Below are 72089 nucleotides of genomic sequence, written 5' to 3'. Positions count from 1 at the left end.
GTGCAAAGGATACAGAGAATATATAAAGGAAAAAAGATAAAAATCAAACAGCGTCAGGGCCTTGGAATCGCTCTCTGAGTTTCTGGCCTCCACCACAACTCCCAGTCTCAGCTGTGTTAAACTGCTTTTCCTGCCTTCTCGTGTCCCATGGAGAAAACCAGACTCCAAATTCTGAGGCACTAATTGTTTCTGAAAATTGCAGTGGCCAGAAAACCCAGGAGAAATTCTGACCTATTATAGGAGCAGAGAAAGTGAAGCTGTGTGTAGTTGTGCCTGTGGCAGCTGTAGGGGAAGAAAGGAAAGAGGCAGGTGAGGGGTGTTGGATAAAGGACCATGACTGGCTTTCTGCCAGTGCTGGGCATGTGGCTGCCATTGTGGCACATGGGCAAGGGAGAGCCTGGGGCTGTCGGCAGAATGGGCTCTCATGCTGGGACCAACCGAAAACATGATCCTGCCCTCATGTCCCAACACACCCCAAATTCCCGCCAAGAGGGACCACTTTCGGAGAAGGTTCCAGTAGGCAGACAGTCAAATCAGTGGTACCTGAGCACACAACACCAGCATCTTCACTGTGGCGGCAATTGTGGTTTCCCCAGCCATTGTTGCCGCACTTCAAGAGTGACGACTCCCAGCCTCCACAGTTCACATCATCCAGGTAGATGTTGCCACTGCCTTGTCCAAAGTAGGCATTTGATTTTGCAGAAACTGCAGAGCCACATCCCAGCTGCCTGCACACCACCTGGGCATCATTCAGGTCCCAGCCGTCGTCACAGACGGTGCCTCGGCCTCCAGAGTTGGAAATCTCAACACGACCCTCGCAGCGGTTCCGGCCGTTCACCAGGCTGATGGTGGAGGAACCTTGGGAAGAAGGAGATACAGATAACTTGTCAGGGGACTCTAAAACAAAGGCTCCTTCTCTTGTCAGGATGATGTCTTTTTCAGCCTAGGAATGAAACAACACAGCTTTTGGGATAATTTCCATATAGGATGTAATATATAAGTGCATCTATGTTGAAGGTGTCCAGGGCAGATATGGAAAAACATCCACAAAAACCACAAAATATCCACAAGTGGTAATGCAATTCCTGCCCGCCCCACATCCCTTCAAACTCCTCCCTCCCTCAGATGGGATGACACTTTGTTGATGAAAATGTGTCTGAAGAGCTGTTTTTCTGCCTTGTTAGCCAGGAAGTACCAAGAGAGCATGGGGAGTCTGGAATGACTTCTGCATTTCTGCCTAGGAAAATGCTGTATCAAAGTTACAATAGGAAGCTACAAAGCTACAAATATATGTGCAAAGGATACAGAGAATATAGAAAGGAAAAAAAGATAAAAATCAAACAGCATCAGGGCCTTGGAATCGCTCTCTGAGTTTCTGGCCTCCACCACAACTCCGCTGTGTTAAACTGCTTTTCCTGCCTTCTCCTGTCCCAGGGAGAAAATCAAACCCCAGACTCTGAGGCACTAATAGTTTCTGAAAATGCAGTGGCCAGAAAACCCAGGAGAAATTCTGACCTATTATAGGAGCAGAGAAAGTGAAGCTGTGTGTAGTTGTGCCTGTGGCAGCTGTAGGAGAGGAAAGGAAAGAGGCAGGTGAGGGGTGTTGGATGAAGGACCATGACTGGCTTTCTGCCAGTGCTGGGCATGTGGCTGCCATTGTGGCACATGGGCAAGGGAGAGCCTGGGGCTGTCGGCAGAATGGGCTCTCATGCTGGGACCAACCAAAAACATGATCCTGCCCTCATGTCCCAACACACCCCAAATTCCAGCAAAGAGGGACCACTTTCTGAGATTGTTCCAGCAGGCAGACAGTCAAATCAGTGGTACCTGAGCACACAACACCAGCATCTTCACTATGGCCACAGTTGTGGCTGCCCCAGCCATTGTTGCCGCACTGGAAGAGGGATGACTCCGACCCTGTGCAGTTCACATTATCCAGGTAGATATTGCCACTGCCTTGTCCAAAGTAGGCATTTGATTTTGCAGAAACTGCAGAGCCACATCCCAGCTGCCTGCACACCACCTGGGCATCATTCAGGTCCCAGCTGTCGTCACAGACGGTGCCCCGGCCCCCAGAGTGTGAAATCTCAACGCGACCCTCGCAGCGGTTCCGGCCGTTCACCAGGCTGATGGTGGCATCTGGGAAAGAAGGAGGTAAAGAAAACTTGGCAAGAGCCTGTGGCACAAAGGCACCTTCATCTGGCCAGGGCCTTGGCATTGCTCTACAAATTTCAGGCCTCCACCACTCCTGGCTTTGGCTGTCTTACACTGCTTTTCCATAGTTTTCCTCTTCTCAGGGAGGAAATTAAACACAGACCCCTGCCCCACTAACTATTCTCTGAAAAGGAATTGCCAAAGAATTGTGGAGAAATTCAGGCTCACCTGAAGGAATGGACAACCTTAACCCTGAATGATGGTTAGTTGTTTCACCTGTTGGGAAGAAAGAAATAACAAGTGATCTCCTGGTGGATGGAGGAGCATGGCAAGATTACTCCCAAGACACGGGATATTGGTGCCCCCCAGTATCATGGGAGATGGAGAGCTTGGGAGGGTCAGCATGGTGGTCTTTCATTGTGGGATCAACCAAAAACATAACCCCACACTCATTCCCAAAGCACACCAAATTCCAGCCAACACAAACCACAAGCCTGTGCCTTCCCTTGCCAGGGCCTTGGCAATGCTCTATGAATTTCAAGGTATCCGAACTCCCAGGCTCAGCTACATTCTTGCTGTGCTTTTCCCAGGCTCTGCTCTGCCTTGTGGAAGACTAAACCCCAAACTGGGAGGCACTAATGGTTTCTGCAAAAAGCAGCAGCAAGAAAACCCAGGAGAAATTCAGACTCACTTGGAGGAGCAGAGAATGTTAATCTGGGTGTGGTTGTGGCATATGCAGGGGAAGAAAAGAAGCAAGCGGAGCTCTGATGGAAAAAGAAGGATGGCCAGGTTTCTCCCAGCACTGGGCATATTGGTGCCACCCTGTCCTGGGAATCTCAGCTGGATGGTTCATTTAACCCTGCACTCATTCCCAAAACACACCTATTCCAGCCAACAAGGACTACAAGCAGGCACCTTCCTTGGTGCGGGACTTGGCGTTGCTCTACAAGTTTCAGACTCGCAGGACTGCCAGTCCTGGCTTCATTGTGATGTACTTCTCCTGGGCTCTGCTGCCCCATGGAGAAAACCAAACCCCAAACTCTGCAGAAATGATTGGCTCCTCAAAAGCACTGGCCAGAAGTTGTGGACAGATTCAGACCCACCTGGAGGAGCAGATGATATTAGCCTGGGTGTATCAGGGCTGGTGGCATCTGTAGAGAAGGAAGAGAAAGAAGCAGGTGAGTCCCTGGTGGGTAAAGGAGCATGATGAGGTTTCTCCCAGCTGGGGATGCTGGTGTCACATGGGAGACGGAGAGCAATGTCTCAAGTTCAAGGGTGTTCTTCCATGGAAATAGCAAGAAAACCAATAATTTTTGGACACATCTTCAAAGCACCTTTTTTGGTTTTTGTTTTTTTTCTATCAAGTGAGTCCTAATTTTTTGGTTGCCCTGAGATGATGTGATTTTCCCTTCCCTGGCAACTTTCAAGGTCATACGTGGCTCTGAGCATCTTCTGTCTTAAATTCTGTTTTAAATTTCTTTAAGAAGTCTCTGCTTCTTTTTGGAGGTTTAAGCCAGGAGTTTATTAAAGTTGCCTTGTAACTCAAATCAATCTATGATTTTGTGATTCCATGAGTTTATTAGTTTAAGATTCTTTAATATTAGTTTCCCTGTTTTCTGCTTTTATAATTCAAGCGTTTTGAACCATCTTTTTGAAAGCAGTGGGCAAAATTAGCAATGCACACTCTAACACCAATATACCCTGGCATATAATAGGTGATGTTTTGTTATTTATAGCTTAAAAAAAACAGTGAACAAGGAGGTATCTGAGTCAGATGAAATTCCTTGCAGGAGCATAAGACTTCAGATAGCTTCTGTGACAGAGGAATGAGAGTCATACCGTTTTTTGTTAATTTGTTGGGGTTTTTTGTTTTAGCTTTTTAAAAATACTGATAGTGTTTAGAAAGTCTTTAGCAATACTAAATATTGGTTTCTGAGGAAACCCAACACAGTTTTGTACTTGCACACTTGCAGGCTGTTACAGTCTCCAAGGTTTTATTCCACATGCCAGGAAGTCCCAAGTTAGTAAAATGCACACACCTGGGACTTCCTGGCACCCAACAAGACAGTAACTGTGTCTTTCTATTGCACTCCCATTAAATTATATAAAACTCAATAAATATTGGGTGGTTCCGTGTGCATTTGCATTAATTTGAAGTATTAAAATGCAATTAAACATTACAGCCAAAGCAACCATAATCCCTCCTATTTCCATAATGAAACCCACAGATTTATAGGAACAAAGTCTCTCAGTCTTTAATGTCAGAATTCTTTTTAAATTTGGTTCAAACTTAGCTACAAGACACTAGTGCAAAACAGTGAGAATTTCATCACACTAAATTCACTGCAACAAAAATAATACTTAATTGTGATGTGGATTGGTTCATATTTTTAATAAGACAAGCTGATGTTATCTAATTTCAATCTGTCTTCCAATCTTTGCAAAGAGTTGATTAAACTGGCCTGTGAGTGCCATGTATAGACCCAGCACAGCAAAGTAAGACACCCTCGTTCCTACCTTTTTGTGAAGAATCTGTTTGGTGTGGGTTAGGTGAGGTGGCATCCACGAGTGCTGCAGTTAAGAGGAAGAAGCACAGCAAGTCCCTGGTGGCACCCATCCTGTCAGGAGATCCCAGCAAAACCGAGCGTTAGAATTTATACTCTGCACTGGTAAAGCACTGGGGCTCCCAAGGTCAGCCTGGCCCATGCTGTATCTGATTTATTATTTAGTACTTTTTATGATTATCTGATCTTTACAGAAGGATTACATAGGAGTTTCCTTTTCCTAGATAATTTGTGTTACTAGGAAAAAAAGTAACTCTATGCCAGTAACTCTAAGACCATGATATGCCCATATTTTTAATTACCGTAAGTGCACGTGCAGGCCTAGAGTTACCTTTGGAACCTCACCAGTAAATACACGTGTTTCTTTGCCTCAACCGTCCCAATTTTATTCATTTATTGCTAATAGGTAGTTGCTTGATTATGCAGACTGAAATGTATTGCAGGATGAGGCAGCAAATTCAAAGCAGGTTTTCTGATAAAGTATTCAGCAGAGAATCCTATATGTATCATAAGGGTTGATGTTTTAGTTCTGCATTTTAAACCATAGGCTTTTTCTGTGCTGTTTGTACACACACACAAACACACACAAAAGAAAAAATCCTAAATGGGATTAAGTCAGGAATCAAAAGTCAATTCATGCCAGTGTTTTTGTAACATACCCTAAGTGGAGACCTCACCTGTGGGCCTTTGTTGAGCTTGCTCTGCTTTACTAGTGTCTTCCCTCAGTCTATAGCTCTGGTCCACAGATGCATCTGCCAGCAGGACTTCAATGCCTTGAAGCACACAGTTTATAAAAAGAAAAGAAGGATGAATTAAAATCAAAAGTCCTGTGGAGCTGGTTTCCTTGATTGGTCTGTGTGAAGTCCTAATGGAGATGTAGGTGACCTGGGGGCACAACAGCCCACACTCCTGTCTGCTGGGGTCATTATATTGCATTTTTATTGCTTCTGCTCATCTGATGAGGAGAAATAGAAGTCAGCTAGAAATAGGCCTTATTGGTCGAATTATTCTTTTCATGATACCCTGTCCAGGCTGTATGTCCCTGTTCATTTTGGCCAGGAGACCAGCTACAAGCAAACTGCAATAGTTGGACATAATATTCCTGCAGGTGTGTTCCAACCTTCCTTCTGTAGAAAAGCACAGCTTGGGTCTAGAACAAGGGGAATAAAGAGTGCTCTTCCTGCAAAGGTTCTCAGTGCCCAAAAAGAGGAAAGAAAGACAAAAGGCCAGAGTCCAGAAACAGAATCAGAAGCTGTTAAGGGCATTTCTGAGAAGAGCAAACAGACTGGAGGACAATGGTAAATACAACCAATTGTACTCACATGTTAATGAAGAAATGGGAGCCTGAACATTGCTATTCACAGCTCTAATGCTCCTGACTGCTCCTGACTGAGAGCAAAAACAGTACCATGTGCTCAGTGGAGTGATCACACATTGTCATTGGGAGGGGGTCATGAGGTTAATCCTAGTTCAAGATTCTTGAAAAATAAGCCAGACTCATCTCAGTAGTGCCTGGTGGCAGGGTGAGGAGCAATGGGCATGAACTGAAGTACAATAAACTCAACATAAGGAAAGTTAATTCCTCTGTGAGACTGGACAAGCAGAGGAATAGGTTGTCCAGCAATTTTAAAGATTCCTCAATTGTTCAAGGTATTCACAACCAACTGGACACAGTCCTGAGCAGGTTGTTTTCTTTGACCCTGCTCTGAGCAAGGAGATGGACTTGAGGATCTCCAGATCATCCAGCCATAGCTGCTTTGAGACACTGTGAAGGGAAAATTCATGGATGATATCAAGGAGTTTCAAGAATAGAGGAGGAGTAAATGCACAGTGGTTAAATGTATCCACAATAATTAAATCTGCTAGCAAGGTCCATGGACACGTGAACATGTCAGGCTACTTTCTGGGTCTTACCCATTTCAGATTACTGGTGCAATTCTAGCACTTCCAGTAAGTGCTTTTTTAATTATATGAGTACCTATGACTTAATAACAGGCACCTTTGATTGGTAGAGGCTAATATTCCAATGTAATCTACAAAATATGGCTCAGATTATCTGTCTTATCTATTGTACACACTGAGATCAGAGCAGCAGGAAGTTCTATGCAAAACAAAATACAATAAATGTCCACAAAACCCACGAGTTACGAGATTGCATTGCTGCTAGCAGATCAGCAATCCATTGTGGTCTTCTCACATCAGGAATAAATGGGACTTTTGCCTTGGCTCTTGACCACTTATCAGTGAGATAAAATACATGGGGTCAAATTTGTCTTACAGTAGTCAAAATTCTTGAGACACAGGAAACATTTGTATAAGAACATCAGCCTCAATTAATGAATAATCTGTTTTTTCAGAGGTCAGCTGCTTGCTGGAACAAGTGTTCCATAAATTATACTGTTATAGTTGGATTAAAACCCAAATGTTTTCTATGCAATTCCAATCCAAAAGTTGAAAAGTTTCAAGCTGTTGAATTTTTCAATCAGGGTTGTCATTTCTAGTGGCTCTTAGAGCTGTTAAACAACATAGAAAACTCCACTATGTTCACTGATCAATCATTTTCTTTCAGTTTAACGGAGGAATAATAAGACTTACAATAACACCGTGTGCTGTAGATCCGTGGGCTGATTTTCTGTGATACAACTCTTGCAGGAGGGAGTTTGAAGAGAATTAGTCTCTCTGTGTCTGCCCAGGAATGCTCTGCAGGACTTCAATTCCTATATCTGTCCCTAATCATTTTGTGTTGTAGCAGCTGGGCCATATCCTCCCAGGGGAGCACTCAGCACCCAGATTTTAGTCTCCTTTGTTTTGTCTTCACAAAAGGAAAAATGTTCAGTGTTGAGTCTAAGAAAGGCAAAAATAAATATCAGAGATCTTATGAAAAGCCATATGCAGGTGAAGTCAATCTGTACACCACCCTTGCCTGTGTCTGACTTTGGGTGGTGTCCTGGGTCTCATGTCCTCAAAACCCCATGTATGAACAGACCTGCACTTCCCTTGTGACATGACACATGTGCATTTTTGTCACATAATGAATGAATGTCCCCAACAGTCAGAACTGCCTGTATTTGAAGGGTTTCTGGCAGAGAGTGTGACAATAACCTTGGTGGATGCTTCTTATTGGGCCATATCTGTTCTTGCCTTAAGTGACCCTGCATGGGTCTTTCCCACTGGAAAGGAATTCTTTCCTACTGCTTTATAGCTGATCCTCAACTCTGGCTTTTGACCTCCAGCTCATTTTTCTACTCCTCTATTCAAATCACCCTTAGTTCTTCAAAATGTTTTTAGCTTTAATGTTCATTTAATGCCACTTTCCTCTCTGAGCTTTACTGCGAGAAAAAGCACCTGATCCGGGGGAGTATGAGGTAAATGGCTGCTGAAAGAGGAGGTGTGAGTACAGAAAGCAACTTGGCTCCAAGACTTCCAACCCTCTTCAGTGTTACCATCTGTTCACCTTCTTGCCCTGAACTTGCCTTTGAGACAGAAGGATCAGCAGGAAGGCAATGATGCTGCCAGTTGCCAAAAGAATGGCTCAAGGAAAGTCAGCTCTTCACGTGCAAAAATGCCTAAGTTCAGGAAAAGCCGCTGGTGCTCAAAAGAGAGAATCCATCAGAGCAGGTGTGCTGCTGCTGGGTGCTATATGGTGTACATCTGAACCTAAGGGAAGTATAGAGGAAAGTAATACGCATTTCTATTGGTGTGAAAGACATTTAAAAGCAAGAAGGAAAAAAAACAGTCAGCCGTTTCACAGTAATCACTTCCCAGCACCAATTCATTTATAATATCTTGCTCAACTTTTATGATACTTTAAAGCTGATACAAACTGATAAACATCAAAGGTCTCCTCCAGAAAGCTAATACTGACCTTATATACACCATTTTGTTTAAATGCTTTTACCCATTATGGCTCTTTTCAAGAATATGTTTCTATGTCTGCCATTAGGCAGCCTCATTATTCTTTCCTTTGTTCTCACAACTTGACAAGAATTATGTATTTCTGAATCCTTTTAATGACCCGTGAGCTTTGAAAATGTATTTGAAACTAATTCTTTGGCCACAATACTACATCTTTGTCAAGGATTTTTGCTCATCCTCTATACCTCCCAGAAATGATCAAAATCAAAAAAAAATTATCTTAAAGCAAATTTTTTTCTGGTGAAACACAGAAATGCAAAGAAAAGACTAAATTAAACAACTTTAAAAATAATAAAGTGTATTTACTTGGAATATTAGTGGATTAAAAGAAAAATTGTTACAAAAATTCTGTATATATAATGTTTAAGGACATTCAAAAGCTAATATAGTAAGAAGTTCTTTTTGTGATATGACTGTGGTACCATGTCCCACAGTGCTTGTGTTTCAAATCTATTTATATGTAGAGAAACACCTGTGGTCCTAAGGGAAAGAAAAACCACGTTAAATTTACGTAATGTTGTTCATCCTAAAGAAGCCAACTGCACTAGAGGTCTTGATTCCTAAACATGTGATTTTACATTTCTAGCTGAGAATGGTTTTGATAATTTCCCCACTCAGCCCAGCTTGTGCCAATCCTCCTGGAAATTCCTGGCATGAAGATGTCTATATGTGCTTCTCCATGCTCTATCTCTTCTAGGAATTTTTTTCTTTCAAAGCTTAAAAACCAGAAAACACTCCAAAGAGCTATAATGAAAAAGCCAGGCTTACTGGTTTTACATTTTCTCTATTCAAGGCCCCAGTAATTTATATTTTTGTATAAAAAATGTTTGCCTTGATTTGTCATTTAAAGTAGAAGTAGATTTTTGTTTGTATCTATCACAAATCTTTAAACTTATTAATACTTTTTGCTTTCTTCCCTGCACTTATCAAAGATCTAAAAACATCAAACAGTTTATCTCAGGAATGTGCAGCTTTAATAATTAAAATATGCACCAAAAAAAAAAAAATTACCAGTGAACAAAAGAAATTTCTTCCTATCTACTGTCCTGTACTCAGTGCAACACATCTAATTTTCTGAGCTGCATGTTTTGTTTTCTCTGAATCATACATGTAGGAAGATAGAAAACAAAGGGCAGTATGTGCCATTTCCTTTAACATTTTACTTTTTGCCCACCTAACTGGGCAGATAATTTCTGCCAGTGTGCTTTTTATGGTGTGAGGGATGCTCTACATCTGGTCATCTGAGGCAGCAGGATTTACTGAATGAATGGGCAGTGACAACTCTAAATATATCTCACGTTACCCACCCCTCCCACATTACAAGGCATTCTATAACAATTCATAGACAGGGAAGAGAAGTTGGTTAATTTTGCCACAGTAAATAAAACCAGTTTTAAACATATATTGCTGGATTAAATATTGCATGGTAAATATGCATTGACATTTAACTGTGAGCCAAGAGAAACCATTAAAATTAAATATTTGAACTACAAATGTTTAAATAAGTTACGTGCATAACTTTTCTACTACAACTAGTCTCCAAAATTCTTTCTAAACCACTGGGGCAGTTAAATGTTTGGCTTAACCTCTGCATGATCAGGCCTCCAACACACTTGAAATCCATCCTGAAGATATTTGCTGAAATACTCACTGCTTGAGAGAAGCTCTCAGTTTATAAATTTCCCAATGACAGTGCCTATTGAGGGCAAATATACCTCAGCCTCCACACTGGAAAACTCCCCAAAACAAGCCAGACTGTGCCACATCCTCCTGCACAGTGCAGAGCCTGGCACAACTGGAGTATGGCCATGCCATGCCAAGCAGCAAGTTTTGTTCTTCACCATTCAAAGGCAGAGATGAGGTCTGCCTGGTGGGCTCCACACTGTGTTTGCTGTTATATAAATAACCAAGATTTTGTGTAAAGATCAGAGCCTGGAGTTTGGCTGCACCATAATTCTTGGGCAGGCACTGGCTGCAGTAACTGGCTGCCCAAGGGCTCACAGCCTGCTGGAAGGAGCTGGCAAGACTTGCTTGCCTAAGCCAGGCACTTCAGCAAACATCCCTTTGTTAGAGAAGATGAATTTTATATTGGTCTATTTATCTAAATATAATAGAAAGAATAAAGGGGAAAGGGTGGTGGAGACATCTTAAAATGAGAGGATATAAAAATATTTTTATGGCTTTCATTGATATTCAGATATATTAGACTGACTTCAAGCTCAACAAATCAGAACAGATCAGATCCATAGAAATGTTCAAAGTACTCTGAAAAAATCCTGCATTGTGTTTGCAAGCTAGCTTTTCATACATCTCATTTCTTGCCATATCCTATCCTCATCCCTGACCTATATGCTTTTCTTGAGGATTTCAGTGTGCTGCAGCTCTGGTTTTGGTATTCCCTGGCCCATGTGAATACAACAACACAATGAATCTACTCTGTTTTGTCATAAGGATGGGTGAGTCATCCCTTCAAAAAGAAAAATACAATAGCCATTGACTTATTCCATTGTTCTCTTTGTAGCTGCCACCCTACAGTGTAGCAAGATTGGTGTAGTTTTGAACCAAGAACTTAAGGTAAGAATAATAATAACATGGGTTTTTACTGAAGTGACCAGCAGCCTTGAAAGAGAAATAAATGCTAGTACAAGCCTTTTCAAATAAAATTTGGTGGAGCATTTCATGGAAGGGTTGTTAAAAAAAGAAAATGTGGGAGTAGATGTCATTTATTAATAATCATAATTTGCATTTATTAATAGCACTATAATGACTACACCATTTGCACTAAACACAAGATTTTATATAGAGCTGGAGAAGACTTATTATACACAGCCAAGGAATGGTGAGGAGAACTTCAGGCCTTAATGCAAATGTGATAGTGCAAATGCCTCTTTGGGGCCATTGATATATTTTCTATTCATTCACCAGTATTTAATAGAGGGGGAAATTATAGAGACATGGGATTTTGCTGCAATTTTGTAGGTTGTGGTTGCATGATAACAGAAAGTGGCCAGAAATCATTAGCTACTCCACTAACTTAAGTCACAAATATTAAACCCTTACATGTCATTAAACTTTCATCCAGTTCAATCCTCAATCCATGTTATCTCCCAGCCCTCTTCCCCTTCAGGAGCCTTCCACTGAAAAATTTCCTCCTGCTGTGGTGCAATTACTTTATCACAGTGGCACATGATAAGTGAGAGGCATTCAAGTCTGGTCTAAGGGGTTTTCCCCTTGCGAAGTTTTGAATTTCCGGCTCCCACTCCTTATGAAATATGTGGTCCAGACCCTTTCCCAACTCCTTGGCTCTTGTCTGGACACTCTCCAGCACCTCAATGACATTTTGCAGTGAGAGGCCCAAAACTGAACTCAGGATCTGAGGTGCCCCAGCAGTGCTGGTTCCCTGTACATGCCACATGATGGCATTCAGGATGACAGACATAAAGTGTTACAGACATAAGGTGTTATGCTGTGCTGATCTCACAGCAGATCTGGCTGTATTTTTCACTGTCAGGATCAAAATATCATCTTGAAAAGAGGGAATTTATGGTTCATGCACTATGATTAAATAAGAGAGCCTCATATTACAGGGTGGCACCCAATTTGAGGGTTGTTAAACTTGCCCTGGTCTTTTGGCTTCCTTCAATGTTGAGTTGTTATGTCAAGCCGACCTCTTCATGAAGTGAACCTCCACCAAGGAAAGCCTGTCTGGCTTGGATTTTAATCTTGAATCACCAATGAAATTACTCAGTGCAAGGAAATTGCTCAATCTACCAAATTACTCAGCCAATGTGACCAGGTGTGTTTAGCAAGGTTTGCTATTTAGCAATTCCATACCTCATCTGGTATGGAATTGCTTTCTTCATTTTCTGCTTCAAGAGAAACCCATCCAGAGTGAAAACAGTGACTGAAGGGAGATGTCATTATGGTCAGCAGCTTCCTCATGAGAAGTGAGGGACAACACCAATCTGTGGTAGCCAGTGACAGGACTTAAGAGCATGGCCTGAAGTTGTGTCAGGGAGGTTTAGGCTGGATATCAGGGAAAGGTTCTTCCCTCAGAGGGTGCTGGCACTGCCCAGGCTCCCCAGGGAATGGGCACAGCCCCGAGGCTGCCAGAGCTCCAGGAATGTTTGGACACCACTCCCAGGGGTGCCCAGGGTGGGATTGTTGGGGTGTCTGTGCAGGGCCAGGAGCTGGACTTGATGATCCCTGTGGATCCCTTACAGCTCAGAATACTCTGTGATTCTATGAAGTGCCAGGGCTGACAGCAAAAATTAAACTATGGACAGGAAACATCAGATGGAACTGCAATTGTATTCATGTTTTCCTGGATGACAAAAGAATTCAGTGCTGAGAAAGATGAAAAGACCTGGTCATGTTTTATCCCTCATTGTGTTATGTCCAAAACATAAAAAATGCTGGAAAATATAATTCTAGATTAACAGATTTCTTGCACTCTAATATATCCAGACTCAGGTGTATATTAATAGAACTTGTTTATAGAACCTAAACTGCAATTTCAGCATTTCAGTTTTACCATTAAGAAAGCAAACAGCAAGCCTAAAGATCACAAATTTCACTCCCCATAGAACTGCTGAGGTAGCATTTTTGTTATATGGGGATAACTGGTATGAAGTGGGATTAACAGGCATGAGTCAAGAAAGACATTCCTACTTTTTATTCTAGAGTTTCTGGCAATCTAGCAGCATAGTTTCTTCCAGAATTCAATTGGCATTTAAAGATGCCATCTGTCAAAGGAGACAGCTTTATTCAGATCCATATTCACCCCCAGTCTCAGAACCAGGTTTCCAAAGGTGTATTGGACCAGCAACAACAATCACACTTTCTTCATCAGAGCTTGCCTCTCTCTTGGACCTGTGAACACAGCCTTGGTAGCATCTGGAAGAATAGTCATAGGCCCTGCACACCACCAGCTTACACTGCAGATAAACCTCTGAATTGCTCTGAACAAACTGGAAGGCATTGAATTTAAACCGGAGGATGTGTCTGTGGGGTGAGGAATACTTAACATAGGTAGGATCTTTGACACACCTAAAAAGAAACAAAAAAAACCATCTCATGAATACACACTGCAGTCAGTCATTTACATGCAATAAAACACACAGCATGAGAAGTGATTATTAAACATAATGAAAATGGTTCAGAAAGCTGCAAGTGGGAAAAGCAAAATGCCTTTCTTTGGCAGAATTGAACCACATTGTCTTTCCTCAGACTGTTGTGTGTCTGATACCTGGTAAGGTAAATTAACCTTACCTGAGGTATGTCACTGTTACCTTTATAATCATAATAATAATAATAATAATAATAATCCACTGTGAACAGGCCATAGCCTTTTAGTCTACTTCTTATTTTAAGCTGTGGGGTGTGTGTGTTATATTTTGGGTCAATCCATCCCCTTTTTCCCAGTAAAACCTGAACGCTCTTGTCCATTAATTAATTAGAAGCTGTCAATAATGTGTGCTATCTTCACATTATTCCATTAAATTAAAATAACCTTTAATAAGAGGTACAGGAGTTCAAAGGCAGCTGTGTCTGTAAGTGTAATGGACAAGAACTCACCCATTCTCAATTAGAGCATAGGATCCTCTTGTAAAATTGTGGGGAGTGGGAGATGCCACACAAGTGTCCAGAAATAACTGCAGCAATGGATCAGAGCTGTACAGGGAAGCTTGCAGGTACAGATTCTGGTTGATGCCAACATAGTAGGGTGAGTCATACACTGGCCGTGAGAAGCTTGAGGAGTCATAAAAGGTGAGGTTTACATCGTATCTCTCATACTGAGTTTCATTGACTTCGAAATTGTCATTTGCGACATACATCGTTCGTGCCCATGTGTTCTGGAGCATCTTGCAGTTCACATGCAAGTGAAGATTTCTGTTTCTTGTGATTAATGTACCAGAAGAGGACCCTCTAATAACGTTGGAATAGCTGATTGTGTCGTTGTCTCCCTGTTTGGCACATAAAATGAAATGCAAAATTTATTCATGTAGTCAGGTACCCTATTATACATTCTAAATTTTGCTGTATCCTTGCAGCAAATATGCACTGTGAAAACATTATTTCCCAGAAAGTCTGAATCTAGTAATTTCTGTTCTCAAGATAAGAATCTGTAATCTTCATGGGATATTCAGTGCCCACAATTTTGGCCTAGAAAACTACCTACAATAAATGCAGACATAACAGAATTAAATATAACCTGTACAACATTAAGTACATGAAGGTTCAGGTCCAGCACATTTTTTAAGTTAAATCTGGCTACAGCATTATTTAGTCATATTTAGTGAAAGCTTGGAAACCTTTTTAACTGTCATTCTCAGCCTGAGACCTTGAAAATGCCAAGTATTTGTATCCTTCCACGGCTTGTTCATTCAGAGAGTGATAACAGCTGTAAGGGAATGCTCTGTTAGCAGAGGCAGGAAATGCATGTACAAATAATCCTTCTCCTTTGGGAGAGAGGGAGACAACCCATAATCACTAGGACACTTCCAGTCCCTGCAGATCCCAGGTAGGTTTCAATTTGTGCCAGTTTTCAAAGCAAATTCCGCTGTTTGAATTTTTATATCCTCCCATTATTTGCCCACTTTGTTGAAACATTCAGTCCTACCTCTCTGACAGTGCCACACTGAGTGTATGGAATGTCAAATGACACATAATTTGATGTAATGTAGGGCCTGCAGGAGGGGTCGTTCAGGGTGAGGTTCCAAGCAGAGTAGCCGTGGTACTGAAGGAAGTATCTGCTCACAACCACGTGCATGTAGGTTGGCAAACACAGCAGTGCTAGTGGATGGCAAAGAAAATATGTTACAAGCTCAGTGAAGTGACCAAAAAAGGCTGTAAGTAGTGGATTAATTAAACACTATCTTTTGCAGAAGCAGTTTCAAATCCAAACCATAGACTTGAATCTCCACGAAAATGCCACAGATCTAATTTAAAACAACCTTACGAAGATTAACAACCAGCGAATTAGGAAATAATTGAAAAGCACATTTCAGATGAACTTACTGGTGCTGTCATCAGCTGGAGTGGAATAGTAGTTGGCCTGAAACCCTCTGTAGGTGTATCGGGAGTTGCTGTGGAAGCGGACGGTCAGCAGGTTTGAGGACGATGTGTACGAGCGGTAATAACCAGAACAAACCTTCCCAAGGAGAGGAGAGGTGTGCAAGGGCCCATCATAGATTTCCACGTAGTCAGAGAGGCATCTGCCGCCTTCCATCCTGGGAGGCAACGTAACTATTTAGTTTAATGCTCCGTTTTTATGTTTTTTGTTTGCTTGTTGGTTTGGTTTTTTTAGTCAGATTAACTCTCTACAGCAGACGAATACATTTGGTTGATATGACTGTCAAATCATTGAAACAGAAACTCCAGCCTCCCCTTTCTGTCTCAGTAGATGCCAGCCATGTTTTTTGACTAAATAAGCAAAAATTAACACAATTTTCCTCTCTAGATGTACTAAAAGCTTTGATAAAGATCCTTGAAATCAAGTGGCCTTTTTCTTAGTAAGTCCAAGTTGTCAGTCCCATAAGTTCCTCTTCCCAAGTAATGAATTCTTACTTACTGAATATCTGTAAATACAAGTGTGACAAGGAAGTTGCTCTTTACTTGTATTTCCCACACGCAGTTGGCATTGTTTGGATAATTTCTGGGGTAAAATGGACTCTGTAAGTTACCAGATGGAGAGGAAAGCAAGCCACCACAAGAATAATATTCTGCAGAGAAAAATACAAGAAGAAAAGAAATGTATGCACTTTTAGGGTTGCATGTGGAGTGTGTCTGTGTGAAGTTTATGTCTAAACATAGAGATAGTGAATTCTATCAGCTTCAGTGGCCTCTCTATTAAGTTCATACACATCTGAATGCAGGTTAGGAAATGCTAACCACACTGAATAGATTTTATAATGCTACTCTGCAGTGCCTGCACCAGCAGGACACAAATATCTGCCACAGAACTGCAGAGTTTTTGAGGCTGACATTCTGGGGGTCAGCTGTTCCTTGACAGAGGAACCCCATATTACAATTACTAATGACCAAAAGGAAGAGGGGAAAAAAAAATCATTCTGTTTCAAAAAAAAGGAATGCTGATAAAGATCTGATTCATAAACTTACCCAAGTCCTCCAAACCTACCTGAGGTTGATGACAAAGTAGTGGGAGCTGTAGGGAGAGAGCAACAGGTGAACACTCAGTATTTTGCCTAAGAGAAACAGCCCCATGGGGGTCATCCTTCCCCAGAAGGGCTCCTGAACAGGGACAGTGAAATACCAGACCCACAATCACTACCTGGACACACGGCAGGTCCCTGTGTGTCTGCACCTCCAAGCCTTTCCCCTCCACCCACCAGCCCAGGGTGCAGCTTGTGTTCTGCATGTGCAATATCTCCCATCAGTGAGGTCTTAATCTCCTTTGTTAATGGTCAGCAGCCACAGGGTGGACCCTCAGCCTGTTTGCTGGTGACACCAAACTGGGAGAACTGGGAGGAGGGGAAGGTCAAGTGCTGCTGCCATCCAGAGGGAGCTTGGCACTGCAGACAGAGCAGCAGCCTGCCTTGCTCCTCCACAGCTCCTCAGCTGCCAGAAGAGGGTCACGGCACTGTGGCTGAGCACATCAGCTCTCTTTATTTTGGGGAAACAAGGAATAGCCTTTGGCCCCTGCAGCAATGAGTGTGCAAGGGCTGAGCAACTTCTGCCTACAGCATAGGCCAGGAAAATTGATGATAACTCAATGGCAGCACTGGGGGAGGTGGAGAGAGTTCCATTCCTGCCCACCAGGCAAAGAAACGGTGTCTGGGAGCAGCTTCATGGCCATCCTATCCTGAAAAATGCCCTTGAGCCAAGATGCCTCTAAGTGAGGCCAGAGAGAGGGTCTGGATGCCCACAAGGTGTTGAGAGCCACCAGAAGCTCTTTGTGACTGAGTTTGAGCTTCCACCCTGGAGAAGAGTAAAGGACAACTCTAGTCTTACCCACGGTGCTATTGAAGGCAAGAAATGATGAGTAGTAGGCGTGGAAGCCTCTCCTGGAGACGCTGCCATCGCTGCGGAACAGGACGGTGAGCTGGTTCCCGGAGGAGTTGAAGACGCGATGGTCGTTCCTGCAGACACGGCCGAGGGGCCAGCCCTCAGGGGACCCTCCATCGTACACGTCAATGGCATCGTAGGAGCAGCTGCTGCCTTCCAGCCTGGGAGGAGAGGAGGGTCTGTCTGCACCACGGGCTGCAGGGCCCAGCAGCACGGCCCTGTGCCCAGCCCTGGGGCAGCCAAGGCCTCTCCCCAGCCCGGCTGGACTCACTCCACATCCGTAAACTGGAGCTGGATCCTGCGGGCCGGGTCGCTCAGCCGGATGCGCCACACACAGTAGGAGTTATCGGGGTAGGGGTTGGGGTATCCCGGGCTCTGGATGGTGCCAGACAATCCCTGAAGTAGGCCACCACAGGAGAAGTTCCCTGAGGAAAAGAACAGAGCCTGGGCATGGGCAGAGTGTGATTATCCCATTGCCAGAATCCATCAGAAAAGGGCATGGCCTCGCCAAGGAGACACCCCCACAGAGACCCTCCCTCCCAGGCACCCCAAAACATCACCCCTGCACCCCCTCAGCCCAGGGGATGTGCTCAGCTTATGCAGTAACCCGAATCCATGGGGTTGGATGTCCAGTGGGACACCTGGGGATGGAGATAATCAGACCCCATAACTCCTCTGGACCTAAATGTGGTCAGCGACAGAGGGGAAGTTGTGCTGGAGGTACCTGGTGCTGCAGGGAGAAATCAGCAGGGTTGACTCCCAGCATTTTTCCTGAGAGATACAACCTGCTGGGGGTCAACCTCTCCAAAAGTCAGGCTCTTTCCAGTGGTGCCCGCTGAGGGGACAAGAGACCATGGAGACAACCTGAACATCAGGAGACACTTTTTCTCTGCGAGGGTGATTGAGCACAGACACAGGTTGCCCACAGAGGTGGCAAATAGCCAAGAGCCCTCAGGATATGATCTTGAGAAGCCAGCTCTGGCTGATCCTGCTTTTAGCCAGGGGGTAGGACCACATGTACTCCAGAGATCCCTTCCAACCTCAACATCGTGTGATTCTGTGATGTGCAACTGAGGGCAGAAGCTTGTCCAACCCCATAGCTCCTTTGGGTATACCTGTTGTATTCCATGACCTGGAGACCATCCATGTGGAGACAGCTGGTCCTGCAGGGAGAGAGCAGCAGGTGAGCAAGCAATGTTTTGCCTAAGAGGATAATCCTGCTGGGAGTCCTCCCTCTCCAATGGGAACCCCGTTGAATCCCAATGAAAGCCAAAGCCCACAGTCAGCACTGTGATGTGGCAGGACTGAGATGGCTGCAGTGCCAACTGCACCAGCACTTGCTCAAGGGCATCTCCACTGCAGCACCATGAAGACCAGGGCCAAACCTCTCCCACAGAAGAAGTGGCTGCTCAGTCCCAAAGGACCCCAAGCAATCCCACATCTCCCTGAATGTTAGGGACATTAGCCAGGGTCTGCAAGTGCAGCCTACACAGAGCATCCCAGAGAAAGAAAACCCTGTGGAAAAGCTGTACATAAACAGGAATCTCTGGTTACCTGCTGTTGGAGGTACTGATGTTATTCCTGAATCTGGAAGGAGAAAACCAGAGGGTGTAAGGCACTCAGACTGCTTGGCTCCCCTTGGAGCACTTATTTAATTTCATGGAAAGTTATGGAGGGACCCATGGGGAGGAGGGCCTAACTAAAAACCATCCCTCTCCTCACACCCTGCTCTGTGCAGGAATGATGCCCAAACCCCAGGTTTCCCAGGTACAGTCTGCAAAGATGAGATTGCTGCTCCCTCTGAAATGCCACCCTCTGTGTCAGGGACATAGACCCATGACCTGCTGATGCCCTGCTGAGTATGGAGCAAGGGCTGGATAGCCTTCATCCCACTTCACTCCAGACAGATTTTCTTCAGGAAAATGCCATCAAAACACAGACACCCACCTGAGCATACGACAGAAGCATCTCTATGGTGACAGACACTGTACTGGTACTTGTAGGGGCACTGCCACAAGTAGCTCTCATATCCTGTACAGTTCACCTCGGTAATCATGTCCACGTAAGAGTTGCTCGGGGGGAAGAAGTGTATGGTGGTGAGAGGGAAGCCACAGCCCAGCTGCCTGCACACCACCTCGGCATCCTGCATGTCCCACAGGTACCCACACACCTTCTCCCAGGCACCGAAGTAGTAGATCTCCACATTGCCTGCACACCGGTTGGGCCCACCAGCCAGCCTCAGCAGCAGCTCTTTGAGAGACACAAATCCCTTGGTCAAGACAGTGGTGCTCTGGGTCCAGGCAATGACATCCCACATCCTCTCTGGGTGTGGCTGCATCCACCTGCAGCACAGCCCAGGGCTGGCAGCCCCTTCTCAGCTCCCTCACAGTGGGATGGAGGGGTTGAGGCAGCAGGGATAGGCACATCCCATCCCTGTGCCCAGGGCCATGACAAGAACCCTGGCAGACAGACTCACCATCAGCTATGATTGGAACTGTGGAGGAGAACAAGCAGGAAAAAGACACACAAAGAGCAAGAGAATTAGTACAAATTCTTTGGGAGCTTTCAGTGCTCTCTAACCTTCCTCCAGTGAGTTAAGATCCCACCGAAGAACACAAGTGACAGAAAGTCTTTTACTTTCTATCTTTGCTGTGGAACGAAGCCATCCCCAAATTCCTGCTTCCCAGATAATTTACTTATCATGTACATCCCTGTCCCCACCCTAAAGAAAACAAGAGCGTTTTAATCATACTAATTTATTCCCAAGAATAAATACTAAGACAAAAACAAATCTATCACTATTATATAAAGCAACAATCTGATAAATTCTACTTACTAGTCGTGGTATCAGTAGTTGTTGTGGGACCTCTTGTTTCTAGAGAAGAAAAAAATAGGATGGCATATGTGAATGTCAACAAGGCAAATTTAACGTGAAACTTCCTCAAACCCTGTTTCAGTCTCTAGCAATTTGCAGCCAGTGAACTTTAGATCCAGGAGATTTCTGTCTCTTGTAGTAAATCTTGGCAGTTTTTTTCTTCCATTAACCATCAGCCCTCTTTGTGAGCTCACCAAAACCTGCGACTGGCCCAGAGAGTGCCTTGAAGTGGGACCAGTTTTCTCAGGTCACCCAGCCCCCTGAGTTGAAAGACAGGGATGGGGAGCAGAATGAAGCCCCCCGTTTTCCAAGGGGAAACGGTCAGTGACCTGTACCCCACCTGGATATTCACAAGTCTGTGGGGCTGGATGGGATCCACCCAAGGGAGCTGGGGGGGCTCAGCCTGGAGGAAAGAAGGCTCAGGGGGAACCTTATTGCCCCCTACAGCTCCTCTGAAAGGAGGTTGTGGCCTGGTGGGGGTCAGTCCCTTCTTCCAAATAACCAGTGATAGGGCATAGCCTCAAGTCAGACTGGAGATAAGGGGAAATCTCTTCCTGGAAAGAACAGGCTGCCCAGGGTGCTGGCGGAGTCACTATCTCTGCACTATCTCTGGAGAGATTTAAAAGACACGTGAATGTGGCACCAGTAGACACTGTAAATGTGTGAGACTGCTGGGTTAATGATTGAACTCGATAATATTAAAGGTCTTTTCCAGCTGGAACAATTCTTTGATTCTGTCTGCTGGTTTCACCTGACCTGATCGGGAGATGATGGCTCTAGTAGTGATAGGAGAATAGCCTGTGAAAAACTGCCTCTTTCTCCCTTTCACTAAATCAATAAAAACCTCATCCGAAATGTAGATGACGTAAAATATCTGGGGATGTTGTCAGAACAAGGCCAGTAACAAGAGAGGCCTCACATCTCATTATTTTCATCGTGCACAGCTGCACGTATAAAGGGGGTCTCCAAAAGCTGCCTGTCCCAGGTTCTGATGACATTCCCACCTCATCTAAGCTACCTCTCATTCCCTTCCACTTCCAGCACCACTGATTCCATCAACACCACGCAGCCAGGTTCAATAACTGGGTGGGAGAAGAGTTTTCCCTGCTAGGGCTGATGGAAAGCCTCCAGGTGGCACTAAGAGATCAGAGGTGTCCCGCAGGACAGGGCTCTGGCACACGGAGAAAGGCGATCTCTTTCCCGGTGTTTTTGGTGACAGCACCAAACTTATAACCACAATTAATGACGGCGTTTCATGTGCTTGCTCTGTCCCTACGTAGGTCACTGAAAAGCAGTCTGCAAACCTGTATTCAGACAAAATTCTTCTGTTTAAACTGTGCATAACTTTGCTCTGGGCTTTCAGAGATACTCAGAAAATTCTGCATTTATACAGTCACCACTTTTAACCTGGCTTTATTACCCGAAGCTTTTAACCCAAGTAGTGATTTAATTAAGTTCTTCATTGCAGTGATGACTCTTATTCTTTCTGTGAGAGGAGCAACAAATATTCAATTATATGCTGTGTTTTAAGTGCACGTATGTACTGCCATGTACATATTCTATATGGGTGAATCTATGGGTATATTCAACATCTGGGACCCCAGTCAGAAGGACACTGACTACCCTGGTGTGTTAGCTACCACTGGACTAGAAGAGTTTTCATCAGCCTGGAGAGAGAATATTTAGCAAGGCCAACTCTATAAACAATGCACATTTTTATATAACTTAAAAAAGTTACCTGGTGTTTGAGGCGTCCATGGAAAATATGCTAGTGCTAACACAAAAAACAAAAAAACAGGAAAAACATTACATGAATTAAGTAATGAGGACAAGAAGTTTGCATGCACAGGATCCCCTGATGGCACTGGCAAAGGGATGTCAGCGGATTTGCAAGGAAGTGCCTTAGCTCCAGCTATTGCTGGGGATAAAAATCCTGCTCTGTGGACAGCCTGAGAGGTGGGAATATGCCCTCACTAATACCATGTTTGATAATACCTGTGGCATTGGCTCTCAAACTCACAGTCTATGTGTTTGAAGTGATTTCTGGATGCAGAAGATCTTGACAGGGACAAGTGTCATTTATTCAGATATTAGGAAACTTTCCAACACATCCCACCACTCTGCTCCTCACGCATGCAAGGCTTTAAATCTAAATTAGCTGGATGGTAATGAAAGGCTTAAACAGCAGCTCAGTATTTTCCAGCTGAACATCAACATCCCAGCTTAGTTTTCAGTATCACTAATTGGACCTCAAATATTTATGGAGGGAGCAAATAATGGTGGCATTAAAAACCTGAGTCTGGAAACAGTCCTGAATGTTATTTCTTTCTGCTGCGTGTGAGGGGGAACATGGAAGGGGAAAGCAGGTTTTTGCTTTTAGTTCATTAGTTCAAGTCAAGTTCATTCCAGAACTTTACACCTGAAAGAGGAGGGGGTGGAAAGACAGCAGCTGTGGCAACACTTCTGATGTTTTTCCATCCCTGCATAGAGGATGTAAGAGCAGCTGGTTAAAAAGAAAGGTCTTGTCTCTCCCAGCACAAGGCTGGCACCGTGCTCAGTCAGGGAAGTCTCACCTGGAAAGGGGGAAAGTGTTTTTTTGAATACAAAAAGCCTATTTCACCCTGTTTGAAATATGCCCCCTCCCATCAGGCCCACCAATATTTGTATTGGTCCCCAAAGGGATGGAAGTGGCTGGGCAAACCATTGACTCTGCAACCAAATTAAATTACACTCCTAACAAGAATTAGACTATGGGAAATTAGACTAATAAAAAATTACAGTAATTTCCATTATAATCTAATAATTATAACAATAATGGGGACAGGGATATGTGCCATATTTGTTTTACCTAGGGTACTCTGTTATGAAACACCAAAGGGTTAGATGTAACAATGTACCTAATCAAATACAAACCCCAAAGTTCATACACCTCACCCTCTTTAAAATAAACATGTATTTAGTCCAGAAAATACTTAATAGTCTTTAAATCCATTATCTCAATATAAAGGATTGGAAAATGCTATCATTGGCTTTGCAATATATCCATTTTAATTTCCTTTACTAGACTTGTTATGAAAAAATGATGGGAAAAAAATTAAATTCATGAAACAGTTTTGATAACATTGATTCGCTCAGCTCATAGGTTTGACCTGCTCAAGGTTTTTGAAAGAGCTGAACCGTGTTGGTAAATCCTCTTTTACTCTTAAATCGCAACATTAGCCCAAAGTGAAATATAGCTGCAAAGGTGATTGGAAGTGAGGCTCTTTACCTGCATCCACCTGAATGTGAAGAATTACCATCACCATCCAAGACAAGATCCTGGTGGCAGCCATCTCCTTGGAGCTCCTGATGCAGGAGGACACCAGAATTTATAGGCAGAGTCCCCAAAGGGTGCAGCCCAACCTCTTGTTTCTGTAGCTCAATACCACATTCCCCACTGCCCTCACTTCCTTAACTTCCATCACCACATGTTTGATTTGTAAACCAACATTTACATCTTCCTGGTTCTACAAAAAGCCAACACCTGGCATCTGATCCAGGGAAAGCAGAGATCAAAAGTGGTTGCAGTAGCTGCTGTTTGTCCGTCCCACCCCTCTTTGGCTATGGAGTTCTGCTGTTGTCACTTACGTAACTTGTCCCTTTCTTGGGTTTGAGCTGTATCTGAGCCAAAGCTGCTCTTTAGGCTGGTGCAAAATGTGCCTTTCTTTTTGTGACTGAACATGTGGAAGGGTAGGACTACAGTGGGGAACAATCCAAGGGCTTATGGAAACCCCTTGTACCCTGTCCTAATAGATGTCACAAAAACATGCAGTAAAAGTGAATAGATTCCTCTTTTTCTGTTCTCTCCCTGTTCATCCCTCAGTGTGCTCTAAACTCACTAGAGCAGCAAGACTCAGGATGTTTAAGCTCTGCAAGTTCATCAAAAGTAATATTTTGACTTTTGACACAAACCCAAGCCAAACTTCAGTGGTCATATACTGATCATTGTTAAACTGCACAAAACCTTCCCAAAGAACAAGGGCTCTAAGTCTGGGGATAGAGGCAAATATAGAAAATAAGTAAAAATTCATCCCAAATTCTCCATTTCTGAAGCACTTAAGAATTGGGCAGAACTTCTGACACAGCTGCCTCCTCAGATTTAAGGTAATAGATGAGTAAGGGCATCCAGTGGAATTTACAATGGATTTTTACAAAGAGAAAGTATCTCAGGCCATGATGAAGTTTCAGAGGATCCAAGTACTCATTAAAAAACCCACATTCATACAGCAAATTTGGCAATGTTTGAACAGTATATAAAACCTCAGAATCACAGAACTACTTAGCCTGGAAGAGCTCCTGGTCCAAACCTCAATTCAAAGTAGGGTTATTTTCAAAGTTCAAGCAATTTTTAAAAAGTCTCAAGGTCTTAGTAATTCATGTAACTCAGAATTCTGCATTTTCTTTTCTAGAAAGAACATGCAGAAACTTCTAATAGATAAAAATTTGATCCTGGTTGTTCCTGCTGTTAGTTTTGGATTTATTACTGATTGGCAAACAAATTACTTCTCGGAAACTTAAGAACAGGTTTCTTGTGCCTGCTGAACCATGCAATGCAACAGTCCTGGACAGCCAATGACCAAACTCAACCTCACACAGCACAGGAGAGCCAAAAGAAAATCAAAAGGAGAAAGGAGGCGCAAACTCCATCATGAGAATGGGGGGAAAATGAAAGGATTAGACATGCAAACAGTTTGTTGACTCTGTAAACACAAAGAGACTTTTATTCTCATGGTTTTGCAAAGCAGGTGGAGGAAGTGATCTTTTGGAGGACTGGAGGAAGTAAGGGATGTGGCTTGGTAAACACATTGGGGCAGCTGTTGCAGACCCAGAGAGATGAAAGAAAAATAAAACCAGACTAAAACCATTCAAAAGTCAATGGAAATTGGTACTATTTGAATACAAAAAGAGAACACATGAGACACCCCTGAGCTCAGGGTCAGTGGTCTACACAGACCTAGTGCATGGCCATCCCACTCCAGAACTGGCATTCTCTGTTTGAAGCATCTCAGTTCCTCAGGTAAAAAGGAAGTGTGGTGGATTGTCTTTGGCTGACTGCAAGACACCCACCCAGCCCCTTTTTCATTCATCCTCTTCAACTAGGCAGGAGGAAAAAATAAGGTGAGGAAGTTCATGGGTTGAGATAAGGATGAGAAATCACTTATTGTCACATGGAAAACAGATTCAGCTTACAGAAAAATAACTTGATTGCCAATTAAAAAAAAACTTGTATAGCAAGAAACACAGTTAAACAACACCTTCCCCACTCCCTCCTTTGCCAGGCTCAAGGTCACTTCTTCATTCCACTCCTGTACCTCCCCCTTGCTGAGTGGCACAGGGGGACAGTGGTCAGTCTATGGAAGTTTGTCACTGCTGCTCTGTCTTCCTCACTCTATTCTCATGCTCCATTGTGGGTCCTTCCCCTGAGCTGCAGTCCTTCAGCACAAACTGACAGGTTATCCTTCAGGATAATCCAACACCAGCTCTCCATGGCCATAGCTCCTTCAGGAAATGTCCTCTTGCTCCAGCACAGAGGCCTCTGTAGGTTGTGGGGACATCTTAGGTCTTACACAAGGAGAATCTCCTCCTCCTCCACATCCTCTAACTGTGGTGTTCACAAGGCTTTTTCTCACATTTCCACTCCAAATCCTCACTTCCTGCATGATATTTTGTACTTTCTGAAATACAGTTTAATAATCAAATGCAACCTTGAGGTGGGACTGTTGCAGAGCTGGCTGGAACACACCAAAACACCAGAGCTGCTGGGTCAGTAGTCAAGACACCAGCTGGCACCTGTTGAACCACCCCCTCCATTTAATTTCATTTGCAGTGGTCACTACCCTGACATTGCAGAAAAAATTCAGAGAGCCAGAAGCAAAGTGGTGCTCTGGTGCTAACTTTTTTTTTTTTTTTTTTTTTTTTTTTTTTTTTTTTTTTTTTTTTTTTTTTTCACAGAAGGACCTTCCTCACCACCAGGTGGGATGGCTGATGGAGTGAGGTATTCTCTTGACTTTCGGCTCATTTAACCAGAACTGGAACTTGATGAGAATGTGAAGAAATATTAGTTTCAGTTTGGATCTGCTTTAAAAGTCAACTTATGTAATGAAATGCTTGTCCTTTGGATGGGAGAAAGGATGCAAGTTGTTCACACTTTTTAATTAATCGTTATAGCACTCAGCTCCCACTAAGTCCTTCAAATTCAATTGATCCCATAACTTCTATTCTAGCATCAGTGATGCTTTTCCCCTACAACAGGGCATGACAAGGGGCAGAAAACAGGTACCAATAACTCATCCCAAGCTGAAATAGCCTCCATGGCATACAGCTTCCCTGCTCCTTGTCCACTCTCCGCACTTGTTCGCTTTCCTTGCACCTCTGTCTGAAGCTTTGTTTGCACAAGCAACACCAAAGAAAATTGTAAGGCAAGAATGGTTTCATTGCATCAGGAAATCGAGATTTATGATTAAGCTATGTTTGCTTGGGATGGGGAAGATTAAACTATTTAATCTTACACTGGACATAGCCTTGCTGCCTGGTCGTGGGAATACCAAATCCCTTTTGATAGGCCTCCTGCAATCCCTCTGCTGCAGTTGGTTCCATTTCTCACTGGCCATTAAGTTACAAATGTGTTCCTTAAGTACAGTGGTGCATCTGGCAAGGAGATAAAACAGTCAAATTGACTTTCCCTGTGGCAGGCTTGCTGGCACTGCTCTGTCCCTGTCATCTCCAGCTGCTTGGCCCAGCTCTACAGTCCTTCCGCTGATTCTCTAGAGATTCCCTCTGCATCCCTGCAGCTTCCCTTCAGTTCTCCTGCTGTTCTCCTTGTTATACAGCTGTGTTCACCATGGATGTCTGAGAGCCTGTGCACAGCTGAAACAGAAACAATTAAAGATCTTGGTTGCAAGGTGCCAACAGAGAAGTCACGGCTGCAGACAAACACACGCATGGCTGTGGGAGTGTCCTCTCTTCATTCCTCTTGTACCCTCTCCCTCTTGTTCCTCTCCCAGCCCTCTCCTCTCTGCTCCCTTACTGTCTCCTTCATCCCCAAGAGTAATGACATATCAAATCCACACCAGCAGCTCCCAGGATTGTTGCTTTTTATCTTCTTTTCTGTCAGAGTTGGGATTAAATGCTCGAGAGACAGTGTTTCGTGCTTGGAATCAGATGTTTATTAGTTCTTATCTATGTTACAGTCTCACAAGCTGTGAGTTCTAGCTAACAAAGTGAAAAATGGCTCTGTCTCTATCTCTCTACAAAGCCTTTTAAGGGTAAACTGTCCAATAAAGAAATGACACCTAAATTATTTTTACTTTTAACCCAATAACCAACCACTCATGGCCCACAATGGGGACTTTTCTACCCAATTACAAAATACCACCCAGACCCATGAAGAAGGTGAAAAAGAAGGACTGGCCTATGCCCTAAAACCTCCATCTTGCTTTATATATATTACTATAGTCTAAAACCTTAAACTCTAAGTTTTCCACCCTGTGATATCACACACTTCTATTCAAACTACACACCCATAATCCCAGTGCTATCAGTCAGTTTTGGAAGCCTTTTCTAAGGCCTCAGGTGAAATGCAGTGTTTGCTTGGGGGTCAGTGCCTGTCAGCACAGAAAATCTAAAATTCTCAGTGCCCACAGTTCCAGCACAGAAGGGCAGAGAATGTTTGTACAAACAACTCGTGCCTGGTGCGTTACGGGTGAGAGCATCCAGGTAAGCAGGTGGGGACTGCTCTCTGTGAGAGCCAAGAGCTGTAAAAGGAAATAATTTTATTGTTCTTAGGATCAATGAAATTCCAGAGCAGTAACCATACTCCAGCCAGGAGTAAATTTGAAAAATAAGAAGGAAAAAGGCTCAGCACAAATTCAGGCTGAATTCAGTGAAGAATTTCATTTGGCCAAAATGCTAAAGTGGGAAAAATTTCTGTTCTGGACCTGTCATAACAAGATGTTTCAAGTAAAGTCGTAGAAAATTGAGCCCAGTCTATTATTTAAAGCTTGAAGGACCTGAGAGCCTGAGACACAGTTCCTTTGAGTCAGTGAAAGATTGCAGCTGAAACATCTGTTATTTAATAGGTCTGCTATTTTTGAATTGCTCTCCCATGCTTAGAAGAGGTGTTGGACCTTTGAGGAAGTGAGGGGACTTGAGTTTATTTGGAGAAAGTGCTGGGCAGATGAAAGGACACTTGTAAAGACACTTGTGCCTTGGCTCCAACCCATCCCAACTAACGAACACCAACCTCTTCGAATACAACAAGTTTTGTTTACCAAATATGAGTATGAGATAACAGAAATCTTTTACCTTACAGCGAGGGAACATTGTGCATAACAGGAACTCTTTGATCCCCGTTTGCCTTCTGGTAGCAAATACCCCAATATTTTACACACCATGTCAGAGCACAAGATATTCCTTTGTATGAACATAAAGTCACCACTCCTTAAATCAATACACTCAGGCCTGCAGCTGTGAAGATAGATAAAGGGTCAACAGTGATGTAAAAATTAATGAAAAATATAAATTTTGAGAATATCCTTGTTATTAGGATGTCTTAATACCCAAGATCTACATAAACAGCCACTGCAGCAGAGACAATAATGAGACCTAGTGTAGTGTCTAGGATTGAGGTTTCCCACTTTCAAGTAACCTTTAAAATTTCAGAAAGCTGCTCCTTACCTTGCAATTCTCCGTGCCTGGCACCACAGAGGTAGAAGCAGAGAGACCTCTCCCACCCTGGCCACCTGGTAATCAAGTGTTTAGCTTGGTTTTCTGGGATGACATGGATGGATTTGATCTGGGGCATTTCTTTGCTGAACAGAATAACTCTTAAGCCATTTATTTAAGAATAACTCTTAAGCCATGGGAACCACCTGTGCTCAGAGAGAAACTATCTTCTGCTTTCCTGTCTCAAGTACCCTCATCTGACACTCATCTGGCTGATAGCTGCCACCATTTCAGACCTTTTTGACAATTTCTAAATGTCTGTGTCCCAATAATCAAATTTAAATATCTCCAAGGTTTGTGGCAGCTGATGCCAGCAAGAGATAAGGGAAGGGTAGTTCAGCTTCCATCCATCCTTGCCTTATGTTTGTTGAACAAATTTGATCTGTTACCCAACAAACAGCAGAAGCTGAAAAATGTGCTGCTGTGATTTGCAGGACAAGGGTGGGTCTGAAAGATTTTATTGTTTGCTGAACTAAGAAATGATCCGTTAAACCACAGTCCCATGAAATCTCACTGAAGAGTAAAAATGTTACCATAAACTTAAGGATAACCAGAAGCACTTGACAAGCTATCACAGCTTGAAAATTTACATTTACTTGTAACTAAGAACTTCAGACCCAAAGTTGGTTTTAAAGCTCATGAGTTCCTTCACCCCTCAAAATGCTAAAACATTTTGTTTTGTCATTAAATAAAGTTTAACACTGCTATCAGGCAAATATTGACTATCTTTCCACATGGTTTCTCACCCACTGCATAAAGAAACAGTGCTATGTATTATTAATACATTCTTTTGCCTATACAGTTTGGCCAACTTCCTAAACAGTCTATCCCACCTGGTTTTGAATTTAGGACAATGATTTCATTAATTCAGCTCAGCTGATCACTGCTGGTTATAAACTTTGCAGTTCTGCCTCCTTTTCCCAATATGACTTGTGATTGCATCAAACACTTCTGCCACCCTGACAACGTCAATAAGAGCACAGCCAGACTAAAATATGTCAAAGCCAAGGGCATTTTTATTAAGAAGGGAGACTGTATCCATAAAGTCACTTAAAAGACAAAAAGGAAAGCACAAAAATGTCCTTCATGAGGGGAAGAGCTGTTTGACCAGCACAGACACAGGACTGAGCTCTGCACTTGTATTTGAAGGCAAAACTCACTTCCAACACCAAATGCCAGAAATTCAGACATTTCAGGCTCTATCCTGGGAGCCTCCCACTCAGAGAGACTCAAGGGCTCACCAAAGCCATGACTGACCAGGCACAGCTGAGTGCAGGTCCCTGCTCTGAGGGACCAGCCAGGAGCCACAGCTGCAGCCTGGCTCTGATGCTCCCAGTGGAGACAGCCCCAGCTCTCCCCTCCTGCACTGGCCTTCCACAGGAGGTTTGGGATCACATCAAGGCTCTTTTCTCTGCCTTAAGTCTCTGTGCCATTTCCCATTCCTTGTTCTTCAGAGCCACTGCCCAGTGTCTGGAAATCATTTTCTGTGGCCATTGTTTTAAATAAAACAATTCTATTTCTTTGCTGAAGCAGACTCTCCTGGAAGCACAATTTCCCTGCTGTGGCCAAGGTTTGGCAAGGACCAGATACAGAAACAGAAAATGCCCTGAAGCAGATCCTAAGCAGATTGCAAGACTACAAGAATTGCAACCTCCACTTTATAAAACACATAGGCGCAGCTCATCACGATAATGAAGTGCCAGGCAAAACTTGGAGGCAAAATCCTCTCAGAAAACCACGTTTCTTATCAACACCCAGCCTTGCCACCTTCCTCAGTGCACCAGCCGTCTGCTCAGCATCCTGCTGAACTACTTCACTTTCAGTGACACCTGAAACAATAGGGCATCTCTTCCATGTTCCCATTCAAGATCTCCCATAGAATGGCTCAAACAACAGAAAAAGGAGAATTTCCTGTCATAATAAACACAAGGCTGTCTCACTCCTGTAAGCTCAGTGCTGACTGTCCATCTTGTTGGCTTTCTGAGCAGTGCCCACTTCCCTAGGAGAACCTAAATAGACTTCTCTTGCACATGAGTTCATCTTAGAAATCAGGTACTAGCCCTTCTGAGTCCCTCTTGCCCAGGAGAAATGCAAGCAAAGAAAACACTCTGGGAAATGAATTGTCATAGATCAGATTTTAATGTGGATATCCTGAAATCCAGAAGCTAACCTCTTCTGAAAGACTGCATTTTTGTGCAAAATATTAATAATTTTGTCAAGTGCAAATGTTTGGTAGGTTGCTGTAATTTTTCTCCTGTAATGAGTGCAAGTTTCAGGTTTTAGTAATAACAACATCATTAATGTAATATAATTCATGTATCTCATTTTGTATATCAAGGGGTTTACACAGGCAATTATCATATATTTGAATGTACTGAATAATGACTGATTCTAAACAGCAGGATTTACAATTACATAAAGTAAGTGGTTAATAGCATGTTATAGTCACAGTAAAGTCATATTAAATTTATGTAAAGATTTCTCTGTGGTGACACCTGGACATGATGACATCCGGATTGAGGTAGATGAAATAATCAACTCTTTCAATTTTAGGAATGAAGCTTCTACCACTTCAGTTTAAGCAAGTCTGAAGCACTTCAGTGATGAGGATGAGAAAGCACACGATGTCTTATTCAGTCTTCAGGCTGCAATTTCAAACCCTCCCAGACTGAAACCAGAGTTAAAAAATGAATATAATTCTATATAAAATCACTCCATGCTAGTTACAGATAAATGAACTGCTGTATCTTCTGAATCTCTAGAAGGTGCAGCTTTACTCTCTCCATATGGCTGCAAGTGATCCTGTGGCTGGGCTGGACACCTCAGAAAGGATCTGGACCAGCTAAAAAGATGGGAGGACAAGGATAAAAATGTGACCTGAGATAGAAAGAGAATAAAACAATCACTGAGGACAATTGTCCTCTGTCTGCAGAGGTATTTGGGTAACAAAGCAAATGACTCTAAGGACATCTGTGGGCTGGGATTTGCTTGTTGTTTCTTTTTCTCATGGGCAGAGACAGCGTTGAGCAGAGACCATTGGCTTTTAATTGAAAAAAAATAAAAAGGAAAAATATTGGTCTGTTCTTCAGGCAATAATGCAAGTTGAGCAGAGGAAGCCCTTTGCAGGAATGAAAAGGTTTGCAGTGTCCCTCAGAGCTCACAGGAACTCACTGCACAGGCTGGAAATGATCCCAGTGGAGCTTTTCTTTTTGCACAGCCCTACCTTCTCTGTGGAAGTACTTTTTCATTAAATAAACAAACATTAAAACACTTAACTGAGGATAAATAAAAGCAAACTATTAGACCACAAAACAAAACCAAGATGCAGTGCCACAGCTTCAGTGTATCATTATCCTTTACATAGCTGTTTATGGAAATGTAACATTTTCATGGTTGCAAACCCTTCTCTTTTACATCAATAAAATATTCATCTCCCACTAAGCACGCTGGTGAAATGGAACATTTCTTTGCCAGCTCCTCTTCAAAAGGAAGGTTTTATTTCAGGGTCCCGACTTCCAAGTCGAATGTTGATTGAGATGCGAGGAAATGTACATTTATTCTTCTGTTAATTACAGTTGGGTTTTATTACAGGTTTGTTTTGCACCAGAGAGTGGCAGCTAGAGCTCCTTTTCTATTATATTTGCCTGTTTCTGGTTGATATGCAGCTTGGTGTGTTGATTTCTTTTTCTTACAAGTGCAAAGAATTTTAAAACAGTCGCAGCATGCTGAAACAGTCTAGTTTTCCAAATCAGACAGTCGGCTCTCCTTCCTTGCCAGACAAATGAACTTACCGGAGCCGAGATGCAGACAAAATCTGCTTTTTCCTTGCCAGAACTGCCCAGTTTTTTGGAAGATTGGAATCAGCTTTTATGAGAGCAGCATTCAGCACTTCTTTGTGAACAGACACTAAGTTCAGACTTCCACGGACATCATTTTTCCCCCTGCATCCCCCTCCTCCTGCAGGTCTCCTCCTCAGCACAGCCACCAGCAGGAAGTGCCCCAAACCGCAGTGACACAGAGGTTGGGGGTGAGTTTTTAGCTGCAATTCGCCCTCTCGTGGACTTACCTGTCCACAGGTTCTTACAAACAGGTTGTCCACAGAAGCTGTGGCAGGCCCTGGTTCCCTCGAATTATCCAAGGCCAGGTTGGGCTTGGAACAGCCTGGGATAGGGGAAGATGTCCCTGCCCATGGGATTAGATGGTCTTTAAGGTCCCTTCCAACCCAGGTCATTCTGATTCTATGAGAAATATCTATTTTTCCTGGAGGACTGCAGCTGTGGGGTCAGGCCCGAGGGCTGCTGCCCCTCTCTCAGCTTTCAGGGACATTGGGAAAAGAGTTTTCCAGGCAGACACAGCAAATCCTACAGTCACTGCATGGGCACAGCCTGAATCCCAGCTTTTCAATCAATAACACCTCACAAATATATTTTCCTCTGTGGAGGGGTGATCTGCACTGTTAGCTCCATTTCAGAGGGGAAAGGAAGATTACACTGTGCTGCTGTAACACAGAACATCTCCCTCAAACATCCACATGGCAAACTTTCTGAAAATCACTGTGGTCTCTGCATAAACACTGAACAGAAAAGGAATGAACAGAAAAAATATTTAATTTTCTTCTTCAGCGTGTTTTGCAGTATTTCCAAGCTCTAAAGTGAATTCTTTACCACATTAAGTAAATTTGACTCATATGCTTTAGCTCTGACTCATTTTCCTTCTAATCAGTTTCTAATTATTACCCACTTCCTCAAAAGTTAATGGGGACAGATGCTGCAGTACATGACTACTAAACAAAACCCTGAAAATTGGAGGAAAACTTCCCAGCAGATGTGGATAGATTAAATTGATGTTTTTCTTTACTTTCTCTGCCCAATTAGTCAATTTACATATGCAGTGGTTTTAGCAGTAATTTTATGCAAAAAATAATCCTTAACTGATCAAGATATTGCACATTTACAGAAGAATGGCACAAAGAGGCTGAACTGGCTGAAATCCTGGGGCCAGAGTGTGCAGCTCTGACTTCCCTGACAGCATCTTGCACAAGAGATGGGGTTTGGGGTTTGAGGGGACCTGAAAAGGACTCACACCTACCATCACACAGAACTGAATTCTCACTGCACCCATCATTCACTGCTCTGGATTGGTGACTTCTACCTTCATCACTTCTTTTTCTCCTGGGTATTTGCAGATGCAGTTTCAATCAGTTTAATATATAATCAGAACATTTAGTTCTGATATAAAATAAAAACCTGTATATAATCTAATCACGCCCTACTAGCATCCCTCTCCCCATAGTTTGGAAAGTGGTAGCTTTAAAAATATCCTCAGCTACCTTAAAAGGAATACAAAATGGTTCTAGGTAAGGAGGGGGAAAAGAAAAGAAAACAAGAAATCTTCTGGCAGTGAAATGACAGGGTTTTACTTCTTGGCATCTAAGCCACAGAAACCAGACAATTGTTAGTCATGACCATTTTTTACAGCTCAAGACCTTTCCCTTGTGGAATAAGTTGAACTTGCATTTTGAAACTACCTCCAAGTGTAGCACACGTAGCCATCTACTCAGCATCACACACAGCAAGCCCACAGTTTCCATTTCAGATGTTCCAAAATACTGAAAATCAAGCCAGATGGTCTAGTTTCCCTGATATAGCATCCAACACTTCATAAAATTTCCAGGAAACTGATATTTATACAAACTGTGCCAAAGCTGTTCTCTACAAAGTATTTTCAATTGAATTTTGGATAGAACTGTCTGCTGAAGCAACAATGAATAGAAACCATTCCAGATCTATAATCCCATAGTACATAAAAAAATACACGGTAATTAATTGTATTAATGAAAAACTTTGCTTCCATATCTCTGCTTATCAGTAATCTTACTTCAATTATTTAAGAATCATTTGGAGAATACTTTGGTTGTAAGAAGCCATCTGAGTAGCTGCATAGTTGGATACCAGAAAAGTAAATTCTAAACATTTACCATATGATACTCATGTGGTTACCGATATCCACTGCACAGAAATTAAATATAAATTAAGAAAAGGTAAATCAGAAAACCACTTTCAAAGTAGATGGCTGCAATATGAGACCATCTCACATCCCACTAGATGGAACTCAGGGCTAGAATTCTGGTCAAATATTTTACTAATCCCAGTGACCCCGGAAAACCATTTACAGAATTTCATTTGCCTCTTTCCTAATGCCCACACAAAGAAAATTAATGAGTTTGCATATTAAGAGACCACAACAACAAGCAATAGGAACAAAGAGAATCAATCAGCTCTGCAAATTGTGCAAGCACTTGTTTTGAAATAAAAAGGGAGATGAAAAATAACTTCTGTTTTAAACACAGTTTACTGGCTTTAGGTCTTTAGTTTAATTTTTGCAAGTTGGATTATGTGGAGCACTAGAGAAGTACTAGAAAAATCACCTGATTTTTAAACTCACTTTTGCTGAGAGCTGTGCATCACCACTCTGTGCTACACAGGGCACAAACAGATTGCAAAACATAACACCACTTCAACAGGAAGCTGGGACATTAATCAACATCAGCAAGATGAACTGGCAGTGCTAAGATGCTACAAAAACACTTCTACAAGGTCATTCTTTACATCTTTGGGGCCAGAAAGGATTGCAGACTGTCAGTGCTTGGCACTGCAGTGTTTTGGCAGATTTTCACACGTGTGATTTACCAGAGCCATGGCACAAGTAGGTAATGAGGTGTTCCATCCTCAGGAGTCAATGCTGGACTGAAGGGTGCACTGCAATAATTAATGTTACACACCATGTAAATTTACAGTGATCCAGGTAAGTAAGGGCAGGCAACAGCAGCTGAGGAAACAAGAGGCTCCTCAATTTGGGACAAACTGAAACAGAACTGAAATACAGCTGGAAGGAGAAGGAACACTGTCAGGAATCCAGCTCCAGAGAGTTTATTGCTACATTTGGGTGGAATACAGCCTTTTCTTTAAAAACCATAAGCTGCCAGCTACCCAGATGGAGAATTTTACTAAAACATTCTTCTAAAGAAGAACATGTTTAGGAATGACAGTCACCAAAACTTGTCTACAGCCCTTGGATTTATTCTCTGAAGTACATATTTCAACAGAGGAGAGAAAAGGCTGGTTAGCCTATTGTTTACCCAATGAGTAATTACCTTGTAATTAAGTGTAGTTGATTGTTCTCTTTTACAGCAAGACAAACCCACTCACCACCCCCAAGTTTCAAGGTCATCAATAAACATATGTATAAAGATTAATGCCTGTTAGAGGAATGCCCTATATCCCAGAAACCATGTCCATACACACACCAGCACTCCAGATTTGGATAAACCAGGCCTGTTTTAAAGAGCTTAAGGCCAGATCTACATGGTTAGAGACAACCTAATATCTGTACCAGAATGGTATGGGATCTGTGATCCACCATGGGGCAACTTCTACTGTGGGCAAACTGATTCCTGGCATTGATGAAGTTGCAATTAAAACAGTAAGGAAAATGCATTAACATCTGGAAGACATAGGCAATGTGACAAATTCAACCCAGCCCTGCTGAGAAGGGATGCACAAATACAAGGCACATACTGAAAAATAAGCCATGTGATTAAATGATGATTAAAAGGAGACCACCAGGACATCCTCCCAGGCAGACATGCCATGCGAAGAAAACCACTCCACAAGGGGAAGCAAAATGAGTCACTCACAAGAAGTACTGTTGAATTCTTTTAATAACACTAGGAAAATATCATAGTATTAAAGTCCTGCACGGGATCCTCAGGAGGTTATTTGGGTTGGGATTCCTTTTGTGTTTATAAACCAAACTTTGTTGCCCAATTTGTGTTTTCTTTAGAGCCGACTACTCCTTTACAATGGCATTTCCAGTTAAAACACAGCTAACCTATAAATACCTGAATGCCACAGCACACATTGTGTGCGTGGGTTTTGTTTTGTTTGAGTCTTAGCGGAAATGACAGGGAAATCTACTCAACACAGGGAGCAAACGTCGATTCGTTAAGCGGGGGGATGTAAAAAGCCAGTAAAGAATACATTGCATACATATTACAGAAGGAAAAAAAATTATCATCTGGAGTATGTGAAATTACACTGATTTTGCACCTTAAACCTAGTAGAAGTTACTCTGTTGGCCAATACTAATCCACTGAACAAGCAGAATGTTGGTCAGAAGTCTAATGTTTCCTGTACCAGCACAGAGAGAATATAAGCAGTCCATTGCTGTTAAAAGAAAACATGAAATCCAGCTCATGTTTCTGGTTAGGGATCGATTTCTTCGGGAACTATTGTTAACATAACATCTTCGTTGCCCCTGCGCACAACCATGTGCAACGTACTGTCCTTTTTAATGATGTCACTGACATCACTGGCTGAGCTTATCGACTGTCCATTGATGCTTATAATCACATCGTTGTCCTTCAGGCCACCACTGAAAATACAAAGCAGCAATGTGTTATTATAACTGCAGTTTTATTTTTAGGGGGGGGAAAGAAAAAGATGGCTGGATTATTTCTATTTCCCACCCAACAGCAGCTGTGCAGATATTGCAGGCATGAGAAAAGCAATCAGAATTTATGAAGCAGTGAAGATTACAATAAAGTGCAGAAACCTCAGGATCTGATGGATGTACAAATTTGGTGAATCCCATATTTCACTGTCTTCAAAGGAATTCTCTATTGTAAATAGCAGTTAATTCTGCAATAAAGATCCTAGGTGTTGATATCTGTCTTCTAAAATAATTGCAGCAAGGCAGATTAATTTCAGAGGGGAGATTTCCCAAACTTTTGTTCCTGAATACATAGAGAAGCAACCTGACTGGCACTGTGTGTTAATGAGGAATTTCAGTCCCTGCATACAGAGCTTACTGCTAGCCACCTCACCCACCCTTCATGTTTTAAACCTGAGCAGAGTAACACATGTAGCTATCTAGTTTGGTCACCAAAAATCAAGTGTGTCCTTCCTCCACTGCCCAAAGCAGCCAAAATCCCTTTTTCTGACCTCAAAACCTGAACCTTCCTGACTCAAAGCAAGATGGGGCAGAAGCAGGGCCTTGTCTCTCCCCAGGCTGGAGCTGCTGCCAGCACCCAGAAACGGCTGGTGAGGGATGCCACAGACCACAACATCTTGCCCAGTCTTGCACAATCATCTGGCTCCAAGTTATGGAAAAATTAACCAAGACAGATCAGACATGATTCAACCCTTCACAAGCATAATCCTTCACAAAACCACAGACCACTCATCGGCCTCTTCCACCCACAGAAGGCGCCTGACACGAGCGTCTCCTGCAAGTAGGATGCCCTTGGCCAATGTTTGCAACAAATCTGGTTGCCTACAGGAGGCATGGCTCAAAACATGTTCATGGAGGATGTCATTCCATGGTTTTTCATGCAGCCTCTCCATGTGACTCACAGCCAGGATGGGTCACTCCAGCTCTGCTCCAGTGCCCCACCAGCACATCAACACAACATATGCTGGAGACATCAGCAGAAGAAGGAAAACCGTGGGCCAGGAGACTGGGAATGGGGAGACAGAACCAACGAGGGCTGCATTTTAACTGCCAGGCCAGCCTTTGGATGGAGCACCTTGATTTGGGTCTGCCTTCACATCAGAAGGTTACATTGCCTCACATATCTTCTCCCTCTCTAAAGTCTCTCTCCCAACTCTCTGCTATTACTCACATTCTTAAATTACTTTTCTGCACCTTCAGACTGAACCTGAACACCAAGGCAGCAATTCCAGACCCACAATGAAGCAGCCAAATCATTCCTGCACATTCCTTCACCTTACAGAGACTCACCAGTGCTCTGCCTGACCAGCACTGCCTACAAGAATCATCTACAGACATAGCAATATGTACAGACATAGTTCAGAGAGCACACAGGGCAGCTATCACTGTTTATCTATCTAACTCCCAAACAGCCAAAAAGACACCTTTCAACCATCCTTGCAGTCTTCCTAAGAGGTAATGTATACCTGCCTGCCCCAAGCAGCTTTCTGCCTACATGCCTTTGGTGCCACATAAGCCTCTTCCTTGCCACAAAGATTTACTCCTCTCTTAAATGATCACAAGTTTCAGAAAATGAATAAGGTTTCCCATTTCCTGCCCTGGATTACTGAGTGGTTTCCTATCAAGCAAACCCTGGGAGGAAAGTGTCTCCAGCAAAAGCCAGCTAGACCAGTGCCAATGACCACAGCCCAGCTGCCAGGCTTCAGCCAGACGTGGTACCAACCAGCAGGGCAGTTCCTGAGCAAATACTGAGTAACAGGAATAAAAAAAAATAAATCAGTTGTCCAAGGCCAAAAGCTCTTCCAGTAATGTGACTGCTGACAAAGCTCTCACATGGAAGAGTATCTGCTGCCAAGAGGGGATTTCAGCCCCAAGGTGTGCCAGGGGAGCTGGTGGGTTTGGCCAGTGCTGGGGTGGACATTTCTTCCAAGGTGGACCCAAAGCTTCTCACTCCCTCTCCTGCAGAGTGACCAGCAGGGCCATGGGGAGTGTGCAGGAACAGAAGTCTTTATTCAGCACTGGCATTGCTACAACAGATGCCTTGGAAGCAATTGCTGAGAAAAATGAAAAAGGAGTTTTCACACCCCCTGAATCTCTGCCCTGTGGGCCTGGAAGGCTGACAGGGCTTCCCTGCAATATCCTGATACAGTTACAATATTGCCCATCAGGGACCAGAATAAAACCACAAACCCATTTCCAGCAGACAACCTAATAGCAATCAGATGGTGGTAATCATGTTAATTTAGCATAATGAAGAAAAAGCCAGTTAAGCAGGGAACAGTCTCCATCTTTACCCCCTGAAGTCAGTGGCAGTGGTTTTGAGAAAAAAGAACTTCAACCTACGCTTCAGCTGGTGTTTCTGGAATAACTTCAATGACATAGGCCCCAGAGACAACATCAGGGAAGTCTTTATGACGATCCTTCAGCTCTCTAGCTTTGCTGAAAAATGAAGAAATAGCAAAAAAAATATTTTGTCAAGACAGGAAAAAACCCCCCCACGCATTTTACTGAAGTCAATTAATAACCACGAGCTGAGGTGTTTTACACACATTGGTGTGTCACTTCAGCATTCATTTTAACCCTTAGATGTATATTTCAGGAATTATTACACTTTTTGCATGCATACAGCTTTTTAAAGTCTATTTCTGGCAAAGGCAATCATTTCAATAGATACAGACAATCAGAGTTAAAACATTTCAAAGATTTAAAACTAGCAGATCATAGAATTACAGGATGGTTTCGGTTGGAAGGGACTTTAAAGCCCATCCAGTGCCACCCCCTGCCATGGCAGGGACACCTTCTACTGTCCCAGGCTGCTCCAAGCCCCAGTGTCCAGCCTGGCCTTGGGCACTGCCAGGGATCCAGGGGCAGCCACAGTTTCTCTTGGCACCCTGTGCCAGGGCCTCCCCACCCTCCCAGAAAACAATTTCTTCCTAATATCTTGACTAAACCCTCTCTCTGTCAGTTTGAAGCCATTCCTCCTTGTCCTGTCACTCCAGGCCCTTTGTAAATAGTCCCCCTCCATCTTTCTTTCAGGCTCCTTTCAGGTACTGGAAGGTCACGATTAGGTCAAGCCCAAAGCTTCTCTTTTCCAGGCTGAACAATCCCAACTCTCTCATCCTCATCCTTTTCCATCCTGAACAATCCCAACTCTCTCATCCTTTCCTCATGGGAGAGGTGCTCACCCCACTCTGATCTTTGGGGCCTCCTCTGAACTGGATCCAACAGGTCCATGACCTTCCTGTGCTGGGGACCCCAGAGCTGGGTGCAGAACTCCAGCTGGGATCTCCCCAGAGCAGATTAGAGGGACAGAATCACCTCCTGCAATCATGAACACCTAAAAAAACCCAACCCCATGTGTTTTAATGCTCTGTTCTACCTGTGGATCCTGCACAAGGGAAAACTTCTGGTTATTTTTATGGGACATGGCATTACCTGCTCTTGAGTCTCTTATAGTCTGAGCACGAATAAGCAAGTCCACACAAAAGCTTCATTTAACATTGAGTGAATTGTTTAATGAAAATATTTTTATAGAAATGGCAGTACGCACGTAGCTGATGTGAGCCATGAAAACATACAACAACATGGATATAACCCCAGGACAAAGTCACAGTCACTAGCTATTCTCTTCTGAAGCATTAAGGAGAAGAAAAAGCCAGGAGTTGTTTAAGAACTAGCTCACACAAGAGCCTAGAGGAGAGTTCCACCACGTGGCAGACGCAGAGGAGAAGGTGGCAAGGGCTGGCTGTGAGTTGTCACCAGCACGCACAGAGACAGACATGTGGTGCTGGCCCCAACCTCCTGGGTGCTGCTGCACATCATCAGCTGGATCCAAGAGCATGCAGAGACCACGCTTGGAAAGGTGAGGAGCCACCTCGGTTACTTACCTGGGAGTTAGGGACATCATTCGGATGCCAATGTATTTCTTTTTGGTTACAGCTTTGCCTAAAAAAAGGAAAACGGGTCTTGATCAGTTGCCCTGACCAAAGGAGCCTCACAGGGTGTTGGCTTTCTGGTTTATCCCAGTTTTCACAGAATCACAGCATGGTTTGGGCTGGAAGGGACCTTAAAGGTCACCTATTTCCAACCCCCTGCCATGGGTAGTGATGCCACCCACTAGACCAGATTATGTTCATGTTTCCTTTCACAGCAGTGAAGTGCAGTACCTTTAGCTTGTCTGTCATGGGATTCAGTTAGGAACTTCTTTATTTTATCGGATGGGATAGCAAACGAGATGCCTGCTGTAACTTTTAATGTGTTAATTCCAATGACTTCACCATCCTGTAGAAACAAAAAATGCTATTATTAGCAAATATTAACCTTAAAGAGAAATGGATCATTTTTTCCAAGCAGTCACAAAGACAAATTCACACTTTGTAGCCTGGTCTTCAATTTTCTAAAAGTTGTAAGTGTAATTTTTTGAGTCTACTGATAAAACACTACTTAGGGATTTTGGAAAACCAATGTGATTATTCATTTTGCTGCAGAAGAGATCAAAACTGGGTAATTCTCATGCTTGCAGCAGATGAGCAACACATTCTGCAGCTGTGTCTATTTCTGCAGTCTGTGTTTATTTCAGCCACCACCACATAAAGCATGGCACTGACTGCTCCTGAGCCACCATTACATAATAACATAAAGAAAAATACAGTTTGCCAAAATCAAAAGTTTTCCCGGCAATATAACTCCAAGAGCTTTGGATGAAACATCTCTGATGCCATCTCTTTTGAAACCTCAGCATTTTCTCTTTCTAGTTCACACCAGACAAAAACTGTCCAACTACAGGTATTTTTAAGTGAAGATTAAGTGTGACTGAATGTGTGCTGTAAATTGGGTGGAAAAAAAATTTGCCAAATCTCCTCCGAGGCAGAAAGTCTGAGTAGTTCTGAGTTTCAGTCTGTGCTGTGCCTCCTGAGGACTCCACTCCATGTACCCCCAGGAGACCTGAGAGCTCACACACAGTTTTGCAACCTGCTTCAATCCATTTTACAATATTGGCAAATAAACCCTGATATCCTGAAAATATGTGGATTTTTTTTTTGTGTGATTCAAAATGAAAGGGTAGATACATTTTTAGAAATATTTAGCTGAGTTTCAGTGTGCAAAACAAAATAATTGCAAGCTGCAGGGTAAACAGCAAGGGCAAACACCTCACTGCAAAATGTGCTTTTCCCTTTTTGCAAGGCTTGAGCAAAAAAACCCAAAACATTACACTTGTCTGAAACTATGCAAACCATAAACATCCTAAATATTGAAATCCAAATGTAGCCTTTAGCCAACATAAACACAGACAACTGATTCGTAAGAACCATGTGAATTTTGTGTAGTCAGCCAGATACTGAGAGCTCCAAAGCACATCTGGTAGGGGGAGTTTGCTTTTTTGTTGGTTTGGGTGGGGTATTTTGTTTTCTTTTCTTTTAATTAAAAAGCAATAAGCTCAACACTAAGCAAACTTAGAGAAACTCTTACCAGATTTACTAGGGGTCCTCCAGAGTTCCCATACTGAAAATAAACACAAGTTAAGAACACGTTTTAATATTTACCTCTTAATTTGTTGCAAGCAAAATATAAAAGAAATTTTTGAAATATTTCTGTGGTATTGTTTCCATTGTCTATTAAATACATGCAATAGAGCAGTCCCAAACAGCCAAACCCATAAACTACATTTTAACATCACCCATTTTAGCTGAGCTTTGCAAATACTTAGTTTTTCTTCTCCTGCCAGAGTAAGTTAAGAAAGCCAAGTTTTTCCTTTTGTTTTCTTAGTACCACACTAGAAACTGAGAAGATTTTAGGACAGCTCTGGGAGCTGTTAGTGAAGATTTTTTAAAAGGCCAAGATTTGAAGTACAGAAACTATTGTTTTGCCTTAATGCAGAAACAAACTTGAATCCTTAAACTAAGCTTGGCTTCTTTCTCAGAAAACAAGATGGATTTCAAAAAGATATTTATTTGCCAGAGAATATTGCCTCCTCCCTTGAAATCTGCAAGGATTTTGAAGTGAAGGCAGATACTGTGCCTGGTGTGGTTCCTTGGGGGGGATTTCTAAGTAATAACCAAACACTGCTGCGGTGCAGATGTCCAGATTTACAGGGAGAGAAATGCTCCCTGCTCCTAAGAAGGGCATCACAGGAGGGACTTTCAGAGGATCTGCTGGAGAAATGTAAGGGCTGGAGGCAGGAGCTTGGAGGGGACGTACATTGATGATGGCATCAGTCTGGATGTAGTCCATGTCAGAGTTGCGGAGCCCCAGCTCCTTGCCCCCGCGCTGCGTGGTGCTGACAATGCCCGTGGTCACCGTGTTCTGCAGGGAAAAGGGACTCCCAATGGCCACCACAAACTCCCCTGGCCTCAGGTCTGCAGATTGACCAAGCAAAAGAACTGGCAATTTACCCTGCAAATAAAAATAGAACAAAAAAAAAGAGAAGAAAATACAACAGTTAAGACACTGCTCCGCTGGCAGAACAAATGTTACGGAAGGATGAATACATTCACAGGGTAGAGGAAAAGAGAGAGGCTTTTGTCCCTCGGGGATTTTGCTTGTTCTGTTTTCTTTGAGTGTTTTGTGTGGGTTGGTACAGAAACATCCCAGTGAGCATCTGCACTGCAGTGTGGGCTCTTTACACTGGAGAAATTTTTCCACAACAGGTACCCATTAAATCAAGAACAATTAAAAGACCAAAGGAATATTTACGCTCTGCTGTACAAAGCAAACATCTGATGATAGTAGAAATGAGCCACTTCCAACACTTCTTGAAATAATTAGCCAACAGCTGCTGAAGTAAAAATATGATATTGTTTGAGAGTGAAGAATCTAAAAAATCATGAAAGCAACAGCCCAAGAGTTTTTAACATGCTTGTGTATAGTTAAAAGCATTTTATATTCTCACAAGACACCACCTAATGCTTCATCTTACTTTCTTTTAATGAAGTATCTCTTCTAAATAATTATATTGCCTCCTACATACAGTGATGTCTTCCTCTGAAGATGTTAGGATTTAAGGGCCTGATGTGATTTTTCTGTTATGACAGCAGAGGATACCAGTATACTTTCCTTTCAAGATTTTATCTCTGAACATATTAAATATCACATAGTTGAAGACATTCCCACTAAAATATTCTTAAAATCCAGCAAACACTGTGTTGTACAGCAATTAAAAAAAAAAAAGGGGGGGGAGGAAAGCTGGATCCACACACTCTTGCCAATGAATCAAAGGTGTTCTGAAACAGATCATACTTCAAATAAATACTTCTTTTTGATTCATCACATGCCTGTACAATACACATTGAGTGCCATTTCTCCCTTCACACTGTTAAAAGTCAATTCCTACACTTACAGTGATGTGACATGTTTTTAAATATTTTTGCTCTATCTGTTCTAAATGATCCTGACCCTCCCCAGGTAATTTAACCATCTATGGATTTAATCATGTCACTATTTCTATTAGCATCAATGAAACTGGACATGTATTAATACAGGTTTAGACTTAAGGATTTGGAGGATTATGTTACTGACCCCAAAAATCAAAACAGAATTCTGGAGGCATTTATCTTTTGCTTGGCAAAGCTAACTTGAACCTAACTTTCCTCCAGGCTGGACCTACTTCAAAATTTTAAGTTTTGACAAAAGGGAAAATATTGCATGTTTAATTTGGAAAACTGTTGCTGGCTCTTAAGGGGTTTTGTTATCACCAGTATTAATGACTTATTTACTCAGTATGTCATCCATGGGGACAAAAATTCAGTATTATAAACTAACCCAAATTCCCATCACTTTATATTTTTCACTTACAGTGAAAATATTATTTATTTCAAATTTATTTCAAATATCCTAAGAGACAGACAATGCCTGCAAAGTAGAAAGCAAAAAATAGTAGCATCAGTTATCACTATATGCTGCTGCAAATACAGAACTTATGGTTTTAATGTTTAACAAGGCTGGTCTTGTGTATCCTTTATCCAGCTTTGTTACAATTCCACCAGGGAAGTTTCACTCAGATGAGCAGATTGTTTCAATAGAATTCACTGCCAGCTCCCAGGCAGGGTGAGATGCTTTATGGAAACTTATCTTTCAGCCTCCAGACAGCAAGAAAATAATTAAACCAACTGCTTCTTCAACAGAGTGAGCTGGAAGAGCAACAAAACAGGCAGCACACAAAGGAGAAAGCATTTCCATGTCTAGTAACATTTCAGATGAGGGTTATCACAACCAGCAATGCCCTCCTAATTAATAATAATGACAAAATACAGCCCTTATCAGAGCCACAGCCACAGATAAACCCAGTGCTTTAGCTCTGGGAAGGATCCAGCAGCTCTGCCCAGTCTCCCCATAACTTATGCAGCATTGCAGAGAAACAGCAGCAGCTTCCCAGGGCACAGCCCTTGACTGCCAGGGTTGTGTCCAGGACAGGGGAATCAGGCAGTCAGGATCAGCTGTGCTGTGTGCAACACAAACAGCCCCAGATGGGTAATGTTTGGATCCAGGGAGCACCCTGGCCCTTCCTCCTCTCACCAGATGCTATTGAGCTTACTTAGCACGTGTTTGCAAGATGTCATTGGTCAAAACCAGCATCTTTTTTTGGCACTGCTTTTCCTTCTTAAAAAAAAAAAAAAAAAAAAGCCCACACAAAAGACAAAAAGTGTTTTGTCTGTATCCCAGTGCACTGAACACGGATACTCTGCAGAGAAAGAGGACATTTATCAGGAAATGCAATACAGACAAGCAAAAGAAAACAGAATTCTTTCTATGTTTCATTAACAGAGAAAAGAGAAAATAAATAAAAACACTGGTTGTGGACAAAGTTAAAAGATTTATACAAAATTCCTGAGTTGTAACAACAGTCACAAAGCCAAAATTGCATTTGGCAGCAGAGAGAAAGTACAGGAACGATCTGTGACTAATACAATTCTGATTGTGCTGAGTTTTCAGGGCTGTGCCTATACTAGCCAGGCTTCAGTTCAAACTCTGATGCTGTATGGATTGGCTGCAGATCACCCCTGTGATTCAACATGCCTTCTGGAAAGTCTGGCTAACCTTTCCCTTGCTAGAAACAAAAATCCATTGCAAAAAGCTCCTTTTCCTGCACATATTATGAAACTCAGCTTTGGAAAACGTGTCCTCTATTCCTTGTGATTTCATGGTGTGGGGCAGAGCTGACACACTGGCAGCACTGCATGTAAGTATATTAGTGCCCCTACAAAACAATGCCATGAAGAATTGGTTATAATGAATATATGTGTTGTCACAGCTTTAAATTTGGGGGGGTTCTCTCAAACACAGCTTAAAATATTGCCACACTCAGTATTAATTTTTTTCTTTATAAAAAAACCCAAACCAAATTAAAGTATTTATTTACATTGCACACGTGGTTCTGAAACGAAGCCAGTATAAAACCTCTCAAAATCCCGTGATAAAAACATCCATCTGCAGTCCCAAGAGGAGCCCTGGCAATGCCAGGCAGGCACTTTTGGCAGTGCTGTAACCAGGATCATGTCAGAACACCCTCTCTGTGCCCTCACACATTCCCCTGGCAAACTCATCCCAAGGAAGTTGAGGAATCCTGAGAAACTGAGTGTGAGTTTGGGGCCCTTAATAACTATATTTAATAAATGTGCATTCTTCAATCTTTACATAATGTCTGATGGCCCTCAGGATGACATAAGCACCACTCCAACTTGTGATTCTCCTGCTTTAACTGCAGATTTGCCACAGCAGTTAATTAAAAGTGCCAGGCAAAGGACCATGCCTTGCAGCACAACCATCAGGGAGCCAGGAACACCCAGCACCCAAAGCCAGCTCTCCCAGTGACTCACTGCAGGGCCTTGGGCGACATAGAATAACTTTTCTACCCCTGTCTTTTCTAACTCTTCCTTTGACGAAGCCTTGGGGCTCTGCTGGGTCCCTGTTTACTCAATAAAACAAATCTGCAGGCAGGCATTCTGCGAGCACACAGAAATAGGACTAAACATGCAAACCCCGAAGTGGCACATGACTCACTGTTTACACCCAGCCAGAGAAGGAGCCATTAATTAGGGTTAATATTTTAAGCTTTTGGCATCCCAAAGGGCTTCAGACATTTTTATATATGGATTTGACTCAAACCCTGGATAAACATAACTCCCACGACATGGGGAGCTGCCCACCGCCACAAGAAATGTCTCCATCTAACAATAGGAGACAGCTATTGTGGCATGAGAGGAGAGGAGAGGTAGAGATCAGCATTATCAGCCAGAAGCCAGAGAAACATGGAATCATTTAGGCTGGAAAAGATATCTGAAATTCTTTAGCCCAGCTACTAACCCAGCACTGCCAAGGCCACCACTAGCCCATGTCCCCAAGTGCTGCATCCACATGGCTTTTAAATCCCTTCAGGAATGGGGATTTCAACACTGCCTTTCTATGAAGAAATTTGTCCCAATATCCACCCTGAGCCTCTTCCCTCTCCTCCTGTCCCTGTTCCCTGGGAGCAGAGCCCGACCCCCCTGTCTGTCCTGGCTGTCCCCTCCTGTCAGGGACTTGTGCAGAGCCACAAGGTCCCCCCTGAGCCTCCTTTTCTCCAGGCTCAACCCCTTTCCCAGCTCCCTCAGCCCCTCCTGGGGCTCCAGACCCTTCCCCAGCTCTGTTCCCTGTCCTGGACCTGCTCCAGCCCCTCCATGTCCTTCTTGCAGTGAAGGGCCCGAAACAGACTCCAGGGTTCAAGGTGCAGCCCCAGCAGGGCCAGCACAAGTGTTCACTTGGTGTCCTTTAACAGTATAACTTGAGTCAGGCAAAATGAGTGAAATCTGGACCAAACAGCTCTAAAACTAAAAGAAGAGGAAGGACAAAACCACCACCAGGCACAGCCACTGCCACAGAGAAATGGAAATCAAGAGACAGATGGCCATAAGCAGAAGGTGTTTTGGTTTGAACCTTTTCATCCATGAAATAAGTGAATGGGTCTCTGTGCTGGCACAGAAATCAAGTAAATCCCTCCTCTGTTCTGTAATCCCCTTCATTTGTGGATGGAAAGTCAGGAATTTGCAGGAAGCACTTTGCAGTTCAATAAACGGATGAAGAGGAGACAAAAGTTCTGAGTTCAATTTGTTTTAACCAGCGACAGATCTCCTTCATGCTTTTTATTTTTAGGTGGAAAAGGCAGAGATGCTGGTATGGAACAATAATTCAGCTGTGAGTGTAACTCCAGCAAAACATGTAACTGTCCTGGGGATTGCATTTCTGTTCTGACTAATGAAACTATTCAACTTTCAGAATACGTTATGGCAAAACAAAAACACCAGTCATGAGCACAGAAAAATATAGAATATCATCTACAATCTAGAAACTGCTTGACAGAGAGCCAAAGAAAACAAAAAACCCAGGCTGAACGAATTACAAGCCTCCAAAAGTATTTCATCTATAGTTAGAAAAGCAAAACTGAGTCTCTTTATCTAAATATGGAGCATGGGAAGCTTGCAGAAAAAAAAAAAAAAAAAGAAGAAAAGGATGAAGTGTTGTTTTGATATGTCACCAGGTTTTCAATTGCCTGGCAAGAGATTGCTGTTCTCCCTTAAAAATAAAATACAAATGAAATTACAATAAAATAAAATAAAAAAATAATAAAAAAAAATGCTGGAGCTGGCAGACCCATCCTGGAGATGTATTTTGCTGCATGGGAAGCTGGACCAGCACATTGTCTCCACAGTGAGGGCTACTAGAATCTGAAGATGGCAGGAAACCACTGCTGCCTAAATTGATGAATAAACAGGAGTTAAGATCCAAGCTTTTTACAAGCTGTTTCATTTCTATGAGTCCTGAAGGCTTCTGGAAGCAATATGTGGGCTTCCTCAGGCTCTCGAGAGGAAGCAACGTATTACCCAGCCACAGATTTCAAAGTGAAATAGCATTTTAAAAAAGCCACTTACAGCTGGTGTCAGAGTAGTTTGTTATTTCAAAATGTGGGCTATTAAAACATTGATGCATAAACAGGGAAGTTTGCTTTCCTGCCTCCTCCAGTTTGTACACACGAGGGCAAAAAACCAAATCCCCTCTGACCACAAAGATACAGACATTCATTGCCTCAGGAAACCACCAGGGGAACGAGGGCAGAAGGTCTTGTTGATTTAAAAGTGTCAAACTAAGTGTTTATTAATAAGATGCAGGAGGAAACCTTAAGCTGAAGGTTTCAGCTGAAGGGCTGAAATGTCACCACAAATTAGAGATGGGTCACATCCCCACGGCTGCTGCACCATGCAGATGCCAAATCCTGTCTGGGATTTGAAGAGGAACCAGGAACTGGCCACACTGAAGAACAAAAATCTTCAGGACCTGGCATGTGTTCCGTGTGTGATTTCAGGGTCAGTGTCTCATGGCTGGTTTTTAAGCACATAGAAAGAAGAAACACCTGAAAATAAAGCCATCCACCCTGCTCCTCCCTTCAGTGCCAAACCACAGACATAATCTTTGTGGACAGAGCTCAATTTCCAGGGCTGAAAAGGGTCTCCAGGCAGAGGCCACCTCCACCTTCCACTACTTTGGGCTTCCAGTTTCCATTTGGGCTGGGTTCTTTTGTAATTCTGCCCCCTGTTAACCCTGATGTTGTCCATTAAACTACCCTGAAATTTCCTCCCCTCCTGCTGGTGTTTATTTTTCAGCAGCTGTATCACACATTCTGATTTAACAAGGTAGTTATTTGCCTTGAGATGAATCCCACAATCCAGCTCTGCCAGCAGAAAAGCATCTGCTCCCTTTGGAGTGTTGTGCAAGAGTTTTGATGGGTTTCACACTCGCTGCAGCATCACACGTGCCACGCAGGACAGATTATTTATTTCACCAGTCCCTGCCTATGCTGCCAAAAACCATTTTTTTCTAGGGAAGTCTTATAAATTTTGCATGTTCATATCCAAATTGTCTGCAACTGCATGCTCCTTTCTAGTGATGTGGTCTCCTCCTTGCATTTGGAAGGATATTTAGATTGGATTCATGGCTACCACATTGATTCCAATCTTACTTCCTGCTTTCAACACTCCAGCAAACTGCTCTGTGTCACCACAGACATGAGAAACACTGTTGCTCTCTTTTATAGACTGTAAAAACAAGCACATTTTAGGACTGGAACAACTGCTCCAAGGTTTCTGTTCCTCATTGGCTGCAAGATGTTTTTCCACGGAGAAGAATTTAATCAGGGAAACTGTTCATCCTTATTGGTGGTGCCCAGATTCTACCACCCTCTTTCATTTCCTATTGCACTCAGCAAAGCCAAATTAGTTCTAGTAATGTCTCTGACCAGATGTTCACACCTTAGAGGAAAACAGCACTCAGGCTGCTGCAAAATCTGAACAGCTTTAAGGAATACCAGCTGCCAGCCTGATCCCACACTTCAAGCCCAGCTCTGTTCCTAACCACAGAGCATTCTTCACCCTTCAGATCCTGCCTTAACATGCCACACAAAGAAAAAATAAAAGAAGAAAAGACCCTTCTCCATCTTTGATGTCACCTTCAAATTATTTATTGCAATTTAAGAACTTCATCTCTTGCTTCAGAAAAATTCTTAAGGATGGTTTTCGTGCCATATCCAGATTTTTAAGGGGTCATTTATACCATCCTGTTGACTTCTTTAGACAGCAAATACATTTCAAATTCAACAAATTATTACCCCTGTGATTTTAAAAAGTCTTATGCATCTGAATGACTGCAAAGTATTCCAGTACAAAAAGGAAAGCTCAAACACTGAACTTGAAAGAGTATATGAAAATGTCCCACAAAGTTCAGTCTGAGAAACAATTTCTCAGCTGACCACACTTCCATTTTAACATTTTTTGTGAACATATAAAATGCTGGTTTTAATTCTCAAATGCAAAGCAACACCTGTCCTGTGAACAGAAGTGCCTCAGGCCTCAGCTTGGACTGGGATTTCCCAGTGCCATGCTACCAGAGCTGGCTGGAAATCTGGGTTTCCCATCCCTTTAAATTTTCCCCCAGTCTTCTCAGAATTATCCTGAGCTGCAATGGGAGGGGCTGGGAGGAGAACACCACCCAAGGTACTGGGTTGTACAGCTGATAAGATCCTTCCAAGGGCAGGTCAGACCAATCCCAGCCCTGTTGACCACTGGTTTCCACCACAAGCTCATCTGGATCTTGTTTTCCAAGCTGCTTCCAGGTTCTCCCTTCCCACAAGCAGCTTCCCAGGGCAACTAGGAGCCATTTCTTCAGGGTGGCAAATACCATTCAAGCCCATGCCTGCTCTTTTCCTAATTCCATCACAACATCAGTTCAGTGTCTCCTCTATGACTGCCATCTCTCTTCTCTGAAGTTCAGCTTCCTGCTGCTCCAGGTCCTCTCCTTCTCCCCACCATGTCGTGCTTCCAATTTTAAAGCACTTTTCCATCTGCCCTTCCCTCCCTGTCCCGTCCTGCTCACCCTAATGCTGCCAGTGCTCATGTTGGGGATCTTTCCCTTTGCTTCTTACTGCCTTTGCTTATTTTAAGATAAAAATGAGAAAATAAGCGATACCATGAAAACAGAGAGAAAACCTGGCAGAAATATTGTTGGTACCATTTGGCTTTTCTGCCTAGTTGCTGTTCAGAAGCTGTTAAAAAAGAAAAAGCTTTTGAAGGATAAAGGTGGCAAGGGAGCAGAATCCTATCTCAGGTCATCCAAGAGTTCTGTGTTAGGCGTCTGACTCAGTCATGAACTCTGGCATAAACACTTCTGACCTCACTGGGGAACAGCTCTGAGCTGCAACAACACTGCCAGATCCACACATTTTTGAGCCATGTGTTTCAAATGAAGCATTCTTGCCCGTTAAACGTGGAGGTCATTAACTGACAGACCAAACAAGGGGAGCCAACATGAGCAGCACCCCAAAGAGCCACATTCAGCTCACTGCATCTCCATTACGCAGCATTCCCACACAGTATTCCTCTTGCTACGTGTGCAGAACCTCCTGGCAGCTTTTCTGCTGTGGCAGGAGGCACAATAACGCTGACAGAGGGAACATTTGATATGGAGGAAGATCATAGATGGGAAGCTGCTCAGAAAGCCACTTGCAGTGTAAGAGCATCTTTCCAAGCTGGTTTTAATTTCCACGTTCAAGATGTTCCCAAAGATATTTTCCATTTTAGTATCTGCATCATCAAGGGGCAAATGTATCCTCTAAAAGCCATTTGTGACATCAATATAGGCACTCAAGACAGAGTAGCACAAGCAGAACACCTCCATTTCTTCTCTGAGACAAAGTTATATCAGATAAAGAGTGTGCAAACCAGCCAGCAACTGGGATGTTGTTTTTATTTTGAAGATGCATAAAAACGTGCTATGTAATACTTTCACTACACTGAGAGGTGACAAAATTAACCACTGCCACCCACAAACTCGGCTTTTAAGAACATCTATCCACCTAGTTCATATATTCTCAACAACCCAGCCCTTTATACCTGAAAATCAGCAACAGTTTTTGGAAAGGAGGATGTTAAATCAGAGGAATAAAACACGTCTTGCTTTAACGACTCACCTGAGAATCTATTTTAATTAGTGCAATGTCTGATTTTTCATCGACATCTTTAATTTTGGCTTCGTAAGTCTCCCCATTCTTCAGCTCCACCTTCACCCTGTTCTTGTTGGTGACCACGTGGGCATTGGTCACTATCAGCCCATCTTCAGAGACAATGAACCCCGAGCCACTGGCAACAGGAACCTCCCTCTTGGAAAAAGGAAGTCTAAAAGATAAGAGAAACAAAATGGTTTTTGCTGCAAAAAAAGCTGAAAGGTCACAAATTATTCCAAATAACAAGGAGTTTGGTGAGCTTTCATGTTTTAAGATATCTGCTGTTACTCTTATCAAGAAGTAATAAATAAAGCACATATAAGAGATAAAGCACACCCATTAGTTTTGCTATTTTTTTTCCATGACTCTTAAATTATCCTCAATTCTTAAGCATGACAAATATTTATTATCTCAAAACCTCTTTGCTATGCCATATCATCAATCAACATTTCTGCCACACTAGCAGCTGTTTTCAAGAATTAAAAAAAAAAAAAATAAAAATCAAGACTGGGCATCTTGTTTACTTGCGAAATAATTCAATGTGAACCACAGCAGGAGCGATCTTCTCCACCACATCTGCAATAAAATTGTATTTGTGCCTCAGGCTGTTCGGATGTTCTTGGCCTGAAATAGAAACAGGGGACATGTCATGAGTTCTTCAAGTGACTGCAGGAGGGTCATTGCAAAACACCTGAATTAAAAAAAGCTCTGAGTGGGTATCTTTCCCTTCCTTAAAAGTCATCTGCAGCATGACCCTTGGCCCTAGATTTCCTCCCTGCTTCTCTGCACAGAGGTGGAGTGCTTTATCCTTAAGGAAAATGATCCATGAAACCTCCTGGTCTGTAGTGCACCCCACTGGGCCGTGGGGCAGTGTGGTTTCATCCCACTGTGGTGCCCAGGGATGAGGCACTGCAGGAGCACAGGGTTTATTCCCTGTCTGCGCCGCCCACTCTCCCTTTGTGAAAGGGATTTTGTACTCAGATGCCTCCACTGCTGCTCTCCTTTTCTGGATGATCTACTTAGCCTGTATGGTCTTCTCAGATTAAACAAACGAGCTCTGTTCCTCTGCCAAAATACGCCTTCTTGGAGGTTTTTGAAGTCTCAGGCTGCTGCATTTGTGAAACGCTGAGGACACTGAGGTCCTGACCCCAGAGCAAACCCTCAGCAGCTGCTGAGAAAGTTTAACTTGGGTACAAGGTTGGGCTTCCTTTCCCACCAGTGTCCCCACACAGTCTGACCCAACAGCCCCTGCCTGGCACCTATGCATGGAAGCACCTTCCCCTCTCTCCACACTGCCATTTAAGGCAGCCCTCCTGGTGCCCCCTGAGGTCCATCAGCTCCATGGAGGGGTGGATCCCACCCTGCCTGGAGTCACTGAGCCAACCTCAGTGATGCCTTAAGTTTTAGCTTTCATATTTTCTGATTCTGAGCTGCTTAGGTGTAGATCTGAGCCTTATATTAAGTGCCAGTCAGCTCCTCACAGAGCAGAGACACAAAACAAATCCTTTTCCTGCTGCACACCAAGGACAACTTTCAGGCCCAAAAGCACAAACAAGGGTGGCTGAAGGGAGGAACAAGAAGGATAAGACCTCACAACCTGGAGCTGTAATTGGACAATTAAACCCCAATAGGTAAATGGACCAAAACTTATAAAAATGTAAGATCTTGTGACCAGTCAGCCATTTTGGGTCCACCTTGGGTGTAGCCCTGGTCAGGCCCTGTCCTGCCCAAGGTGGATCCTGGAGGCCTTTAATAAATCCCTACTTTATTCTCTAGCTCTGTCTAGTCTCTATTTCAGGTCAGCCTTCCCAAGGCATCACCAGGGCTATAAAATAGATATGACAACACAATGGGACCACAAAGCTCTGCATTCCTGGGCAGTGCTGTAACAAAAGCTCATGGTCAGTGAGTATTCAACGGGGGCCAGTGGGATTTTCAAAAGCCACTGGATACCCAATTCCCATTGTGGCCAACAGAAAACCTGTCTGCACCAAGAGACGTCTAAAAATCTCTGGGAAAAACTCAATTCTGACACAGCTTCTCCCTCTCAAGTAGTTCAAGGGCAAAACATTCTTTTTTATAACTGGGAGCAGCTATGCAAATTGGGAACACCCCAAAGAGTTATTTTGTATTCCTTCAGAGTCAAGAAGAACCCTTTGTTTTCATTTAGGTTTTATCTGGTGCATCCATCTCATGTTATAGAGGTGCAAGCCAAGCCTGTAACAGACTTTCAGAGGAGTATTAATGTGCTGTGCTGCTCCCATCCATCTTTGCCATTTGGCTTCTAAATCCATGCAGAGATTAAAGCAATAAGCAGCTTGTGGGTGCCCTAAGTGCCTTTGACGGTGTAAGAGGACGATTTATTTGCAGAATCACAGAAGACCAAGGACTATCCCATAAAAGCATCCCAATATCCAAACCCTGAATGCCCTTTGCTATTGGAAAAACCAGAGAGGAAAACCATGCAAAATCTTAAGTACACACTGGAAGCAATGAATGATTTGGGAACAAAATGGTTTTAACACTAACCAGACACTGGTTTGCTCCAGGGGCGAACATGTTCCAGGTGACTTCCCAATGCCAACCAGCACACACTGCCCTCATCAGAGGGGTGTATGCTCCACCCAAACACCATCTGTCACCCAAGAACAGGGTTTTTTTCTTATTTATACCCTGTGAAACACCCCAAGGGCTTTTAAATGCTGCCTGTCACAAGCAGCAGCCACAGCAGTGACCACAAAATCCACTGCGCTGTTTCAGAAATGTTTATCTGCTTTATGAAGCAGCAACATCGATCAGGAAACTTTTATCCTCACCTCACTGTTTCCCTCAGGAGTATTCAGTGCTTTCTGATTTACACATGAGCTGTTGCCCTTAGGCTTTCCCCCACAGAGGTGCAAGGGCTTGCTGGTTGAGAAATATCAATTTATCAAAAGATTTATATTCCCTACTAGAAATATTCGGTATCAAACAAGTCATGTCACTGCTGTAAATCTGACAGTTATAACAGGGACAGTTTTGGGAAACTGCTACAATAAGAAATGCAGTTAGGAATTATCCACTTGCATTAAATAGGTGCTTAGGCAGATTATCAGATGGGATTAACGTGGTGCTGGGCTAAAACCCCTCAGGGCACTGCTGCAGCCACCGATATGCTTTTTGATCACTGCTTATAAAATGATTTCATCTCAGCTGCAATGCTGTACAAATCCAAAGGTCACATCCTGCCCTTGGGAAAAAAAAAAAAAAAAAAAAGCTCCACAGATGAGGGAACTGCACAGGAAAAGCAGGAAAAGCACAGCTTTTTTTCATGCCTTCAATCTTTTTTTGCTTTTAGCCATTGAAGAAGAAAAAGGATGCCCAGGCTGTACATGGTGAGACTGCTAATACTTCACCCCAGAGCTGCCTTCCCTTGGAGCTGGAGCCTACAAAAGCCAGGAATTCAGAGACAACAGTATTTTGTCCATAATCCACCTCCTCATGCAGTCCCAAACTAAACTGCGGAGTGAAAAAAAAAAAGTTTAGAATTTCCTACTTTGAAAAAGTTAGATAATAAACATCAATTCATGGCATACTGACCCAAAAAGCTCCCAGCAGCTGGCCACGCCTGCCTATTGCTTATGTATTAGGAATTCCTGAATTGTGTAACACAGTTTTGCAACTGCTCTTGAACCACTGCCCATTTAAATGGAAAACATACCTTTTAAAGCAAATAAACAACAGTCAAAGTACTAATCTTGATGAACTTATTGATGAATGTTAAGGAAAAAATTCCCATGAACTGGCCTTTACCATCAACATCAAATATGAAGGCTGTAGTAAAAGCATTGATACATTGAAAAATTTCTTTTATCGCTGAACTAAAGAATAATGGAGGGAAAAAAAAAAAAACAAGCTAATTGCTCTTTGGAATTATTGAGCTACACATGGGGAGCTGAGAGCTGCACTGATCTTTCCTGCAAGAAACCACCTCTATGTGAAATTTTATCTAAGATTTGAACCTAGGCACAAACTACTACGTAGAAGCCTAAATGGCCATAAAAACACCAAGCTTACAAATTTAATATGGGCAGACGCTCATTCCTCAACCACCACAGGGCAGTTTCCAGCCATCACCAGCCACTGTAGAGACAGCAGTGAAACTGAGAACTTCACCAGGTATACTTTCCTCTTCTCTCTTACGCATCTATTTTCCAGCTGTAATAGCTCAGAGCTTTAGTAGAAAATATATGTTTTCATTTTCGGTTTGGGGGAGATTTTTTTTTTTTTTTGTGGGGGTGGTGTTGTTTTGGTTTGTTTCTAAATCATTGAGAGTTGGGCTTGAATAAAGCTCTGGTTCCTAAATACCTTCAGGCTCTGACGTTCAAATCTTCCCAGACTGCTCCTCTTTCTATTTATATGCTGTGATTATTGTGTTTTGTAACGTTTTTATTGAACTATTGCACAATGCTCTAAATGCCCATGAGCATGGCTAAGAAACCTTTATTAATGGCATTATAAAGATGATTGTTGTGAATTCAGTTAATGACAAAAAAATCCCCCAAAATATAAATAGGTTGTAGCATGAAGAATTCCCGAGGCAATTAATTTTTCAAAGGCTTCAAAGGTGTGCTGGCTGCCAGCCCTGAAATGAGAAGGCAAATCTCTGCCAACTGGCATTAATAGGGCTAATAATCAGTAAACAGACTGCTAGGAGAGCAAGACAGAGTACCAAGCCATGAAAAAAAGCACACCCAGCTGTAAACAACTGAAGTAATTTGGTTTCATAAAGAGGAGCCAAAAAGCAAATTAAGATCTGGGTTCTGGTTAGGTCATTACTCAAAGTGGCATTGATGCAATGATGCTCACAGCTCACACATGCTGCTTTTGGTGGTTATTTTGGGCTAAACTGGAGAGATGCTTTGGAGATAGAAATCTCACCAGAGTAACCTCTCCCATTCTGCTGGGAGAGATGTGTCTGCTGCTCTGGAACACTTCTCTTGGCAAAGAGAAGAGAGCAGGTCTTCAAACAAAGCTTTGGGCACATCTCAGTCAGACATGGGGTTTTCCCCATCCAGTTTTCAAAAAGGGGGTTTTGCTGTCCCTTCATCAGGATCTTCCCACTGACTGAAGTAAGGAGCAAAGCCATTATCCCACTTAATGAGACTTTTTGTCTTAGGCATGGTGAGAGGGGAAAAAAAGCACATCCCAGCGACTCCCTTTGTGCCACCCTCACCGAAAGGCTGCAGTTTAAGGGATAACTGAAGATATTAAACTACCCAGGCTGCTGGAAATAGGTGATTATTTCCTCCCTGCACTCACCACTTGTTTAGACAGACACAAAAGGTTTGAAAGCATGGCTTGGGTTTGGGATTCTCTGCAGAACGAAACCAAAAGAGCTCCGGCCCTCATGAAACCTCCGGGCTGCCAGAACCGGTGACTACTGACACAAACCACAAACCAAGTTTTCCTTGGAGAACTTCCACCCTCCCAAATAGAACTCCAGCCGCTGCTGTTTGTACAAACTTCCATTCATGCCATAGAAAAACCTTCAAACCTCTGACTGTGGAGACAAAAAAAACTCCAACAAAGGTGCTCAGGCTCACTGAAAACAGGGGGATCAGCAAGCCCTGCTGGAGAGAGACAAGGAAAAAGTGTGGGAATCTGCTGCCACACTTTCTTTTTTTAAATTACAGAAAACTGCAAGCCTAAATATTCCACTTCCTATTCAAGGATAAATTGTGTAATTCACCAAAAAAAGGGTATTACACAATGAAAACACTAAGAAAATAAGGAACAACATTCTACGTGTCACAGGCAATTAGCTCAAGAGCAGCTTTTAGGTCATTGGAGGGAATTTTGAGAGGTCTAAACCACAGCACCTTGTTAATACAAATGCTATTGCATCAGTTATTTTTCCCCCTGTATAATCCATGCAGAAACTCAAGACACTTCACAGATTTCTGGGAGGAAAGTCTGTATTGCTGTGACATCCCTAAAAGCAAAAATATTTTCGTAGCCCTAAATAATGGTAGAATAAATTGCTTGAAATCTCTCCAAACAGTAACTGCACAAATCTGGTTTGAACTTAAAATATTTCCTGCAGCAAGAACCACTGCAAGATTAAAGTGAGGATTTTAAGTGAAATTGCTATTTGGCATAATTGCACACGTGCAAAGGGAAACTAAAGTCCATTCTCATCATCATAATATTTAGATGATCAATTCTTTCTTGGCAGTCTTCAACAAGGACTTTGTATTTTCCCTGCTAATCCAAAAGCAGAAACTCATTCATTTTAATCACCGGTTTTAAACAAACCCTAAAGAGCTGCCAAGCTAAACAAAACAGGGAATCTACACGAAGTTCATAGAACAGAACAGCTCTCAAAGTAATGGTAACACTGGACAGTTTTCAGAGCAATGTGTGGTCGCTCATAGAACAAAAGCACATTTGAGTAACAAAATAAAGGTGAAAAGGTTTCACATTTTAATTGATATTCTACTCATTCTCTACTGGCCACAAATTAATGCTTGCCCCGAGAAGAGCTTGAAAGGAAAAGGTATTGAGAATCCAGTTGTAGGAATAAATAAAAATAGATATTGGCAACACAAGGATGTTACCAATGTCTGATGTCCCATCCCTGGAAGTGTCCAAGGCCGGGTTGGACAGGGCTTGGAGCAAGCTGGGATAGAGGAAGGTGTCCCTGCCCATGGCAGGGGGTGGAACTAGGTGGAATTTAAGGTCCCCTCCAAGCCAGACCATGCTGTGATAATAAGAATTATCTAGTTATATGGAGAGAATGACATAAAGAGCTCTTGTGTGTTTATAAAACAGCAACAAAAAGTATTTGAAGACAATGAAATTGCAAAACAAAGCCTTCAGAGAACTTTGGTCCAACCTCTTTAGTCCAGCTTCTTTCTCAGTGGGAATCAGATCTCTTTGGCATCCAGTACCAAGGTCGTTCAGGATGTTCTTATCACTGAAAGTGGTCAGTGGGCAAATTCCTCAGGTAATATGCCCACAGCTTTTCTCTAGGAAGTTCCTACACAATTTCAGATTTACACTTTCATTTTTAGCCAAAAGGGAACTTTTTCTACCACTTATCTACAAGGCAGAATAAGTGGGAAGTTAATCAGATACAGAACATCTTTGCGACAACTCGGCTGCTGAACTTCTACAGGTCACAGGATTGGAAGGTTCTGCAGAGAAGGAACGCCCTGGGTGGGTTCATCTTGGTCCAAGCCATGTCACTCTGTCTCCATGCAACTTGTGAAAAGCAATTTGTGTTTTAGTGTCTTAGATTTAGCTCTAAAATGGGCATAACCCCTATTTTATCTGATTGGAACAATCTCGGCCTTTAGCAACCCTTGCAGAACCTCACAGCAGGAAAATATGTACATAAAAACTCTCAGGAATGCCAGAAATTCCTTTATAAACCAAGTGCACTGGCTGCCCCTGCAAAACAGACTCACAGCTACAGCAGCAAGGAGCAAAAACCACCCGACTATTGAGCTGATGAGGCTCAGAAGCAACTGGGTGTCAGCAGCGAGGGCAGGAATCCAGAGAGGAGAGACAGCTCCATCTAAAACAACAGGAAACTGCAATTCCTTCTGTAAACAGCAGCGGTGAGGTGGGAGGAGACCCAGCTTGTGCATAAACAGGCAGGCCTGGAGCCCCGGGAATGGAAGGGAAGGAGGAACACTGCCCTGGGAGCAGGAACACGCCGTTCCTGCAGCAGCATTGCCATATTAATACAATGCTGAGGGGGGCTCAGCCGAGATGACAAATTAATTGGGAGCCAGGAGCCCTCTGACAAAGGCACAGAGCCCTGGTGGCTGTGCCAGCAGTGCTGGCAGTGCCCTGCACAGGCACCAGCAGTGACATGAGCAGGGCAGGCAGCGTGCAGGGAGATGCTCAGACACATGGAATAAAGGTGAAGAGCAATTCAGGACAAGGGCAAAGAGTGCTGAGCTCAAAACTATCATTAACAGCAGCTCTGTCTGAGTTGGAAACATTAAGAAATGTAAGTCAGGTAGTTATGGAAAAGAGTCTGCCCCATTTCCTGCAGACAGAGGAGCAGAGTATTTCAGCCAACAGGTTAAAGCAGACAATTCTCTTCTCTGCAGAAGGCTGAAAATACAACAGATGAGTCAGGAATAATTTCTCCTCTCCTTTTTTTTTCCAGCCCTGCTCAGTTTATGTCCCTTCCAAGTCGGGTCATCACCCTGCTTTACCTCCCAGCTCCAACTCACTACAGGCAGAGAACCAGCAAAATAACCTCAAAATGTCCATTAAGTACCAACAACGTGGTAATTCCTATACCCCACATGTAACCAGAAGCTCTCTGATCTTGAGAATTCCTCTGAAAATTATAAACCCATTAAGATCTCATTTTAAGTATGTGAGAAACTTTCACACTGTATCTTCAGAAGAAATCCCTGCTTAAGAGAGACTTAGCTTCAACTTCCAGGAATCCTGGTATGAAGACACCAGGGAATAAAAACAAGTTCTTGTTTTCATGCTTCTTAAACTTCTCTCTAGCCTAAAAAAAAACCTCTTAAGGGGAAAGCCTATAAAAAGCTTCCTAAGATGCTGCTTCTCTGCAGCTGGAGAAGGCATTGGTTTCACCACTTTGCTGTGGCAGGACTTAGAAGTGACACGGAGCTGTTACAAATAAGGATCAAATTTATAGGAAAGATAGATAGAAAACCCTCAGAACAGTAATAAAACAGACACCACTCTTACTCTGGGGTGTTGTAATTGTACAATACATGAACCCAGCATAACTACATTGCAAAAGCCTCAACAGCCTGAAAAATCTGTCAGCTTTTGGCAGTATTTTCTACATCTGTCTAAGAATCACTCCAAGACCACCCAGACTTGTTTTAATGTAGATGTCAGAAATCAGTGAGTGGCTGGGAAATGAACCTGGAGTAATGTGAATGTTCCTTCTGCCACCCTACCTGGAGAGGTGCAATAAGGGTGAGGCAGCCACTGTCACACAGAGCCCTGCTGCTCCTGTAGTTCCTCATGAAAGGTTTAGAGGACAGCAGGTTTCAACTTCACTCTCTCAATTATGCATTTTTCAAAGATACCTAGAGTTCTAATTGTCATATTTGCTGCTCCCCTATCAACAGTAGCTATTTAAATATTGCTATTCTTATCTATAACACCTATCCTGCTTTATTTTATGGACAAGTGGAGTATTTTTCATATTTATAAGTGGCCTCTGCTTGCCCACTTTTAGTGTCTGAATACAAAAGAAAAAGAAAAGGGTCAGCCAAGCTTTACCTTCTTAGATTGAGGTCTACACAGAGATAAAGGGCAGACATTCCAAACAGTGCCTGTGCTGTCCTGGAAAAAGGAGTGAATCATCCCTTTACCACCACAAAGGTTGAAGCATGAGATTCCTCGGGGGTTGTGTTTATTTTGGGGGCGGGATGGTGGGAGAGCACAGACTTGTTTGGGTTTCTCTTCCTTCCCAGTGGTTGGTCCACCCACACCTTCCCTCCTCCAAGAGGACCTTCTGCCGATGCAGATCGACAGATCATCGATGCTGTGAGCAGGGCAAAGCCAAAACTGCAGCCTGCAAGTTAGAGAAGTAGAGTAATGGAAAAGAAAAGTAATGGAAAATGGAGCAGCAATGCTGGCAAGGTGCAGAAAACCGAGCAGGGACTCATGAAAGCTCAGTTTGCTCTCAGCTCTGCTGCTGGCTGACCTTGGGCAAAGCTCTTTATTATCTTTCCCTGCCCTAGATTCACTGTCAGGGAAATGGGGCAATGACAGCACTCTCTGGAAAAATATTAAGAGCTCCTGCTAATGTTACCCACTGCTGCACAAAATATTTCAAATTTTAGACCACTGGGTAACTTCTGTGCATGGCTACCAGATTTAATAAGCCTTATTTTATCCATCAGTTGTCTGGCAACAAAAATATGTGCAAATCCAAGTGCTACCAGAAACATTTTAAGCTCCACAGCTCTGTCTCATTGGGATTTCTAGCAGCATTCTGCAAAAGGGGATGTAGGAACTGTTTGTTGCACATCCTTCTCCCTTGTCTCACCAAAAAAAAGGCTCTACAAGAGTGAGGAGATGGAAAGACTGAGAAACCCCAATGGGGAGAAGATGACAGAGACAGGAATAAGGTTTGGTATCGGTTAGCCAAAACCACGCAGAGTTTTAATGGCACTGCTCACAGTGATAGGTCCAGGTACCAGCCTAGTGCCAGCCTGCAGGAAAGGCAGAGGAAAATGCATCTGCTCACATATGAAACACATACTTGCTTTGTTTTTCCACTTTTTTCTCCTCCAGAATGAAGCTCCTGGCAGAGCAATTGTAACAAATTGCACAACCCAGCTGACTTCCAGCCTTGTGCTTCACTTTATCAGTGCACCAGGGTGCCTGATATTAACCCAGAAATTCAAGAGCTGCTCTGCCTCCCTGCATAATTCATCTCCTCTTGGTAAAATATGGTAGCAAAGATCTTCTCAATCCACTAAACTTTAAAACAACTTGTCACCTGTGTCCTGTCTCACAACCTTAATATATTGTAACTCTCCTGTTACCTACAGATAAGAGGTCAACATCCATTAGTGTAAGACAAATTATTCTATAGCCCTTTGATATAAGGGATTAGAGGCTTATTTTTCAGTTACAGTCTTCTCTTTGAAGCAGGACAAACAATTTGGGAACCACAATGACCCACGTCCAGAAGGAAAAACAAAGTCTTCTATTCTACATCTGAACACAGACTCCAAAATAATGTCAGGTATTCACTTGGGCCCAGTTACAAAGGCAGTGGGAATCACTGCCAAGTCCAGCCAGAGATCCTAGAGGCCCCAGCAGCTCCTGGGAGTGAGGAATGGCTGTATTTACAACACAAGTCAAGTTCCACAGTACCCCAGTTTCTATTTCTGACGTTGCTTCCTTTCACTCCAAGCACACGTAAATTCACATTTGAAAAATATTTTCCAGCTTCTCCTATTTCTTGGACGCAGAGCCTGAGAGCTGCTCGGGATGTGCTGCCTCCCTCACATCCAAATCTGCTTAACAACACTCCTGCTGCTTACTCATGGCCTCAAGTATTCCTGCCCAGTCCACAGGTACCTTTAAATTTCAAAGGCCAGAAGATGAAAGGATTGAATCTTTCCAAATCTGTGTTTACTGACTTGACTGTTTGAAGTCTGGAGACTGCAAAATTACTGCCTGCTCCCCAGGAAGGAAATCTAGATGTGAAGAGGGGAAAAAGGTGAGCTTCTTCTGACAAACCACTTCTTACAGTGGCCTCCTCTCTGAGCTGAGTACTTGGCTTTGGAAAAGATTTTTAATCCCACACTTGGGAATTGGTTCTCTTCTGGAAAGATGTTGCTATTTATTTCCATTGCCTTCAGCTGCCTCTTCTCTCCCTCCCTCCCTCCTTCCCTTCTCCTGCTGCTGCAAAATAGACTGAGGAAAAGTTGGAAAAGAATGATGTTCAGACCACCCAAACAGCAGCTGAGGGAGGAGATTAAATTTAGCAGCACTGGAATGCTCATTTGTGCACTCAGACCCTAAAAACCTGGTCCTCCTGGGTCGCTTTTAATAGACTTGGCACGTGCCAAGTAACCTGCCAAAGTCTCCCGACACTTCTTCAGCATGCAAATAATAATAATAAAAAACACCACCGTGTGCCTGTTATTATCTTCGGGGAAACAGCTGAAAGCCTTGTTCATAACAACACTATCAACTTCCCTCTTGATAAATGTCTGGCCGAGTTCCCAACCTTCACAGATTTCCCGGCTGAGTTTCTGTCCTTGCCCCGATTATTCCAGGCTCATTCCTGTGCCCATTAGCACCATCGGGCACAGGAATGCAGGCAGGTCCGTCCTCTGCCCATCCTCTGCTGCACTGAGCTCACTCTCAGGCTGTTTTAGAAGGACTCAGTGAATGACAAATGGGTTATTGACCGCAGAGGTCCTTTTCTCCTGCCAGATAATTACACAGAGACACTTGGATGCAGTTTTGCCTGGTGCATTTCAAAACACAAAGTCAGCCACTTCGCAAGAAACTGAGAGGGTTTTTTTGTTGGTTTTGTTTTGGTTTTTTTTGCTTCCCCCTCCCTGTCTCTAGAACTGTGAAATCAGGTGATGAAGCAGCTAAGTCTGTATCTCAGTGATACACAGCTTTCTAGATTGAGAGTCACCCCCCACCTCTGCCTTCTCCCCAGGCAATCAAGCTGTAATGAGCTGCTTAATCTAAGCCATAAGAGCTCCCATCAAAGCCCAGATGTGACATGGTGGTGTGAGGATGCCTGGGACTGGAGTGTGTGAATACCTGTGACAGATGCCAGCAAGCTGAGGGCTGCTGAGCTCACTGGGATACCGCATCAGACACAGTAAACCTAATAAAAATATGAAAACATATAAAACCAGCTCAAAACCAGGCAGAAAATAGTTAGAAATGGAGAGCAACCACAAGGAACGTTCTTCTTCCTTGGGTTAGTGAGGAAAGGACAAATCCAGGTTAGTTTATATTTTACAGTGTGAAGAGAACTACGTGGAGAGAAAATGCCTGCCAACATTTGTGGGAAAAACGAGGAAGGGAATAAAGGCTGGTTTAAGTTGTGTGCTGAGCCTTCTTCCCTTGGTCAGCAGGAGGGATTTAAGGCCACCAAAAACATATTTGCAGAAGAAAAAGAAAACATCCTCCCTGCGTGCTGAACCTCTCCACTGGATACTGAGGTGCCGTGGCACTGACCTCGCTCCTGGGTGTGGGATGCTCTGACACAGCCACAGTTTCTGCCCAGAGGACATTCACCTTCTCTCTGTGCCTCTTCAGTGGTATCAACACACCCTGAGCTGCACCAGCACAGGCTCTGCAGGCCTGAACATCCTCTGGCAACTCCTGTCTCTCATGCTCAGATGGAAAGGGAAGGTTTCTTTAGGGACAGCTGCAGCTCAGGAGCCCAGTCCAGGCTGCTGCAGAAAGGACACAACAGGATTATGCCGTGGGCACAGCACAGCTGGACATTGCTGGGAAGGGCTTGAGTTTTTTGAGGCTCATTTTGCATAGGGAATCATCCTCCTCATGCAGCAACCTGCTCCTGCCTCTGCTGCATCCTCCCCAACACAGCTGGTGTCTGAAGAGATTCCCTGGGAATCACTGACCAACAGAAAAACAGCACTGGGAGTGGACTGTAGTAGATGAAAATTGAAAATGACAGAAAGCTTTACTTTATTTTAATCAATATACACATCATTGTACTTAACCAGCTACTGAAATACTGTGGAGGTTAAAAACGATGACAAAAAGTTCTTTCCAAACACTTTCTCTATGTTCCCATCCCTTTGTTTCCCTGGGCTGTTGCATTATACTGACCAAATTATTTACATGGCTGTGTTACTACGAGAAAAATGGCTAGAGATAGCTCAGTCTTTAGGTGGAAAAAGCACTCCTGATGATGAATTTAAAATAAAATTACAAATTAATTACTTTGGAGAACCAAATATTAGGCAATGCTTTTTGCAAAACATCGATTTACAGTCTAGTCTCCATCCCTTTTTGTTTCAGGTTCTTTACATATCAAAAAAAGCTTTGCTGGTAGCTGTGTTTGCTCTCATCCAGGGACAAACATGTGCTACTGCTTGGCTTCTCCAGCACTTTCTTTTTGTTCCAGAGGTGCAACAGGGCAAAATCATTGTCTGGAATTACTCCTGATGGATCTACAACAGCAGAGCTTTCCCAGACAGGGACTCTGTGCAGCCTGTGCGTTTTCTGTATCCCCCACCAGAGGCACGTACTGCTCCCAGCTCAAACACAACCCCAATTCTGCAAACCTTCAGCAGAAAAGGCTGAGAAAACAGTATTGGTTTCATGAATCGAGAATAAAAATCACAAGGCATTGTCTTACACGGGGCATCAGGAAACTGTGTGAAGGGTTTGATTGTCTCCAGTGTCAGCAACGTGCCATGGAGCACAGCACAGCTTTGACACTGAGGGGACAACCGGGGGGACAAAATATTGATTGTGTTGACACCAAAGCTGTGAGCTTCATCTGTAGGCTGAACACACAGCCACTATACATCAGAATGCTCTGAGAGTGTGGAAAAAGAGGTGCTTTTAAAGAAAGGAAGTTCAGAAATGATACGACTTATACCAAAAGAATTAATCCTCACTAAAACAGAGCTGACTTACGAAAAATGAATGCCACTTCAGGAATAAAGGTTTAATCCATGCTAATTTTTACACGTTACCCCCTAATGGTGCTGAATAGCTCGGAAGGGATACACAGCCTCGGCTTACGAGGTTTAATCCAGCCTGTATTAGGGGCTGCATCTTGTGACCATCATCCATCCCGGGCTTATCCCGGCCCGGCCGTGTGTCAGTCACATCCTGCCCCCAGCGCTCCCAGCGCACCGAGCACTCCTCCGGGCTGCTCTGCTCTGCTCTGCCCAGCCCGGCCGCTCCAGCTGCTGAGCCACCGTTTCGTAACCCGGCAATGCCTTTTTACACCCTTCACAAATAACTTGCATCCGTCCTGCGGCTCTCTGAGTGCTCACATCACATCACATTCGGTTTGACTCCACTGACAACTAAAGGACGCTGAAGGAGAAATGCCCCGCATTGTTACTTGTCGGCGGCCATCTCCATCCTCAAAAATCCCCGACAAAAACAAACACAAAACTCTACACTGAGCTCAACACGCTGTTAACAGGCTTCTCCCTTTCCAGTAAGGCTTTTATTAATCAGAGCGTATCTGCTGAGGCGGCCCGAGGCAGGCAGCAGCCTGCTCTGCCCTCCCTCCTTTGCTCCATCACATCCGAACGGCTCCTGCATTCCTGCCTTTATTCCCTGGGGCATTTCCCTGTGACAAAGCGCCGGGACAGGAGCGCGCTCCAATTATTTCTCCAAACTTTGCCGGAGCCTCACGGCCGGCCCTGGGTCCGCAGCCGCACCCGCTGCCGAGGGTTGGCACCAGTTTCCCCCCGTCTGGAGCCCGGCATCACCCCCCGGAGGGTGGGAGAGAAGTTTAAGTCGGGTACAGAGCTTTTCCCCCCCCTGCACTTGGCAGCTGCTCCCAAACCACATTCCTGCTCGGGTTTCTGGCTGAGCTGGAGCGCCCGGGTTGAGCCGCGGCCAAGCCCCGTCCCGGCTGCTCTCCGCGGTCCCTCCTCCCGGCGGGAGGCACGGCGGGAACCCGGCCCGGGATGGGGATGATGGGGATGATGGGGGGATGATGGGGCCGGACCCCCGCGCCTTCCCCGCAGCCCGGGACATCCCCATGGCGGTCCTCACCCTGTCCGCAGGCTCCGCGCTGGATGGCGATGATGGGCGGCTGGCGGAGGCGCTCGGCGCGGCGGCTGGCGGCGCGCAGCTGGCAGTGGCTGCCGTAGGTCACCTCGTCGCTGCCGCACACGGGCTCGGTGCTGGTGCACTGGCAGCGCCCCGGGGCCGCCCGCTTGCGCACGGTGGCGGATGCGGGCACGGCGCCGGGGGGCAGCACGCACTGCAGCCCCTCTCCGCAGGGCGGCCCGGAGCCCCCGCCGCACGCCTCGCCCTCCTCGGCCCCGCACACCCGGCAGCAGCCGCAGGCGTCCGGCACCGGCCCGCCGGGACACACCGCGGGCAGCGCCGGGCACCGCGACCGGTCACAGCGCTCGGGGCAGGCGGGCTGGGCCCAGGCCAACAGCGACGGCAGCGCGGAGGGCAGCAGGGCCGCCAGCAGCAGCGTCCAGCCCCGCAGCGGCATCGCGGCGGCGGCTCCGGGCGGAGAGCGGGGTGAGCGCGGTGAGCGCGCCGGGGACGGGCGGCCGCTTTAAGGACAGACGGGGCGGGGCGGGGCGGGAGAGCGGGCACGGCCCCCCCGGGCTGGGACACCCCCACACCGCCCCCCCGGGACGGCGACACCAGCCCTGAACAGCGACATCCCTCTGGGACAGCGACATCCCCTCCCCGGGACAGCGACACCACCCCCGAACAGCGACAACCCCTCTGGACAATGACAATCCCCCAGGACAGAGACATCCCCTCCCCGGGACAGCGACACCCCCTCCGGACAATGACAATCCCCCAGGACAGCGAAAACCCCCCTGGGACAGTGACAACCCCCCGCCACCCCGGGACAGCGACATCACCCCCGAGACAATGACATTCTCCCCCCGGGACAATGACACCGCCCCCGGGACAGCGACACCCCCTCCCCGGACAGTGCCATCCCCCCCCGCAGGTCCGGCGCTGCGGGGCAATTCAGCGGTGAAAGCACCGAGATCGCGACATGCGGACTAAGATCAGGGGAAAGGCCGATAAAACGCTCCCGCAAACAAGGGAAGGGGGGTGTGAGCGCTTCCCCAGCTCAGGAATTACGGGGAAACAATCCAAAGCGAGCGCTGATAAGGTCTGCAGCTGATAAGGGGATGGGGGAGCGCGGGGCCGGTGCCGTGGTGGAAGGAGGGGAGCGATACATTAATTACATGTAAATGTAGGCAAATATCGGGCACACACCGGGAATGGCCGGTGTTCCCCTGAGGTTCCCGGCTCGGGAAGGCGCTGGCCGTACCCGAGGGATGGGAGGAAGGGAAAGATGTTCCCGAGCCTCCCGCTCGGCCCCGCGCTTCACCCGAGATGCTCAGAGCCGCGGGGCGAGGTGGACACCAGCAATTAGCAGAAGGTTAATCAACCGAAATAATAATAGAAAAAAAAAAAAAAAAGAAAAAAAAGAAAAAAAAAAAAAGAAAAAAAAAAAGAAAAAAAAAAAAAAAAAAAAGGTCGTTTTCCACCATCCCACAGGCAGGCTGATCCCATTTATCCGGCAGCTGGGCACCCGCCAGAACCTATGGACAGCGGCCTCTCCGCCATCTGCTCTCCGGGCACATAAAAGGTGCTCTGAAAGGAGGTTTAATTACAACCAAGCGCACTCCGAGGGACAGGGCATCCCTGCCAAGGCTGAGAGGGAACGGTTTAACAGAGCTGGAAACTAAGAAAAGCCTTTTTTTTTTTTTTTTTTTTTTCCCTGATTACAAGCCGATTAAACTTTTGAACTGACTCCCAATCTATAATTATTTAAGTGTACCTTTATCAGGCGCCGATAACCAAGCAGCTAATGAACTTTACAACCCATTAGGCAGGAGGAAATGCTGTTAACTGTTAGATGAGCTGCGACCAAGGAATTGAACTTGACAGCAACTGTATTAATACAGAATAACTCAAAATATTTTCTCCTAGGAAAAGTTTAACAACGAGCCACTTGAGCAGGTAGAAGCAGCGTCCCAAGCCCCAGAATTCAAATTGCTCCATAAAAACTTATCAAACTCTGCACAAAACTTGCTAAACCGATGGTTAGTACCTGAACCTTGGAAACAACGTATATTCCAATGTTCCCAGGCAAAGTTCCAGTGTGAAATCTTTACATCTGCAGTTTTCCAATAACTTCTATGCTCTGCAAGAAAAGAGATTTCAGGAGAATCACCTGATTTCAGAAGTGACCCAAGCAGTAAATTTAACCAATTCACAGAAAATGGTCTTAATATCAAAATCATTTGTGTTAACAAGTTTAAGAAAAACCTCGAAAATATTTACAAGTCAAAAATTTAAAACGCATAAAATGTATACATATATGTAGATATAGATATATATGGGGGATATATAGATCTACATACATATATATGGATATGTATCATGGCAAAACGTTTCCAAGTGATTAATTATCCATTGCTTATCGACTAATTTTAATAGGCTTTGGGGTTTTATAAGCTTGGAGCTTTTTTTGTTTGGTTTGGGTTTAGCCCCTTTTTAAATAAAGACAAGTCTTTAAGGAAAGGTGATGAGCTTTTAACAAGAAACAAACAAACGAACAACAACTCCCCCACGAAACAAACAACAACAAAAAACCAAACCCCAAATCCACTGTAAAAAAAAAAGGCAAAACAAAACCCCAAAAGAACAGATTAAGGAAAGATCTCGTAAACTCCTATTTGGAAACAGGAACAAAATATTCAAAGATAAGTGAATTATTGTGTGGTTTCATCCTCCCCAGCCCAGAAAGGCTCTCTGCTCTCCTCTCACATTGCTGTGGTCAGATAACTTAGTGCTTGAAGTCACTGGAGCCTTATCTCCACAGGCAGGAAAAAATTACACGCAGTGGGAAAGCTCCAGGTTCCACGTCAACCAGCACTATCAGCTTCAGACTCTTTTTGGTAAGAATGTAAATTTTCTATCGAGTATTAAAAATATAGTAATTTATTATATTAATTTTACAGTTGTCATGCAGGTTCACAAAATCTGAATATAAACGCCTTGCTTTCCAGAATAACTAAGTCTTTGGGGGAGATTAATAAATTAGCTCACTGGAAAATAGATTTGTTAATTGTCAATCTGACCTGTGCAGAAGCGCCTTAGACCTGAGAGGCGCTGCACATCCAGCAATTATTATTTCCCCTTCACCTGACACCGAGCAGTTCCCTGGGCCAGCAGACATCAACCACCAGAAAGGCCAAAAACGTGATCTGGAAAACACACTCCGGAATCTCCGTGGTGAAACATCTCATCTCCTGCTTTCCAAAGGGATCCGGGGGATAGGAGGCTCCACCTAGAGATCGCAGGCTAGAAATTCTCCTGGAGGTATGGAACTCTGGGCACTGCTGTCAGGGAGCCAGGGATGCTGTCAGGGAGCCAGGGATGCTGTGCCAGCCCCACCCTGCAATGGGACCCTCGGAGCATCCGGGCACACACGGAAAGGGGGAAAGCCAGGAAAGGGTGAAAAAAAAGGGCACATTTGACCAGAGAAAAAAGGGTAAAGTCTGAGTCT

General features: G+C 43.8%; 2 protein-coding genes across 2 annotated transcripts; both read right to left on the bottom strand.

Annotated features, from left to right (window-relative positions):
- Nucleotides 1-11352: 11352 nt before the first annotated feature.
- LOC310912197 (scavenger receptor cysteine-rich domain-containing protein DMBT1-like) lies at nt 11353-23933 on the bottom strand. The gene is made up of 15 exons (XM_083866535.1): nt 23804-23933; nt 22274-22309; nt 20497-20535; nt 20137-20154; nt 19608-19910; nt 19215-19247; nt 18776-18823; nt 17932-18085; nt 17607-17821; nt 16774-16800; nt 16207-16357; nt 15654-15865; nt 15256-15428; nt 14211-14599; nt 11353-13682 (listed from the first exon to the last, which is right to left on the bottom strand). Exons 1-15 carry the CDS (start codon nt 23865-23867, stop codon nt 13397-13399), a joined length of 2148 nt encoding a protein of 715 aa, XP_083722661.1. The 5' UTR covers nt 23868-23933; the 3' UTR covers nt 11353-13396.
- Nucleotides 23934-37000: 13067 nt separating this feature from the next.
- HTRA1 (HtrA serine peptidase 1) lies at nt 37001-69035 on the bottom strand (the record flags this gene model as incomplete). The annotated part of the gene is made up of 9 exons (XM_083865897.1): nt 37001-37731; nt 40153-40248; nt 41697-41754; nt 41976-42090; nt 43279-43311; nt 44008-44202; nt 53297-53501; nt 53854-53953; nt 68582-69035. The coding sequence occupies 9 exons, from the start codon at nt 69033-69035 to the stop codon at nt 37563-37565; spliced, it is 1425 nt and encodes a 474-aa protein (XP_083722023.1). The 3' UTR covers nt 37001-37562.
- Between the last annotated feature and the right edge of the window lie 3054 nt (nt 69036-72089).

The sequence above is a fragment of the Zosterops lateralis genome (assembly GCF_965231275.1).
Source record: "Zosterops lateralis genome assembly, chromosome: 8".
In the NCBI taxonomy this organism is placed as follows: Eukaryota; Metazoa; Chordata; class Aves; order Passeriformes; family Zosteropidae; genus Zosterops; species Zosterops lateralis.
Note: the sequence above shows the minus strand (reverse complement) of the source record. Positions and strands in the feature narration are given on the sequence as shown.

Bases quoted from the DNA above. Each gene is read 5' to 3' on its own strand.
- LOC310912197 (XM_083866535.1), bottom strand. From the start codon at position 23,867: ATGGCTGCCACCAGGATCTTGTCTTGGATGGTGATGGTAATTCTTCAC. The intron at 20,536-22,273 runs GTAACTTTTTTA...TTTCTTCTCTAG, and splicing joins ATGGACGCCTCAAACACCAG to AAACAAGAGGTCCCACAACA. The intron at 16,801-17,606 runs GTAAGACTAGAG...CTCTCCCTACAG, and splicing joins TGCCTTCAATAGCACCGTGG to CTCCCACTACTTTGTCATCA.